The sequence below is a fragment of the Maylandia zebra genome, unplaced genomic scaffold (assembly GCF_041146795.1).
Source record: "Maylandia zebra isolate NMK-2024a unplaced genomic scaffold, Mzebra_GT3a scaffold11, whole genome shotgun sequence".
Taxonomy (NCBI): Eukaryota; Metazoa; Chordata; class Actinopteri; order Cichliformes; family Cichlidae; genus Maylandia; species Maylandia zebra.
The window spans coordinates 5,161,822-5,233,910 of NW_027490041.1; the positions used below are offsets into that span (position 1 = coordinate 5,161,822).

Below are 72,089 nucleotides of genomic sequence, written 5' to 3' on the forward strand. Positions count from 1 at the left end.
TCTATTAAAACCTCTTATTAAAACCTCTGAATCACTTCAGCAGCATCAGCCAATGTACATTTGTTGAGTCGTGGTTCTCGTCTGCTTTTGTTCTACTGCAGAATAATATTTTTAAGGTTATCTACTGTAAAAAGCTAGGCCAGGAAAATCTGCTTCATGGTTTTGTGTTTTATCCTCAGTTACTTTGTCACAAAAGCATCTGCTGTGATGCTCACACCTCTGATGAAGTTTCACAAGTGTCAGTACTGATAAATGATCAGAATTATAATGTTTCTGACTCTCTGAGTAAGAATTAAATGGAATCTAATTGGGACCTTGTGAATTGGAATTGAACAGGTTCTAGAAATCAGTGATGATACTCAGCTCCAATACCCACCTATGATATTAGGCTGACGAACGCTGACTGGGTTTCATTTACCAGCTTTTTATGTTCTTCCTGCAGTTTCCTCCCCACATCACTCATCTTAACTTTTTTCCAGTCCTCCTCAGTCTAAACAGAACACACAACAATACAAAGAAAAGCTCAGGTGATTGATCTCTAACACTAGGCATCCCCAGTCTTATTCTTAGCAGTCTAACTTCTCACCATATCTTTGAAGGCCTCTCCATTGTAGTAGCGCTTGGATGCTGGATACTCTATCGTTTTGTCACATAGTTCCAGGAAACTGGAAGCCACCAGATGCAGCTCCTCTCCGTCATAGCCGTACAGCTTTTTGTCCTCACGCGTCATCAGCACAAGCTCGTCACATGGACATGAGGTGCCCTTTACCACACCAATAACCTGCATTTTTACAATCTCGGGAAGGTAGAATTTTCCCCAGGCGTTAACTTCATCATCATCCCCGTTGTATTTGGTGTTCTCAAGCTCTTCTATCCACAGGTCAGCACCACTTGGCTTCTTCAGGTGAACGCACATGCTTTTGTTTTTGGAAACAAAATCTTTCACCCATTTCAGGTACTTTTCACCTGGAAAGAAGCAGACAAGGAAATATGGATGAATGTAGAAGTGTTGGAAAAGACAAATAGCAAGGTTATCCTACAGCAGTTTGTGAAAATGTTGTATCTTGAAATAAGCAGGCAAAATGAGGATCTCACTTATCTCATATGTTCTGACTACCGACTTTCTTCAGTTAAAGGACAAAAAAAGGGCACACTGGAGGCTGACAGAGTGTGCAATGGTGGGAATCATTTTGCAGAACTCACTAAAGTTTGTTTCTCCTGGAACAAGCTTTTTACACTTCGGCAAATGAAAATACTGTGTTAAACTAAAAAAGAGCACCAGACCAAGGTCTACAGTACTAACAGAAAAGCATGCCGTTACCTGTTGCCTGTCGACACAGCTGCTGATCTTCCTCACCAAAAAAATGAGGATCCCTGAAAGGAATAGAAAGGTTATGTTAAAATGAATGACTGTCACGGTGATCATGGGAAGCTCCAAAATATCACAATAGCTACGAAATCACAAAATGCAGTGTGATGTCTGTAAGCACCAAACATGACATCTCTGCAAATTCATCTTGAAACATGTAGGTACCTCACACGTACAGCTGCAGCCATCTCAGCCATTTATCACTGTGGCTGCCAAGTGGCTGCCACTTCACAAGCGCATGGCACAACATAGAAGAGCCACCTCCACAGGACAAGACTCAGCAGTCCATCTGCATCTTAAGGATAAAGGACACTCTTTCGAGGATGCCAATGTTCACATTTTGGACAGAGAGGACAGATGGTTTGAAAGAGGAGTGAAAGAAACATCTATGTCAACTGTGAGCGACCATCTTTGAACAGAGGCGGGGTTTACGACACCAACTCTCTGCCATCTATAATCCAGTTTTGAGATCCTTCCCAGACGCCTTAACGCCCACTCACATCCTGGGCCATCTGACCTCAGGAATTCGCATGATAAGGTGGGGCCAGGTTTCACAATGAACACACCCGAAACTCTGGCTGATTGGGACCCACACCCAGTTTCAAACCTTGGCTCAGGTGATTAGAGGATCATCAGGGGGTCCTTTTGTCCCTCTGTGGGGGGTCACTCCCACTAGGTTTATATCTGGGACTCTCCACCATTTGACCTTAGAACTGAAGAAGCTTCTCGGATGAGAGGTGAAACGTCTTCAAGCAACTTAAAGAATTCCAGACGCTTTTCTTTGCAAGCTCCTTTGACTACGATGACCTGGATGACTGAGAACCTTCACAGACATAAGGTGAATGTGACAAACAAAGCGCCTTCTTGTTCTCTGTGATAATGTAAAGTTATTAATGAAAAAACAAACGAGTAAAAAACGGACTGGAAACATGTCTTCAATCAAAACTCGACAAAAACAAAGAAACAGCCTCACTTCTCTGCGACGCTCCCTAAAAATGACGTTACGTGTTACGTACCAGAGATTTCTATACAGCCCTTTATCAAGCCGAGAGAAAGTGACGCAAAACCCTCCAACTAATAACGACTAGCAGAGAGGCTCAGCTGAGTGTAGTTACCTGGTTTGCAGACGCATACAGACGTTTCCTGTCCTCTCGGACGCAGCTGTGATAGAACATGTGGTGCATTACCGCCACCAACTGGCTTGGAGTGAGGACCGGAAATCGCTCATGCCAAATCAAAAAAAAAAAACATAAAGAAAGATTAAGTGAAGAGTTAAATGAATACATTAAATCAAGAAGAAAAAAACCCACCACCGGACCTATACATCCTCATATCCTTCTGTACAAATGAGTTTGTTTTAGAAACTGAAAAAAGCCACAAAACCTTCACATCTAGAAATCCTTTGCAGTAAAAAGTGTTTTTTGGCAGGTTCCACAGGTTTTGAATCAGTTTTATTCTTTATTCCTGATAATTTTGACAATGAAAAAGAACATGTTCTATAGGGCTTTGGAGTTGACGTCACGCCGCAATGCATTGTGGGAGCGCGACACCATTTTTGAGGTCTACGAATCAAAACAAACACACTGTGTTGGAACGACGATTACAAGATGCTTAAAAGCAGCTCAAAAGAGAACGGACTGTATAGAGACCGATTGCGTCCAGAGGCGAAGCGGCGGTACTTGCAGAAAATAGCGTGCAGTGGAAATGTGGACCCGTATGAAATACGGCCGTGGAGTAGAAACCCTGAAGACGTAGCCTGATATATTTTCGTACCTTATCTGTGGAGTCAGCGCGTACAAGTCGTCATTCAAACAAAGGTAAGTCAGCTCAAGTACTGCGTGTGAAATGCGTTTGATTTCCCTGCAAACATTCACATTAGTGCAGCATAAATTCATGCATGAGGGGAAATTACAGTGAGAACATGTGGAGGCTGTTAGAGGGAGAAGATAGTGAGTTCAGTAGACATTAAAAAGTCCACAGGAGAGATGGTAGCTGATTAAACAAGTGTCATGAGATAATAACAAAATGCAAAGATTGGTGACAGCACTTGGAACCATAAGGCAACAAAAAACTATGTATGTAAAAAAAAAAAAAAAAAAAAAAAAAAAAAAAAAATATATATATATATATATATATATATATATATATATATATATATATATATATATATATATATATATATATACACAGTGGGGCAAAAAAGTATTTAGTCAGCCACCGATTGTGCAAGTTCCCCCACTTAAAATGATGACAGAGGTCAGTAATTTGCACCAGAGGTACACTTCAACTGTGAGAGACAGAATGTGAAAAAATAATCCATGAATCCACATGGTAGGATTTGTAAAGAATTTATCCGTAAATCAGGGTGGAAAATAAGTATTTGGTCACCTCAAACATGGAAAATCTCTGGCTCTCACAGACCTGTAACGTCTTCTGTAAGAAGCTTTTCTGTCCCCCACTCGTTACCTGTATGAATGGCACCTGTTTGAACTCATCATCTGTATAAAAGACACCTGTCCACAGCCTCAAACAGTCAGACTCCAAACTCCGCCATGGCCAAGACCAAAGAGCTCTTGAAGGACACCAGGAAAAGTATTGTAGACCTGCACCAGACTGGGAAGAGTGAATCTACAATAGGCAAGCAGCTTGGTGTGAAGAAATCAACTGTGGGAGCAATCATCAGAAAATGGAAGACATACAAGACCACTGATAATCTCCCACGATCTGGGGCTCCACGCAAGATCTCATCCCGTGGGGTCAAAATGATCATGAGAACGGTGAGCAAAGATCCCAGAACCACACGGGGGGACCTGGTGAATGACCTGCAGAGAGCTGGGACCAAAGTAACAAAGGTCACCATCAGTAACACACTACAACGGCAGGGAATCAAATCCCGCAGTGCCAGACGTGTTCCGCTGCTGAAGCCAGTGCATGTCCAGGCCCGTCTGAAGTTTGCCAGAGAGCACATGGATGATACAGCAGAGGATTGGGAGAATGTCATGTGGTCAGATGAAACCAAAGTAGAACTTTTTGGTATAAACTCAACTCGTCGTGTTCGGAGGAAGAAGAATACTGAGTTGCATCCCAAGAACACCATACCTACTGTGAAGCATGGGGGTGGAAACATCATGCTATGGGGCTGTTTTTCTGCCAAGGGGACAGAACGACTGATCCGTGTTAAGGACAGAATGAATGGGGCCATGTATCGTGAGATTTTGAGCCAAAACCTCCTTCCATCAGTGAGAACTTTGAAGATGAAACGAGGCTGGGTCTTCCAACATGACAATGATCCAAAACACACCGCCCGGGCAACAAAGGAGTGGCTCCGTAAGAAGCATTTGAAAGTCCTGGAGTGGCCTAGCCAGTCTCCAGACCTCAACCCCATAGAAAATCTGTGGCGGGAGTTGAAAGTCCGTGTTGCTCGGCGACAGCCCCAAAACATCACTGCTCTTGAGAAGATCTGCATGGAGGAATGGGCCAAAATACCAGCTACTGTGTGTGCAAACCTGGTAAAGACCTATAGTAAACGTTTGACCTCTGTTATTGCCAACAAAGCTTATGTTACAAAGTATTGAGTTGTATTTTTGTTATTGACCAAATACTTATTTTCCACCCTGATTTACAAATAAATTCTTTACAAATCCTACCATGTGGATTCATGGATTTTTTTTTCACATTCTGTCTCTCACAGTTGAAGTGTACCTCTGGTGCAAATTACTGACCTCTGTCATCATTTTAAGTGGGGGAACTTGCACAATCGGTGGCTGACTAAATACTTTTTTGCCCCACTGTACATGTCGCTCTGGAGTGGATCTCATCTTAAAGGATCCAGCCATTTCAGAACTGCGAAGATCCAGACACATCCTTGATAGTCTTTTACCACCTGCAGCGGACATAATCAAGCACCTTAACCCCGACCTACCAGCAGAGACTTATATTCAACATCTTGATTCTGCTTATGGAATTGTACAGGACGGGGAAGAACTTTATGCAAAGTTCATGGACACGCTGCAGAACTCGGGTGAGAAGCCATCCGGCTACCTACAGCGACTTCAGGTGGCCCTGAGTTTAGCTGTTAAGCAGGGAGGGGTCAAGCAGGGTGAAGTGAACAGGCACCTGCTCAGCCAAATCTGTAGGGGATGTTGGGATAGTAACCTTATCTCTGAGCTCCAGCTGAAGCAGAGAAAATCCAACCCACCTTCTTTTGCAGAACTGTTACTCCTATTAAGAACTGAAGAAGACAGAGAAGCTAGCAAAACTCTGAGGATGAAGCAACATCTGGGAACACCAAGACACAGAGTTGCAGCTCAAGCTCAGTTCGCAGTAGAAGAAGAAAAGGGGGTCTGTGCTGCGTTGTCCACTCTCACCCAGCAGATGGCGGAGATACAAAAGCAACTTGCCGCCTTAACTGCCTCCCAGTCTCACCAGCTCTGTACTCCTGCTCCTAAGCAGCACCAGAAGCAAAGAACGGATACACAGGGGAATATATCACCTAACCCCAAGCCTGGTTTCTGTTTCAGGTGTGGGGAAGATGGACACATTAGACCACAGTGTGAGAACAGACCCAATCCCGCATTGGTCAATACAAAACGCAAACAGTTCAGTGAAAGGAAACCAAAATGGCAGAAGTGGAATTCATCAACTGGACATTTAAACTAGATACCGTTCCTGTAATGGGACGTACAGGAACTGTGCAGGACCCACATTGTCCCGCAAAGGAGGAAAGGAACAAGGAGGAAATTGTTCACTGTGTAGACCTACACACTTGTCTGAAGGCAACCACAATGCTACCTCATGGGTTAGTTGGGTCAAGATGCACAACAGAGGTGACCCTAGCAGGCCATCCACAGAAATGCCTGCTTGATACAGGATCACAGGTTACTACAATATCTGTATCCTTTTACAACAATCATCTTCATGAACAACAAATTCAACCACTCCGTGATCTTCTCCAGGTGGAAGGTGCTGCGGGTCAAACCATTCCATATCTTGGATACATTGAGATTTCTGTCAAGTTCCCCAGAGATTTTGTTGGTGAAGAATATGAAGTAACAACATTGGCTCTAGTTGTTCCGGACGTACACCCTGACGTCCCCGCTACTGTGCTAATTGGGATGAACACCCTGGAACCCCTGTATGAACAGCATCTTAACCAGCATCCGAGCTATCAGCCTAGCACTCATGGGTACAGAGCGGTGTTGAAAACACTACAGCTGTCACACAAGCAGAAGGAGAATGGCAGCATTGGGAATGTGAGGCTACTAAGCAAAGCTCCAGTGCGTGTTCCGGCCGGCCGCACTATTGTCATCCAGGGCTCTGCCAAAGTTTCCACCCCATTGTTTAGCCAGAGTGTTCTCCTACAGCATCCTGCTTCCACCTTACCTGGGGGTTTGTGCGTCAGCAGTTGTCTCATCAACTTCCCAGTTCTTTCTCCATACAAGGTTCCTGTGGTTATTACGAATGAGTTGGAGCAAGATACCTTCATTCCACCTCACAGTGTCATTGCGGATTTGGAAACCTACCACTGTATCTTGTCTGAACACCGCGTGACCCATCTTCCAGTCAGGAACACTATCACCAGCCTGAATTTTGATTTTGGTGATTCCCCACTGTCACCTGAATGGAGGACGCGAGTCATAGGCAAGCTGAATGACATCTCGGAGGTCTTTTCGCATCATGACTTGGATTTTGGATGTACATCAGCTGTCAAACATCATATTCCACTCCATGACAATACACCGCTCAAGCAACGTGCCCGGCCAATCCATCCACAAGATTTCGAAGCTGTCCGCCGTCACCTGCGTGAGCTTCTGGAAGCCGGCATTATAAGGGAATCATCGTCTCCTTTTGCTTCGCCTATCGTGGTGGTCAGGAAGAAGAACGGTGAGGTCCGGCTGTGCATAGACTACCGGAAACTAAACCTTCAAACTATCAAGGATGCATACCCCTTACCTAATTTGGAGGAATCCTTTTCAGCACTCACTGGTTCTAAGTGGTTTTCAGTACTCGACCTGAAGTCCGGTTGCTACCAGATCCAGATGGAGGAGGAAGACAAGGCAAAGACTGCTTTTGTGACTCCTCTTGGGTTCTGGGAGTTTAACCAAATGCCTCAAGGTGTTACCAACGCCCCAAGCACCTTTCAGCGAATGATGGAGCGATGCATGGGGGACCTTCACCTAAAGGAAGTGCTCGTTTTCCTGGATGACTTAATCATCTATTCGGACACTCTTGAGGAAGACGAACGAAGGCTGCTGAGAGTCCTGAACCGGTTGAAGGAATATGGGCTGAAACTGGCACCGGAGAAATGTCGATTCTTCCAAAAGTCTGTAAAGTACTTGGGTCATATTGTCTCTGAGGAAGGAGTTCAAACAGACCCCGAGAAGATAGAGACCATCAAGACATGGCCGGTTCCACAGACTTTGAAACAATTGAGGTCTTTTCTGGGTTTCGCTGGTTATTACCGCCGGTTTATAAAAGACTATTCCGTCATTGCCAAACCCCTCAATGACCTGACTCGTGGATATTCTCCAGTTCAAAGATCAAAGACCCTGAAAGCTCGCAAGACATCCACACACGGGCCAAATCAACCCTTCCGTGAGAGGTGGAATACCAACTGTCAAGTTGCATTTGAGACCCTGATTGAGAAGCTTACAACTGCCCCGGTCCTTGGGTTTGCAGACCCGTCTCGCCCATACATTCTGCACACCGATGCGAGTGTGACCGGACTTGGAGCTGTGTTGTATCAAGAGCAAGAGGAGAAACTCTGGGTTATAGCTTATGCTAGCCGCGGATTGTCGCAGAGTGAGAGCCGTTATGCAGCCCACAAGTTGGAATTCCTCGCCCTTAAGTGGAGTGTGACCGAGAAATTCCAAGATTACCTGTACGGGGCAGATTTTACAGTGGTGACGGACAGTAATCCACTGACCTACGTTTTGACAACAGCTAAACTGGACGCTACTGGACACCGTTGGTTGGCTGCATTGTCAACGTACTCTTTTAAACTTCTGTACAGAGCTGGCAAACAGAATTGTGACACTGATGCGCTTTCGCGGCGACCTTACTCCTGCTCCAATGATGAAGTTTCTAATGACCATGAACTCATTCGTCAGTTCATTTCTCAACACACAGCTGATTCTGATGTCCTCCCAGAAGAGACTGTGAGAGCAATCTGCCAAAGTCATTTGGTCAGAGCCACACGGCCGGGTGACTGCGGTGAGGTTGGCTTCACACTTGTCGAGTCTTTGTCAGTTCAAATGGATACCATCCCTGACAGTTACTGTTCCGAGGACTGTCATCAGCTGCCTGTCGTTTCTACTCTTAACATCAAAGAGAAACAACACTCAGATCCCTGCATTCGAGAGCTTATTCACCAGCTTGAGACGGGGGAGAGGGTTCCACCAACAGCAAGAGCTGAGCTCCCTGAACTTCCGTTCCTGCTCAGAGAATGGTCCAGGTTGGAGCTGGTGGATGGAGTCCTGTACAGGAGGAGACGGGACAATGGAGACCTTTCATACCAGCTTGTCCTTCCAGAGGAGTTGCGACCATCAGTCCTGAAAAGCCTCCATGAGGATATGGGCCATATGGGGATTGAACGTACACTTGACCTTGTCCATACGAGATTCTACTGGCCCAAAATGGCAAAGGATGTTGAGCAGAAGATTAAGACTTGTGGCCGCTGTGTGCGCCGAAAAGCCCTGCCGGAAAAAGCTGCTCCACTTGTCAGCATAAAAACATCTCGACCCCTTGAGCTTTTGTGTATGGATTTTCTTGCTCTTGAGCCTGACACTAGTGGCACTCGTGATATCTTAGTCCTGACGGACCATTTCACTAAATTCGCTGTTGCCATTCCAACACCCAATCAAAAGGCAAGAACTGTGGTGAAGTGTCTATGGGAGAATTATATCATTTATTATGGCATTCCTGAGCGAATCCATACCGACCAAGGGCAAGATTTTGAGTCAAGACTAATAAAAGAATTGTGTGAGTTTGCAGGCATTCAGAAGAGCCGTACAACCCCTTACCATCCGAGGGGAAATCCAGTGGAGCGATTCAACAGGACGTTGCTGGCAATGTTGGGGACCTTGGAGACAAAACAAAAAACAAGGTGGAAAGAGCATGTGAAACCGCTGGTTCACGCCTATAATTGTACCAGGAACGAGGTTACAGGGTTTACTCCTTACAAACTCATGTTCGGTAGAACACCTCGTCTACCTGTGGACCTGGCGTTCAATCTGCCACTGCGGGAATCCAAGCAAAAGAGTCACTCACAGTACATTAAGTCACTCAAATCGAGATTGGAGGAAAGTTTCAGTATTGCCTCCAGTAACGCTACAAAGGCTGCCGACCGAAATAAGAAACGCTTTGACAACCGTGTGATACCATCAGCATTGGAACCAGGTGATCGTGTGCTTGTGAGGAATGTCCGCCTTCGAGGGAAGCATAAACTTTCAGATAAATGGGAGGAAGAAGTTTATGTGGTTGTCCATCGGGCTGGGGACCTCCCGGTCTACAAGGTAAAACCTGAGAACAGCAATGGACCTATGCGGACCCTTCACCGCGACCTCCTCCTTCCATGCGGCTTCCTCACGGGCAGTGAGATTAACTTGGAATTACCAGAGCAATCACTTCCTCATAGACCAAGAACTCGGCAGCAGAACCCGGATTTAAATTCCCTCACAGAACCTCTGGTTGAGGATGAGGACACAGGAAGCTTGGTTTCATTGTATGTTAATCCTCCAACGTTGCACTTCACTGTGGAAAAACAGAATCAATTTCCAGATTCATCTGACGGTGGGAGCCTAGGACCACTGATTTTGGATCCTTCAGTTGAAGTGGAAGTGCAAGGAGAACCAGCCTCTGTGTCCAGTGTTCTTCCTCCAGCAGTGGAGTCTGGTGGTGAGCAATCTGACTCTGATGTGGAAGACATCCTACTTGAACTTGTTGAAAGTCACCCTAAAAACAGAAATGGCTTACCTGAAAACTTACCTGGAAATGGAGACATACTTGTCAACATTCCTGTCGTTGCTGTTGAAGATTCTCCTGAAGAGTCTAGTGTTATTGAGCAGGACACTGACATAAGTGACGGGCTAAGACGTTCACAACGACAAAGAGCACCACCTGATCGACTTCACTATTTCACTCGTGGTAATCCTCTGATTTCCGTGGTCCAAACGATGCTGCATAGTCTTTCCGATGCATTGGGCCATAATGCTAGCCGTCCTTCGTCTGTTCACGTTGTCTAGCGTTTAACATGCGACGGGACGTGCATGGTTAAGGCGGGGAGGATGTAACCCACATAAAAATAAAAAGAACTGCGTCTATAACTAAATTGGAATCTTAAATTCCAACCGGAGCGTGTCCGTGAAGGCATCGTGACGCGTCATGACCAATCCTATTCGCGAGGCACTATTATATGCTGATAGGTTTGTATTGTTGATTGTCATTTATGCTTAGAAATATTTACTCATATATGCTTAGAAGTATATAATCATTGGTGGATTGAAAGAATGTCTCATCCTAAAGAGGTCTGTATTAACTCTGTGTAGCTGTAGAAGGGAGTGCATACATTCCTCAGAGTGTCCTTGGTATAAATCACATACTCCCTAGGAGAGTTTATCCTTGATTTATGGTATAGCAAGCACATGTATATCTGTTTAAATATAAGAGCCTTTTGTTAGATGGACCTAGACGTCCTGGCACCAGCTTTGGGGAGTCTTCACAGGGTCACATCTTGACCACACACACACACACACACACACACACACACACACACACAAGCAAGGTACTCTTTGTGTGTATGTAGACGTCATATGTTAATGAACCTATGCATATTCATGTAACCTCAATAAAAGGGCAGCGGTACGGGAGAACGGACGAGAGCAACTGGGGCCAAGCGAAGGAACGGCGTTTGTCCGGTTCTCTCCCGTGCACGAGTAACATGAAGAAATTCGCCTACTTCGTGTCTTGCTTTGCGGTGTAATTATATTGTCTTCAACGTTCCAGCGAATAGGTTTATGCTACAAACCTATCATATGCCTTCGAAACGACGCGGGGGAGAGGCGTTAGCGGATGGAAGCAACAGGTACGTGGGGCGAGCGCTTTTCGCTGTTTACTATCTTGGCTTGGCTTTGAATTAATTGTGGATTGCGTTCAACAGTACTTTGATACCGCCGTGGGTAGATGTGTGGGGGGCTCGTATGTGACATCGCACGTAGTGAATGGTGAGTTGAGTCTGAATGTCTGTTTGTATTTGTAACCTGTATCAGTATGCCAGTGCTATTAGATGATGGGATAGCTAAGGCTGAGGCCTACTACATTACTACTACTCTCACTCTACGTGGCTGTAGTCTTGTTATTAGAGATTGTCATTTATTTTAATTTATTACAATGGTTGTATTTGTTGTATATTGGTATTTTCTCATGAACTTTATTGTGTACACTGGAACTAAAGCTAGCTTGGGAAATTTAGATGAATTTTGCTAATAGTGGTCCTGTGATTATAGTGCAGGCTAGTGGTGCCCTGGAGAGACCACAGCGACACCACTACTTTGGATGGCGAGCTAGGCCCAACGAGCCAGAACCCCAGCTACAACTTTCTGCGGTCTGGTAGGAGGCTGCTGCGGCCTACACTCTCCTCTCTTGGTTTTCAGTCCCCTAAATCTCACTTCCGAGATTTCCGTCTTGGAATCTTAGTGCTGATCATCATACTTCAAATTTCAACCTGTCTAGACTGTCATACGCGTTGGACTTCTATCAATCATGAAATAAACTTTATGGACATTGTTTGCCAGAGGTTGGACGAGGTTGTTGCACCGCTGTGCAGCGGATATTTTACAAGCTTGAATTGTTTTATCTTTTCCCTGTCTGCAGAATTTGTAAATATTGGTATTTGGTAATTGCACTTTATTTTCACTATAAATAATAACTGTAATCACAATATCTGTGGTTGTATGTTTATTGTACTTCACTCACCTCCTAGAGCCGAATCTGATATCTTCTGAATTAGCCCAACTACTCATAACCAACTTAAAATATTTTAGCTTATGTACTTCCTACACTTGTTTCACCCTGCTATAAATAATAAACGACTACTGCAGCTCGGTGTGAGTCCTCTCTGAGCCCTCACCCGTGCAGCACGTTAACCGTCTCCAAGTGTCTCAGTGTTGTTTATTCACCTAACTGTTTGATAACTGTAAATCTCTGACAACAGTTTATTTATACCATCTTCACGTGAACACATTCAAGAACATAACAGATGAAGAAACATTAAAAACTTCCACACTACATGAAGCAAGAAAAATAGTTTATTCCTTTATGTAGAAAAAACAGAAACATCAAACATCTCCAAGACTCTCTTTGAAAGAACTAAAAACCTTTGTTCTCATGGTCCAATCATGAGTGAACTCCCCGATGAAGCCTTGTGTGCTAAAACATGTCAGAGTTTTAAAGGTTAAACATGAGTTTCCAAAACTTTTGCTGGAGAACAATGAACTATTTGACCGAGTTTCAATCATTTACAGACGAGCAAATCCAGGACAGAGAAAAAAGGACAAAACTGACTCAGTAAAACAACAGAAAAGAAGATCCCATGTAGATCTGTATTATGTAGAAGTTCAGCCCAGCAACCAGTTCAGTTCAACACAAGTTTAAATGATTCTATCTGAACTCTGTGGAGCCTGATCTCAAGCTTTTTGAGTCTGACACAGAAACCAGAGGATCTTTCTGTGTCTTCAGATTCACTGTGATCCAGTGATGGGAGTGATTTCAGCCCTGAGTGATCGCGCTGAAGTTTGCACAGAGCAGACAATGAGGTGAATGTTTGGGCACATTGGTAACAGTGAAACAGTTTATTAGTAACGTGGGATCGTTTGTGTCCAGAGTATGAACTGAGATTCCTGAAGCTCTTGTCACACTGGTCACAGCTGTAGTTTCCTTCCATGTGTGTACGTACGTGTGTATTTTGGCTCCATCTCTGGCTGAAAGTTTTTCCACAGATGTCACAGCTGTATGGCTTAATTCCAGAGTGGGTAACTAGATGCCTCTGTAAGCTGCTACTGTGAGTAAAAGCTCTGCCACACTGATCACAGCTGTACGCTTTAACTCCACTGTGGATGAGTTGGTGTTTTTTTAGGGAATCCTTCAAGGAAAAAGACTTTCCACACAAGTCACAGCTGAACGGTCTCTCTCCAGTGTGGATGACCTGATGCTGTTTTAGTTTATCCCTCACAGTAAAACCCTTCCCACACTCGTCACAGCTGTATGGCTTAATTCCAGAGTGGGTAAGTAGATGCCTCTGTAAGCTGCTACTGCGAGTAAAAGTTCTGCCACACTGATCACAGCTGTATGGCTTAATTCCAGAGTGGGTAACTAGATGACTCTGTAAGTGGCTACTGCGAGTAAAAGCTCTGCCACACTGATCACAGCTGTACGCTTTAACTCCACTGTGGATGAGTTGGTGTTTTTTTAGGGAACCCTTCAAGGAAAAAGACTTTCCACACATGTCACAGCTGAACGGTCTCTCTCCAGTGTGGATGACCTGATGCTGTTTTAGTTTATCCCTCACAGTAAAACCCTTCCCACACTCGTCACAGCTGTATGGCTTAATTCCAGAGTGGGTAACAAGATGACTCTGTAAGTGGCTACTTTGAGTAAAAGCTCTGCCACACTGATCACAGCTGTACGCTTTAACTCCACTGTGGATGAGTTGGTGTTTTGTTAGGGAACGCATCCAGGAAAAAGACTTTCCACACTGTTCACAGCTGAACGGTCTCTCTCCAGTGTGGATGACCTGATGCTGTTTTAGTAAAGCCCTCACAGTAAAACCCTTCCCACACTCGTCACAGGTGTGTTTTTTCTCTCCCTTTCTTCTGTGAGGTTTGTCGGCCTCCTGAGAGCGCTGACTTCTGGCTCCATGTTGGTCCTGCAGTGACAGAGATACAAACAGAGGCAGTGAGTGAAATGCAGTCGTGGAACAAACTCAACCTTCAAACTCCATTAACACTAGTTTTAAACCTGAAGGTGGAGCGTGGCACCAAACACCTTAAAGGTCTCTTATCCCCACCTGCTGGTAGTTCTAACACATTACATCCAACCTGCTGTTAAAGATAATTCATGACTGTTCAAACACTAAAATCATGCCCATCCCTCCTGATTGCGCACACACACACACACACACACACACACACACACACACACACACACACACACACACACACACACACTTTTATAATTTAGATTATTTTGTTGTTTCCTATTACATATTTCTATAATTTGTATAGATTTATACAGAATTATTCAGTGATAATAAATCCTATGTTTGTTTATTCTAAAGGAACCCCGTTAGCTTCCACAACAGATGTTGCTCGTCTTCCGTCAAATACTCACATAAAATATTACACAATAAAGTGGATTCAAGATATCCACATAATTTCACTCTTACATCCACAGTGAGGTTTCACAATTGTTCAAATATAAGCAATCAATAATAATAATAATATCAATAACATTGAGGCACATTACACAAATTTCAAAAACAAATCATGTCTTACAATATTTACAACAACTAAAAGCTCTGTAAATCGGCTTTTAAGTGTTCATTGAAGTTTTGAATAATTCTCTAATTTTTTAAGGCAACTTATTCCACTTAAAAGTTGCTCTAAATGTAACAGTTTTACAAAACGTTACTTTTAACTCGAGCATTAACTAAATTGCAGCTTGTTGAAAACTGTGTAATATGATGATGTATTTCATCTGGATACTGCAGCTGAGCAGAATAAATGTGGTGTGTTTAACAGAATTGCTTTCTTTAGAACTACAAGTAAGCCATAGAATATTTTAGCCTGTACAGGAAGCCAAGAAAGGTTATTATGCATTTTATCAATATTAGTATAGTATGAACATCTTCACACATCTGGACGCCTTATTCTGGACTAACTGAAGTCTGTTAAGATCTGTCTTATTAGCTGCTGACCAAATGATTGAACAATACTCCAGATGAGACATTACTAGTGCATTAATGACATCTTTCATAATGAAGAAGTGATACACAAAGAGCATTTCATAGCCATAGCTATGCCTTGTCGGCAGAGTTATGTGACATTAGTGATGTTTGTACTTTCAGCGTTAACTTGGTTTTAAAGCCTTTAAAATATACGCCGTTCAATAGTCGACCTTCATCTGACAGAGAATGTGATGATTTTGTGGATAATTAAAGTCAGTCATATATCCACAAACACAACAAGCTGAAAGTCAGTGATGCTGCTCGGTTTGCAGTCCTGAACATCACGGCACAAGCAGGATTCACTGCACTGTTAATGTTAGCTGTGTTATATTGCTGCCTCTGTTCGGTGGTGTCGAGCCAAACGCACTTTAACGTGTGTTTGAACGAGCTGACGGTTCACTCGTTAAGCTGAAAGAAAGATGCTTTAATCACAGCAGTCACACATGTGTCCACTGCACCATCTGGAACTCTTCTTGTTTACACTCGTAATAACACAAACACTAAATCCTGCTTCTCTGGTGCTGTTGTGTAGCAGTGTGTACACCTGAGACTGTCACCTGTCATGCACACAGGTGTACACATGGGTATTCACAGACGCAGACTACAGCTTTCTTGGCTGCTGCCTCAAAGCACACTGTGCGCTGTCTATCTTGAGTGTTGCACAATATCGTTTATTATTTAGTAACTATTGATATCTATGGCTAGCTAGTTTATTGTGATGGTGCTTTTTTTTCTATTATTATGTTGCTCTTTGTTGTTTGCTGTCTCCTCTGTTTTTTTTTTTCTCCATACAGGTGACCCAGGAGTTTTTTTTTGTTTTTGGTTTTTTTTGTTTGTTTTTTTTCTCTCTTCCCCCCCTTCTCACCGTCTCTTCTCCCCTTTGGTTTTCTTTCTTTGTCTCCCCCTCTTTCTTTCATTCTTTCCCCCTGTCCTATCCCACAGTTATGTCTGTCCCGTTTGCAACTGAAAATAAAATAAATTCATAATTATAATAAAGGTCAATCAAATGGACCAATATGGCAAGGCCATGATGATCCACTTGGTAAAATAAATCCGCTTGGCATCTTTCTTGGCCTCAAGACAACAATTCTGATGGCTATAGATCCAAACGGGACACAAAAAAAAAAAAAAAAAAAAAAAAAAAAGAGACTGTCACCTGTCTGTCTGTCCTGCACTCTCTCTCTGTTTCTTTCTCTCTGATTGTGGAATAAAAGTATGAACGTGTGTTTATAAGTTACACTTGTGTTTGAATCCTGCAGCTTATCACACATTTGATTTCCATGTGTGACGACTGCAAGTGTCCAGAGTGAGGACAGACTGAGGGAGCCACTGCTGCACATCATCTGTGAGGCTTTGCAGCCCTGATGATCCACCAGGACAAACTCAGCAGTGTGTGAGGAAGAGGAGGAGGAAGAGCCAGCAGCAGCTGACAGATGGAGAGAATAGACAGACTGTTCCCTGTTTGTGAAGGACTGCTAGGAAAGTTTAACATAACTGTCTGTGCTGAATCAGTCTTATTAGGTAATGTTCAAATAATGTGATCATCCCAGTGTTTCCAGTGTGGGAGAAAGTACTCAGGGCCTTCAAGTTACACACTATGAAAGGCAGCAACAAGTTTAATGTTCAGAAACCTAAAGTCTGTATCAGCAGCAGAATGGAGCTAAAAATAAATGTTGGTTTCAGTTCTATGAAGCTTTGAGTATTTTGGATCAGTAGCTGCTGTGTTTGTTGCATCATATTGCTGTAACTGTTTATATGCTTTATATATTCTGAGCTAAGTTGATCTATAGTGTTACATCATATTCTATAAGGATGTTATGTGTTTGTAGACTTTCTGCCCAGTTTGACCCATTTAGCAGAAGTCAGCCTGTTTAAGGCTCTGATATCTATTCTGTGTGACTTACAGCAGTTATGACATGGTCTGATTTTCTCACCCATCCATCCATCCATCCATCCATCCATCCATCCATCCATCCATCTTCATCCACTTTATCCGGGGCCGGGTCGCGGGGGCAGCAGCCTAAGCAAAGAGGCCCAGACCTCCCTCTCCCCAGCCACCTCCTCCAGCTTGTCCGGGGGAATACCAAGGCGTTCCCAGGCCAGCCGAGAGATATAATCTCTCCAGCGTGTCCTGGGTCTGCCCCGGGGCCTCCTCCCGGTGGGACATGCCTGGAACACCTCGCCCAGGAGGCGCCCAGGGGGCATCCTTATCAGATGCCCGAACCACCTCAGCTGGCTCCTTTCGATGTGGAGCAGCAGCTGCTCTACTCTGAGCCCCTCCCGGATGGCCGAACTTCTCACCCTATCTCTAAGGGAGAGGCCAGCCACCCTTCGGAGGAAGCTCATTTCCGCCGCTTGTATCCGCGATCTCGTTCTTTCGGTCACTACCCACAGCTCGTGGCCATAGGTGAGGGTAGGGACGTAGATCGACCGGTAAATTGAGAGCTTCGCTTTTACACTCAGCTCCCTCTTCACCAAGACTGACCGGTGCAGTGTCCGCATTGCTGCAGCTGCAGCCCCAATCCGTCTGTCGATCTCCGGCTCCCTTCTCCCATCACTCGCGAACAAGACCCCGAGATACTTGAACTCCTCCACTTGGGGCAGGAACTCATCCCCGACCCGGAGTGGGCACTCCACCCTTTTCCGGCTGAGAACCATGGCCTCAGATTTGGAGGTGCTGATCCTCATTCCCGCTGCTTCACACTCGGCTGCGAACCGTTCCAGTGCGAGCTGGAGGCCCTCACCCGATGAAGCCAACAGAACCACATCATCTGCAAAATTTTTTCTCACCCAATAAAGGAATATTTCATATATCAGTCTACTCTTCATTCTATCAGACACAGTTATCACAGCTCCTACATTTGCTTTTTACACATATATGTAAGCACTGAGCCACATTTAGTACCAACATATTAAACGAACAATATTTGTCTCTTATATATGATACATCTGTATATACACTGTCACAGATACTTGTCTGTGAGTGAAGTGATTAATATAATAACTATAATATTGGCCATATTATATTTACATTACCACAGTGTGATGACTTTAGTCTCATGAACAACATCAGCTAATTGTTATTTACAGCTAATCTTAAACGACTGTTCAGCACAGAAATGAAGCCCAACAATCATGTTTCACAGTCCTGTGGTCTCAGCCTCAGATACTCATCAAATCACACAGAGCTCATGTAGAAACAAATGAACTAAATATGTTCTCCTTCATTTCTGTCAAACAAAGCTGTATGAAACGTTTCCAGCTGTTAGTATCATGGTTGCTAGGCAACCTGGGCAGCGCGACGGAGGATAGACGTCCCATTTCACGAGCCTACGAGCCTCGCACTTCGGCCTTAGCGGTCTTTGAGTACGCGGCCCTTGAGGACTTTAAAGCTGCAGAACCTGAATCGGGATACAGCCATGATGATCTCCAGCCTCGTGCTCGCCAAGATTCTCACCTGAGTTAAGAAGACGATCACTGAAATGGTCTCAGCAGGTCCTTTGATGACAGCAATGAAATGCAGTGGTAAGGCTTTTTGGGGATTAAGTTCGTTTTCATGGCAAAGAAGGACGATGCAGTTCATCTGATCACTCCTCATAACATTCTGGAGTGCAGGCAAAATGCTATTATAAAAACTTAAGCAGCAACTTCTCCAGGTTCCAATATTTATGCAATTCTCAAACCTTTTGGCCACGACTGTATAACCTCTTCTGAAGTTTAGTGGATATTATACATGGTTATGCTCAGGATGTGTCGGCCAGTTTCCACTGGAAACGCCTTTTGGTTAAACTGTCAGCGAGGAATTTGCATTTGCACTGTTACATTTTTATATAACTTTAATGCACATAAACAACAGCTGCTTGTTTCAGTGAAAATACATTGATGGGTTTTTAAAAAGTTGTGCAGCTGTAAAGTATTTTGTCTGGTGTCAATTCTATCGTCAGCTACATTGTTATGGCAAATGTTCAAATGTATATGGTGATAAATATCTTTGGTCATATGGTCCTGCTCTGTCTGTCACCTTCTGTGTTGAGCTCATTGTTTCCTCTGTAGTGGCTGAGCTGAGTCCAAGTAGCTGAAAATGTTCCTCTGCTGCTCCGTCAGACTCTCCTCCTCCTGCTGATCAGCTGGGACACAAAACAGATCTTTGTTAGGCTCCGCACTGCACTGAAGAGTCAAAGTGTCTCATATGTTCATCTGACAAGTAAAAGAACACATTTTTGTTTCCCGAGGTGGGCAACTTGTTGGAAACAAACACAAAAGGTTTGAGCACTGATACCTGCCATTGCTGCCATTGAAAGATGCAACGCCAGCAATGTGGATTGTCAAGACTCAAACCAATCATCAAGCAAAGACAACAGGGATCAAATGTACCGCATTTTGATCCGGGACGTACTCTGCATGAAAACAAGCGCTCACTCTTCCTGCTCAACAAATGACAAGGGCGGAGCCTTATACCACGTGATACAGAAGCTGTGCCGTGTGTAGGGCTGAACGATTATGGAAAATAATCTAATTGCGATTTTTTCCCCCAATATTGCGATTGCGATGCGATATGCGATTATTTTTTAAGGTCTTTGTCTTCTGTATTATTAAACAAAGACAAGCAATACATCATATAGTATGGCCAATACTATATTACATTAATTTTAAACTGTTCTTTCCTGGAAGACAGACCTCTGTTATGATGACATGAGGTGATGCATGAATTGATGACTGACATTTTTATTTAACTTCTTCAATCACAACAGTATATTTGAACATACACAATAGTTTATTTTTAGCTTACAAACATCTGAGCATAAAGTGCTGACAAGGAACCCTGGTGTAAACATTAAAATGAAAGTCAGTACAATGTGCAGATTGCAGAAATATACATAAAAAAAAATCAGTGGCTTTACCACACTCAGTTTTTCGACATCTGTGAACTACTAGACAGTCATTAAATTAAAAAATAATATTAAATAAATAAAACTAATAAATAAAAAATACACACATCTTACTGATCTCTGCAGTCAGTAACATTACACATAAAGTGCAAACATAATAGCAATTGTATAAACACACACACAAACACGCCTTTAAAGTTTAAAGGCGTGAAATTGGACGGTCTAGCCTTCTGAATCAGAAGGCTAGTTCTGATTAGCGTCACCGCTGTCTCGGTGGAGTTTAATAAACTCGGCCGTCTGCTTCTTGCTATCTAAAATATAACCAGACACTGGTGTAAATTCTCGACTGTCTCATACTTCTGTTTAATAAGTCTTCTGTTTGACGTTTAGTCAGCTGTGTGAAAACCAAGGAGGAACCCACCCGGGGGATTAATAAAGTTTTATTTGATCTAATCTAATAACTTTAATCTCAGCCAAACCGATTTACTCACGAACAAACAAAACACTGAAAAAAGCCCAACAATAACATTTTTAGGTTGTCTAAGTGACTTATATATTACGTTTAACCCGAGCAGCGAAACTCCGCGGTGATCTGAAAATGATGTGCCGGGAGTTGTGCCGTTCTCGGCCGCATCAGTAACCCTCGAGCTCCCGGCTAGCTGTCGAGCTGGTGGGTAGCAGACGCCTCTGAAAACGTCGAAGCACTTTTGCAAATATGGGATATCTTGATAAACCGAGCAGATATTTGATGTTTACACAACTACTTTCTCGCCTGAAAATATGTTAAAAGTTTATTTTGTGACCCAGAAAGATTAGTATGAGTAATTTTAAAACTCAGTAGCGGCCGCCATTGCTGGAAACTGGAGTTTGGCTGGGCCGCGCTATGAATTCTGGGATATGGTAGTAATTTGGACAGCCTTCGGCGCGTCGCTGTGACGTAATCGGTCTACAAATGCGGCCTCAGGAGGATGCAGCCCATGAATTTGGACATGTCCAGAGTATAATCGCAGCCTTTGCGGTTAGAAAATTGCACTTGATCATGTCGCGATATTATCGCAAATGCGATATATCGTTCAGCCCTAGCCGTGTGATGCTAAAATTAGCAGGGAAAAAACAACGGAGAGCACGTCAGGGATGACGAGAAAGTGACAGGAGAAAATCCGTCCCGGTCAACCACCCAAACATCAATAACGGGAACCTTATACAGCGCTTCCCTATACACGTCGAACTCCCGCAGGCACAAAGACATTACGGAGGCTATCACTTATCACCTGACCAAAGATATGGCTCCATCAACACTGTGCAAAACGAGGGATTTAGGAAAACGATCAACACCCTAGACAAACGCTACACAGTGCCGTCCCGCAACTATTTTTCTATTGTTGCACTACCTGCTCTGTACACGCAGCGTCGAGCAACGGTGGAGACGGAATTTCAAGCAGGACAACATTTTGCTGCAACAACAAAACGTGAGACATTTGTTGTTTTATGTTTATTTATTGTTATGAGAGAATCATGATCTCAATTCTAAGCCAAAAAATCGTGATTCTCATTTTATGCAAAATCGTGCAGCCCTAACATTAACACAAAACTATTGTTTCACCAGAGAAACAAACATGAAGAGTGTTAGATTATTCTGTTATTATATGTTACCTTATATATGTAATCAAAGTAGTTGAATTAGAATACTGCTGTAGATCATATTATACCCTTTAATATAGAGTGTGTGAGCTGTATGTAGTTTAGTTCTCATTATACTTTTGAGTTAACAGAACATATTCACATATTAGTTCATTAGATAAATGTGCATCACTCTGTATCCTTGATCTGCTGGGAATGTGTTACACTGTTTTCTTGACATGCTTAATTGTTGAATCATGAAGAGAAGGTTGTAAGCAGGAGACTCTGTGTCTAAAGACAGGGAAGATAGATAGACCACATTCCACACCCCCACCTTACAGAAAGCAGAGAAACAACTGCCGAGGTCATAACTTAGGCGCTGTAACAGAGAAAGAATGTGATGTTTTGGCTTTTACGACTAGCTGGGGGCCACTAGAGACTATAAAAAGCTGAGCAACCCGTCACCATTTTGAGACATGTGCCTGACCCTCTGGTAGCATCTCTCCCGTCCGGACGTTGTAATGCTCTGACTGTTGAATTGTATGGAAATAAATGATTGTTGATTGAGCATTGATACACCGAGTATTGTCCCTCCTTCAGCCCAAAGATTCAAAGAATTGGGAGATTTCAACAACTTGGTGCCGTGTGACCCGGATCTTTGGTGTGCTGAGGAGGTGTAGATTTGGCCTTTGGTGAGATCGTGGGGCAAAGTGAACAGAAGGCCGGCCTAAAACAGAAAGGTAAGCACAGCCTGTTGTATTATACCAAATGTGCATATTGGGCTTTCCAAATTAATCTGTTCGCTGAGTCACATGTATTTTCACAGTAAATTTGTCGGTGTCTGGTTTTTGGCGCAAGATACTAACAACATAAGTTGAGGCTGAATTCCAGTGTGTTAAATAAACTGCTTCTACCGAGAAACTAATAAGACACTACGTTGAGCTAGTTGCAGCCACTTTACCTTCCACATTTAATTTTGTCTAATACTGGCTTCTGTAGCAATAATACATTAGAATTTCTTCTGAAGACGCGGCCATTAGTTCAGTACATTGAAGTCGAGGTTTTGAAGTTGTTTATGGTGTCGGTAAAGTCCTGGCTCTTGCCGGCTATGAAATAGAAGTTGATTTAAGGAAAAGCAGATGCTGGCTCACGGTGCAGTTGAACGCTGGCAACGCGGAAGCGAAACACGTCCGTAGGTTTGGTTTATGATACGGCCGTGTTCCGGTGGTACGGCCGTGGAGTGTAGTAGTGGTTGGTGCTAGTTTTAGTACATTGGATAGAGGTTTGACGGTGGTTTGTGGCGTCAGTCGAGTCTCAAGGGCTGCGGTCATAAAACAAAGTAAAATTTTACTTGCCAAGAAGTACATAGAGCAAAACCTGGTTTATGATGTCAGGTATAACTTCGGGGATGCAAGCATCACTTTTATGATGCGACTTTGCCCCGTTGTGGCGGTCATAAGCGCAGAGAAAGGGGTATTTTGGTCTATGGTGCAGTGTGCTTTAAGAAGACCTAATAGTTGAGCTCAGAGGTTTCTGTGCAAATTTCTGCTGATGAGAGGCGCTCTCTGTGTGTCACACTGATGGTGTAACGCGCTGTGTGTGTAAGGCGCGCTCTGGCCGTGGGTGAGGCGCGCGCTGAGTGTGTTTCTGTGTGTGAAGTCTGAACACAGTGACAGTGACGGTTGATGTGTTTGATTAGGAGGACGCTAGAGCAAAGACACATTTTAGGATCAAAGGTTGATGCCTAGTGTACCTGTGGAAATAATTTTGTTCATGGTTTGGCAACCCCCCTGTCTGTAGACGTGCAGGCAGGTTAAGTGCCGAGGTGGCGACTTGGGAACTGAGGACTCCCGCATAGCTACGGAATAACACTGGGACCGCAGCGTAATCGCGGGTTCACATTTATTCCGGACTAGAACAAGACACATTTTGCGAACAAAGGTTGAGTCTAGATTAGTAAAGAAATATAAAAAGGTTGAATTCCTCGTTTCAGTGGTTGAAATTGTTGTGTGCCTGTCCCCTGACGAGTGTGAAATTAAAATAAAGAGGGAATTTGGAGCCACATAGAGATAGACGGGCATAATTGGGTGTATTACTCTGTGGTGTAATAAAAATAAAAAGGAGAGATAGTAAGAGGTGTGTAGTGGAGAATTATGGAGGAGTACAGAGAGGAATGTGTTGGGAGACTGGCGTACAGTTTACGCTGTCAAGGTAGGCGTGTTGCCTGCTTATCTGTTTAACATGTGATGAAAATGAAATTAAATAAATCTCTTAGTGTGTTAATACAGGAAGCTGCGGACCTGGACCAACTGCCCCCACAAGCACAGCGGCCGAAGCAAAATTATAGGTAATGGGAACCACACCCAGCACGAATCAGCAGCTGTGAAACAGACAGCAGCAAGGAGAGAATTAGAGGAGGAATTAAGAGAAGTTTTAACACATAAAATTGGGGCCAACGGACTTGTGGAGGTTGGGAAGGCGTCCGGAGCATCACAACAAAAAGGTGAAACAAAAACACGCACAAGCAGAGAAATCTGAGAGAAAGGCTCCTTTTAAGGTAACGCCTAGTTTGAGAAAAGATAAAATTAACCTGCCTGCCTACAAATGCACATACACGCAATGAAGAAACAGCTTACACTCATGAACACGTGAAGATTTTCCAGCAAGGCTAAAGCAGCGAAACTTAACATACATCTGTTGTTAAAGGATAAATACATTACTGACAAATAAACTCTCTGGGTTGCAGGACAACAATTTAACTTCAAAGAAAAAGACACTGGTCTGACCAACCAGTGAAGACACGACAAATTTAGTGGTAAAAGATTCAGATTGTGACATGTTTTCTGCTGATTGATTGATACAAGTGATTACTGAATGAAAGAAAATTTCCTTTTGGGCTTTTAAACATGATCTTAAGAATTTTAACAGGTGCATGTTGTCCTGTCAACTTGGTGGGTTAGGAGTTGATTATATCGGGAGAGAAAAAACAAAAAAAGGGGGAGAGAAGGCTGACACAGGGCCTGGCCCCGTTGTCTCCCCTCTGAATAACACAGCCAACACAACATCATTTTCCTGTTCGTTTGTTTTTGTTTTTCGTTTGTTTTTGTTTTGTTTTGTTTTTGTTTTTTCTATACATATTTAATTACAGGCTGCTTTGCCGGCCCTGAAAGCCGAGGCTGACTGGACTCCTGCTCTCCCCCATACGTGACACTGACCAAATGCTGCAACAGCTGGACCCACAACAACGACCTGAGAATGTCAACAGACCTGCAGGAATGTGATCTCATGCAGCCGAGACGGAGAGCACTAAACCTAAGGCCCGTTTCACTACACGGGGGAAAATTCCCAGACTGCGTCAGCTGACAGAGCTCAGCTGTGACGAGACGCCCGCCAAGCCCGAATGAAAAGTAAGGCCGAGCGAAAGAATGCTGACCTTGATAACTTTGCATTCACACTGTGCAGGACAGTGATGGACCAACACGGATGATCGGGCGGCAAAAAGGGCGTGACCGAGACAGGAGGAGTAACTGAGGTCAGAAGGCACCTCAGAATGGACAAAAAACACAGAAGAAGATGCAGGTTTCACCTGTGGTGAACATCGACACTGGAGAAAGGACTGCCCCAATTGGGGTCAGAACCAGGACGGACAGAACTTTGGGCAGCAGCAGCAGCAATGGTCGCAAACAAACTGAAAAGGAGGGGGGCAGGACCCCAGGGCATGCTTCAGGCCGTGGTTTACCCAGAACACCAGAACAGGAAAGTGATGAACACACACACACACACACACACACACACACGTCTCCAAACACACAGATTCAGAATGAAGTGAAATACACACATGAACACGTGCACTCGTTGAGTGAGAAATGACACACACACACACACATATACACACACACACATACACACACATTGGAATGCTGATTCACTGAGAAGTGATGCACACATACACATGCACACGCTTGTGCAATGAAGAGTGATCCACACACACACATGCTCATGCAATGAAGAATGCTTTGCTTATGCTGATATGCAAAATGCTGCACACAAACATCCCAATGCATAATTTTTATGAGGAGCCATTGATTACCATTAAATACTTAGAATGTGTTATATGTCACCCAGAGGGCATTTATGTAGATTTTAGGAATAAGGTCTAAAACGGTTTGGTTATGAAAACAATGTCTGTGCGTGATGTCTGTTTATGGCTCAAGGCCTTGACTGAATTCTTTGCTGTGCTTCACACAGCCCTGATGAGGAACAGTGGCACAGAGTGAAAATGATGAATTAATTGTCACGGCTGCCGAGGCGAGCCGTGTGGAATAAATGAGGATCCAAGCGCAGGCAGTCGTAGAGGAGTGAAGGTGATTTATTGAACACAAAAGAATGTGGACAAACAGCAAACGGGGCTCGAACTAAACTAAACTGGGAAACAACTAAACTACAGAGCACAAACCTGAATGAAAACGAGCAGAGGAGGATGACGATGAACAGCAGGGAGAAGACACGGTGGAAACACAGACTGACACAGAGTAACACAGACTGACACGGAGGAACACAGACTGACACGGAGGAACACAGACTGACACGGAGGAACACAGACTGACACGGAGGAACACAGACGAACCGGCAACAGGCAGGAGAACACACAGGGCTTAAATACACACACCAGTAATTAGGGGATGAGAGACAGGAGGGCAACACAGCTGGGAGGAATCTGGGCTGATGGGACAGGGGAAACGTAAACTGATCACTCACATACGACGCGGACCTTCACAATAAAACAGGAAACTCAGATACATGGAACCAGACAAGACATTGAACTAAACAGACAGATTCACAAACAGATGGGGAGACACCATAGACAGACAGGTACAGACGCAGACTCAGAGGCAGATCGAAAATAACACAGAACTTAAACAATCATCATCTAGAAAATGATAACAAACCAAAAGCGCTGGGTCACCGACCCAGGACCATGACATTAATAGTGTAAGTTTAGGTTGGAGTACGGCATTTTCTGTGATTGAGTTTTAATTCAAGGAGGAACAAAAGGTGTTACGGCACCTGAGCTTCTCATTCCCACACAATATTGTCCCGGCAGGAAGCAAAACGTTCCTGTGAATTTCTGGTTGATTGTTTGGTTTTGCTTAGCGCTAGCTTGATGTTATCAGTGAGCTTTGGCTTGTGTTCTTTCTCGTAAGCGAGAGAGGGATAGTTTTATGCTTGGACATGTCTGCAACGGGCCCTAGTTTGTGTTATTTTAGTAGTATTTTGTTGGTTATGTCTGTTTTCGTTTTTGTTACAGTGCACTGAGGAAAAACAAATGAGAGGTGTGATCCACCGGTGGTGATATGTTTATATTTTGTGAGTTCATGATTTAACAATCAGCTCTTTAAACCAGGCCTGAAAGATTGAGATTTAAAGCGCTATGAAATATTCTTACAAAAACAGTTGCAAAGTGTGTTTCTCCATGATTGTAATTGGCTTGGGAGAAATTCACCTATAGGGAACACTGATCTAAAAGGATTGCACCGAGTCAATCCGGTCCAAAAAACAACAAGGAATTGTTTTCCTTTTAAAATGATGACGTCATCTTGCTGGTGATGGATGCTCGAATAGGTTGCGCGTGAGACTCCATTATCAGCAACTTCTGGTATGAATGTGTATGGATGTATGCATGTGACTGGACTGTGATGGACGGACTGGAAGCTTTGACTGACTTGATACTGAGACAATGACTGCACCAACTTTAGGATTAGTAAATGCCAATAAACAATTCACCCAGCCGACAAGAGAAGGGTGGATGCTTCGCTTTGTTTTGTTTTTTCAGGAGCAGGAGGATAAGAGAGACTGGAGGAGGAGACTGTAGCTTCACATAAGTATGAACTGCAGACTTAACACTGTGGTTGCTGATTTTGAGTTACTGATGTTTGCATTAAGAAAACTGTGCTATATTAGCTGTGTTTTGATTAAGGTATCATGTTATATTATTGGGAATGCCAAATGCTACAGTGGAGAAGACTTTTGATACCACTCATGACTGGAATATGTTACTATTAACCACAGCAGGCCACTGTAAAAAGTCAATTAAATTTTATAGAGGAAAATCGCCAAAACCTTAACAATACCTATGAATGGCTTGCCACATTCAGAATAGAGATATGCCATAACAAACATTGGTCCACGTGATTTAGGTTCTCATTTGAAATAGTAAGTTATTAGATGTAGAATATAATTGACAGTGACATTTGATAGGATGTGGTACTGCAAAAGAACAAGAGCAAAGTAAAGAAAGAAAACCTATTGTGTTTAGTTTGGATAAATTCAGATTAAAATGTACCATTATGCTCAGAGGATCAATACGAAATAAAACATATGCAAAATTTGTATGAAGTACATGACTGATAACTGTTCTGTCCTGAGCTTTTGTTTCTATAGCACCCACTTGACCACACCAACAGTTTCTCGCCACCAACAGGGGGTATTTGCAAAGAATAGGGAGGAATATCATCAAAACTGGGAAAGGTAAGCCCCGAAGGGGGTGATGACACCATAACTTTCACTTATGGTCAAATTCTTAAAATTTGACCCCAAACTTGAAAATTCTTCAAACATTTAGAGACGGAGTGGATAAACCTAATGTCACAAACCACATAAGGATGGAGCATTTGAATCAATAAGATGGTGAAATAACACGCAGTAAAATGTGGATCATGTTGATTATGTTTATTCCAGTGTGCAGAGGAGTCAATTCCCTTCACAAAGTTTGTAAATTCACTTGAACCAAACTTAGGAGCACCCGGTGCTGCAAGAGTTAATAGTCACAATACCCAAGAATAAGCACAAGAGCATGACTGATATGATGGGACTGGGATTTTGCTACACTTAATTATTGCAGACACAACTAAAACTATAACTGAAACTAATCAAAACTAAACTAAACTAGCAAACAATTGGTAAAAACTGATTTATACTGATATAAAATTGAAAATCTGAAGTCGAAGCTAAATAAAAATAAAAACTAATGAAAATTGCAAAACTATTACAACCCTGGTCCAGACTAAGATGGCGTTGGACATCTCCAGGGCAGAAAAGGCTTGGTGTGACCAAGGTGTGGTTTGGCTTGTTGTATGTACATTTCAAAATGTTACAGCTCTGGATGGACCAGTTACCAGGGCATGGAAGGATGACAGACTTTATTACATGAGGAGAAGGGAAATTTCCGGGATTGAGGATCCTCTGGGATGACAAGGCTGGAGCAACGGTACTCGAGAGAAGAATTTCTGATACTTTCTGAGATATGATGTCACTAACCTTCTCTTTTAATTGTCTAGCTCCAATGAATTGACACATGGGAGTGTGTCAAAAAGGGGGAGTTGAGTCCGAACATCAAACAATGGTTTTATGAACATCTTATGACGTTATTTCTGTGTTTAATAATTTAGCTATGGTAAAACTTAAGCTTATAATGTGTTAGACTTAGAAAGGGTTCACTAATTTTTGATTTCTTTTACATACACATAGATTATGATTAGAATAAGTCCCTGGGTCAGAGAGTCCTGAACATAATATTTTAAACCAAATTTGAATCATTAGAAGAACAATGGATAACAATATTAGATTATTAAGCCTAGGGAGAGAGGTGTTTTGGTTTTCTGTCTCTTGCAGAGAAAGGAACAGACACCAGATGGGGACACGGAGATGTGAGGACCCTTCACAGCAGAGACAGATGTAGGGACTGCCGAGACAGCAACTGGGGTCAAGTGTCATAACGTTTGGGCTCCTGGAGAAGATGGATCCCACAAACACAGCAATAACCATGAAGGGGTTGGCGAAAACCAGGAACACCAGACCAACGAGGTTCAAGAGGCTCTTGGAAAAAAGGGGGACACGGAGGTGACCCCAAAACACACAGATCTTTGTTTGAAATCGGGGCAGAATAATCCCCAGAACTGTGCAATGACTAAAGGGTGGTCTAACCCCGGAGGTCGAAGAAAGAAGCTGAGAATCACCCAACTGGAAGACACTGGTAGCTGCAGCAATAAAAATGAAGGTTAAAAGCTCCTTAGACAGAGGTTCTAGTCTAAGTACATTTGAAAGGTATAAGGGGGCATTAAAATGGGAGTGGAAAACTGGAGCACCAAAATAAAGCTGTGGGAAAATTGGGAATGATGGGAGTGTCATCTGTAACTGCTGTTATGGTTGTAAATCTAACTTTGCTTGCATCTGAACTGCGTGAACACAGAGGTCATCCCACAGATGGTCAACCCGTTAAAGGGGACAGAGGGCCTCAGGATCAAGAAGACCTGGACCTTGCAAATGCTGGAGTGCATGTTGTAAGTGATCTCTTTCAGAGATCAAAAGGGGGAATTGTTAGATTATTCTGTTATTATATGTTACCTTATATATGTAATCAAAGTAGTTGAATTAGAATACTGCTGTAGATCATATTATACCCTTTAATATAGAGTGTGTGAGCTGTATGTAGTTTAGTTCTCATTATACTTTTGAGTTAACAGAACATATTCACATATTAGTTCATTAGATAAATGTGCATCACTCTGTATCCTTGATCTGCTGGGAATGTGTTACACTGTTTTCTTGACATGCTTAATTGTTGAATCATGAAGAGAAGGTTGTAAGCAGGAGACTCTGTGTCTAAAGACAGGGGAGATAGATAGACCACATTCCACACCCCCACCTTACAGAAAGCAGAGAAACAACTGCCGAGGTCATAACTTAGGCGCTGTAACAGAGAAAGAATGTGATGTTTTGGCTTTTACGACTAGCTGGGGGCCACTAGAGACTATAAAAAGCTGAGCAACCCGTCACCATTTTGAGACATGTGCCTGACCCTCTGGTAGCATCTCTCCCGTCCGGACGTTGTAATGCTCTGACTGTTGAATTGTATGGAAATAAATGATTGTTGATTGAGCATTGATACACCGAGTATTGTCCCTCCTTCAGCCCAAAGATTCAAAGAATTGGGAGATTTCAACAAGAGAGAGAGAGAGACAATAACAGCTACCAAACAGTCGTCATAATTCGTCACACAATGAGAAAAGGACAAATCAACAAGTAACAATATTAAAATCTGTAACATAATGTATTGTTTGGAGTTTAGTCTGACTGGTTCAGGATGACCTGCCATTATCCAATCACACGTCTGCTTACCTGCATCTTTTCTCTTTTTTCTAACCTGAGCACCTGATGGCTTTGAACTTTTGTTGTCCATCTTCCATTGGTTTGAATTTTGCGCTCCAGTACAAACACAAATCCCCCAACCCGAGGATCAGCACAATTAACCTAACAGACCTACACCTTAGTTCACAGATTCACTTTGTCTAAGGTTGATTTCTGGGATTTCACACAACCCAGGATTCAGATCGTGAATCCATGATGGGCTTGGATTTACATCATTATAAATGAAATGCGCTCTACTTGGAAGCAGCCGGCCCCGCCCCTTTTGATGGGTTGTGTGAGACTTTAAATCATCAAACTGTAAATTATAAATTTAAATTGTTATTGATCCTTTACCCCGAGTCCTAAAGTGTAGATTTATTTTCTTACTCTTCTTATATTTATTGTTTGTTTACTTGCACCGCTGTAACTGCAGCCTCGTCGTCTCGTCTCTCTATATGCTGGACTGTCTGTAGCGGAGATGACAATAAAGTTTACTTTGACTTCAGCAGCGCGCAGGCGCACCGAGGGCTCTCGCGCTCACTTTATAGAATTTAGAAAAAACATCGGTGCAGATTATAAGTCTGTATCATAATATCTGTTTGTTGTGTTGTTTTTATTTTGTTTTGCGAGTTGGTTATTAGATGCCGCTCCAGCCAGCCAGACTCCCCGCCCTCTCCTCCCTGTGCCGCCAGCAGCAGGCGCACCTCGCAAACGGAGGGCGCCCTTACTCCCAGCAAATGGCTGATAGAAAACCGATCGGTGCCTATGAATTTCCCAATATGCGCTGGCTCTGGAGAGCCCCGCCTTTAACGCTCTTCTCTCACAGAGAGCAACAGAAAACTTGGAAAAACTCCAGATTGACTGAACTCAGTTCAAAGTTACCTTGACACCTTTAGATGTGAGACGTAGTGATGGTCCGCTTGAAGCTGACGCTCCGGTGTGTGTGTCAGAAAGATCAACGCGCTGCTTCAGAAGCACCGTGTCGAGGCTTGATTCGTTTGGCCAGAGTCACGTGATCAGTGACGTCTGAAGCTTCGTTTAGAACGTACCTTTTTTTAAATCGAACTTTATTGAAACACAATGAGTATACAACATACAAACAGATGAAGTTTACAAAAGAACAGAACATGAACATACAGAACCAGGAGTAAAAAAATTATGATATGAGTAGGCGAAAAAAATCAACATATTGTAACGTGCAGTGGAGATGAAGCCAGCCGCGGAGGTGTGCAGGTGGATAGCGAATGAGCAACAGCTTCTGACTTTCCAAAAAGTACTCATTTATTTACAATATCAAAAATAAAAGTGCTACCTCTACCACACATTACTAAAGAGCACACTAGTCCGCGTACACACGGGAGCATCCATTACAGGAGGAGTGCGAAGAAGAACAAAAAGGGGGTGACACCAGTCGTGAGACAGGAGGCGCCGCCATGTGGTGATACACTGCATTACAATAGCAACTGTTACATAGTCCCCCCCTGGTGAGAAAAAGGCTGTCCTCAGCCGTACACAGCTGAAAAAGCACACACCACACCTAACAGTACCCTATACATAGAGGTTACAGCTAAGATTGGTGCACACACACAGGGCAAAAGACCATTTAAAAATGAAATTGGTGAAAATAAGACGAATATGTACAGTGGAAAATCAGTTTTCTTAGTTTTTTTCACTTTTTTCTTTTGTTCTTTTTTTTTTTTCCTAAGTAAATGCCAAGAATGAACCTTAACGCACAAAAGAGCCATAAAACTGGATTAAGTAGAGCAAACAAAAACATCTACATATCATGACTCAAAGTAGCAATGCAACAAGACAGCATCAAACAGGTTTAACCAAAACATTTCACTTCAGATCAAGCCTGGTTGTGTGAAAATCATTAGTCCATCTTTTGTTGCTCCAGCCAGACGTAACTCTGGGGCAACGTCTGGGCCTGAGATTGTAATGTCCACCAGCAGCTGGGTGCTGGACAGATCTGGGTGAAACACTCTCTGGAACAGCGCCCACACCAGAAGAAGAGTCAATGTCCGGTAAATCAAAGGGGAATGGCTCAGAGTCAATGTCAGTGTCTGCAGGGGGGCCAGGGTGGGCCTGAGAGTCAGAGTTCAGACCCTCTGCGGTCTCTCTCTCAGCAGGCAATGAAACAGAATGTTCTTTGGAAGTGAGAGAGTCCCAGGTATGGAACGGTTGCATGTTCACAACATGATAAACACCTGCATCCACACCGGAGTCCACCCAAGTGAGCCTGTAATTAACATCACTGAGTCTCTGAGATACACACAATGGTCCCTGAAACAGTGGTGCAAGTTTAGCAGTAAAGTTAGACTGAGCGTCTGACCTGGGGTGCGTCTTAACTCTCACAAGGTCACCAACACGAAACGTGGCATGTCGATGTCTGAAGTCTAGGGATGGGTATTGATAAGATTTTAACGATTCCGATTCCATTTTCGATTCTGTTTAACGATTCGATTCTTTATCGATTCTTTTTTTATTTTTTAAAAAGGAGAACACTAAGGTCGATTAGCTTAGAACTTTGTTTTATATCTTCTCTTTGAACAAGATAGAAATTTAGGAGTGACATGGCCTTACAAACCCAACAGTGAGATCTTAAGAGATCCAGCCTACGGCTCTTCAATGGGGTGTCACAGGGTCCCCAGGAAAAAAAATTGTAAATGTAAAATAATAAAATAAATATTCTTCTGTAGCAATAACAAAGTATAACATAAATTGTTCTGTGGCAATTACACAAGAATATCCAGTAATGTCCCTGCCTACAATTAAACACATTCACTTACCAAAAATCGGGGGCATCTGCTGTGGCAAATGGGTTCAAGCCTTTGACCACAAACTTAGACACTGCTCGGTGACATTCGTCTATCCTGGCCTGAAAGGAGACGCTACCGGTAGACTGCAGCGAGAACTGCCAGCGAGCGCTAGCCAGACTCTGTCTGTCTCTCTCATCATGGTCACCTACATGTACAGTAATGGCAGGTCTTGTAATAAGGCAGATCGCGCTAACATAATATGCACTGTTAGTTGATTATTTACCTGCCGCATTAACGGGAGAGGACGTGCAAACGTTACCGCTGCTGCTGGGTTGAGAGTCACGAGTCCGGAGCGGAATTAAAAACACGTGTCATCGCGTGTTTTGTGAGCAAATGCTTTTGCATATTCGTAGTGTTTCCTCCCTTAAATGCAATATCTACTTTGCAAGTTGCCCTGTTGTCATCGGTTCTCATAAAGTATAATCAAACTTTTGAGCGTTTGAGCCGCTTAGGCGCCGTGTTTCCTGCCAGGTAAATGACACTCCGCAACGTGGTGACGTCATTCGGGGCGACTGGAATCGATAAGGGAATCGTTTGCAAAAATGGCAAACAATTCCAAGGAACTGAAACAGTGGGAACCGGTTCTCAACAAGAACCGGTTTTCGATACCCATCCCTACTCAAGTCATAGTAATGTTTTTGTCTGTCATGGCTATAGTCCAAAGCTGCTTTGGCGTGGTCGTGAGCTTCCTGCAGGGAGGCTCTCAGAGTCTCAGGGTAAGGCACACCCGGTTCATCAACACCTGCTGTAGAAGGCTGATTGAAATGGGTTGCTGGGCAGGAACGGATTGGTACTGTTGGTGGGTTCAGTTTTGTCCATCACATGAACATGAGGTGTCGATGTGGCCATTGGGAAAACAGGAGACTGTGGGACTGCAGGAGGGGGAGAGTTCCCCGTTGTGAGTTGGTCCCACTGCCTTAGTAAACTCTGCTGTATGTTCAGTGAGTCACGTAAACAATCACTAAGCTTATTCACCTCCGTTCTTAACTCCACCACTTGTTGGCTAAGGCTAGGAGTCACATTTTCAACTATCTGGCACATAGGTAACGAGGTAAGTTCCATGTCTGAGTCAGAGTCGTCTGGGCAGTGTGCCATTGCGATTTCAAAAAAATTAAGCCGCTCCAGGGCACAGCGCAGTTATTGATATAGCAGTAAAAGAGTCACTTAGGTCAGACTAGAAAGACAAAACAGCAATAATGTGTTCAAGATTACATTTAGAAAAACCACATATAAAATTTCGCCCAACAACTGAAATTAGACTGGAGTGATCAGAACCATGTTATTACAATAGCATGTCTGCAACACTAGAGCTCAATGCAAGATTAGTTTTAAGTTGTTTCGTTATACTGAGCCGAAGACCAGCACCAACGGTTGTAGTCGGCCAAGCTATCACTTACATGTGCTACAGTCAGTCTCAGCAGAGGGAAAGGGGAATGAAAAGCCAGCAGAAATGTTCATGTCCAGGCTCTCCACAGAAGAATTAATCCTTAGAAGACGAAACCAACAACAAATAACAAATCCACGGAGTCCATTCGCGTCGCGGAGTCAGCTTCTCTCTTTTTCTTTCTCCCAAGCGGAGCAGCGGCACATCACGGTATCCAGAAATTAGTCGGGTCCAACCTGAGCTGAGGCTGCGGCCATGGCTGGAGAAAACGTCCGAGCGTCCGCAAAACTGGGGGGATTTCCGAGACAGTTCACGTGCTAGAAGAGAAGAATCCTCGGCGGGATGCAAAAATCGTCTGAAGTCCAAGGGGAAAAAGTTCGGGCGCCAGTTGTAACGTGCAGTGGAGATGAAGCCAGCTGCAGTGTGCAGGTGGATAGCGAATGAGCAACAGCTTCTGACTTTCCAAAAAGTACTCATTTATTTACAATATCAAAAATAAAAGTGCTACCTCTACCACACATTACTAAAGAGCACACTAGTCCGCGTACACACGGGAGCATCCATTACAGGAGGAGTGCGAAGAAGAACAAAAAGGGGGTGACACCAGTCATGAGACAGGAGGCGCCGCCATGTGGTGATACACTGCATTACAATAGCAACTGTTACAATATAAATATTGTTCTGAGAGGCTTTTTGTTGGTTGAGTCTGAAATTGATTGTATGTACAATTCATATCCTTATAAAAAGGCAGAAATATGGTGTTTTATTAATAAACTTACATTTATGGATATAAAATAGCTAAAAGTATTAACAAATATTTTATAAAAAAAAACATTTATCATTCTTCCTGGGGAACTTAAAGAAAAAGAATAAAACATTTTCCCATCGTAAAGAAAACTCCCTTAAAATATGGACAATAACAAAACTGCTAAATTCTTCCAGAATCTCTGTGTAGAGGAACCAAAAGAGATGTGCCACAGTTTCTGGATGATCCCCACAGAAAGTTCAATTAGTATTTATGTCTCTTTTAAATGTTACCATATAGTGACTGGCTGGGTCACATTTATGAAGAATTTTATATGAGATTTCCTTCACCTTGTTCACAATTAGATATTTATGGGATCATCCAGACTGTCTTCCAGGTGATATCTGGAACATGTCGGTTCCAGTAAGATATTCTATATATGGGAGAGACATGATATCTTCTTGGAATAAACTACGTATTCTCTTATTGCTGTTACCAAGTTCCTGTGAAAAGCAGATTTTTCCCACTGCTGACTCAGCTGGATCAGGGAGAGTGACTGAGGCAGATATTGAGCTGTCAGTGTTTTTATATAACATTAAAGTCCCTGAGGGTATGGCACCAAGCACCATTGAGAATTCCCCAACACTGTTTGACAAGTTTGACGAGCATCTTGACTTTTGGTCTTTGGATATTAACAGTCCTGGATATGTGACTTCTTGTTTAACAGAAATGTTACAGAGAGCATTTGCAGTGCAGCCTTTAATTGCTAGTAATTCACATTTTTTTAGATTTCGACATAAAGCAGATGCCTCAGAGAAATCACTAATAACACTAAGGGCTGGACGGATTTGATTTGCATTCTTCAAGAAGAGTGTGGTGTCATCAGCTAGCTGGCTGATGATGAGCTCCTTATCAGCTGTGCTGATTCCTTGTATAACAGGTCAAATCTCGGGGTGGAGTCTTAATCATTTTAATTGAGCTATTGCCATTCGTGTACAAGGTTTTGATAGCTTTACAGAAAAATGCCAAATTTTTCCAAAGAGTGGAAAATAAATTGATGTTCAATTGTATCAAAAGCCTTTTAAAAATCCAGGAAGAGAATGAAGCTATAGTCAGATACCAAATCAGAGTAATCAAGTAGATCTAAAACCAGTCTCATGTTCTTAGAAAGGTGTCTGTTTCTCATAAAGCCTGATTGTGTCTCATCGATAATTGTGTCCAAGAACTCTTTCATTCTGTTAGCAAGTACTAAAGCCATAATCTCATAGTCATCATTGAGCAGACAGATGGGTCTCCAATTATCAATAAGAAGTAAGTCTTTGTTTGGCTTTGGAATAAGTGTTATGAGACCCTGAGTAAGAGTAGGAGGGAGGATGTTATTCTCTACACTTCCTATGAAAAGCTGCAGTAAGAACGGAGCCAGGAGATTAGAAAATGATTCATAAAACTCTGCAGTTAAACCATCTGTGCCGGGAGATTTGTTGGCCTTAAGTGCAGAAATAGGATTACAAACGTCCTCCACAGTCAGAGGGCTGTCACAGTGACTTCTATCTTCCACAACAATAGTTTTTAGGTTTTTAATATTATTGAGAAACAGCGTTGAGACATATATATATATATTCTACTTTTCTAAATGATTGACTATTTCAATGGAGAACCTAAATGACACGGACCCGTGTTTGTTATTACATATCTCTATTTTGAATGTGACAAGTCTATCATTGCCTGTTATTCATAGGTATTAACAGAGTTTTTGGCCTTTTTTTCCTCTATAACAGTTAATTGACTCTTTACAGTGGCCTGCTATGGTTAATAATGACATGTTCAGTCATGAGTGAAATCAAAGCTTTTCTTCACTTTAGCATTTAACATTCCCAACAATATAATGTGATACCTTAATTAAAACACAGCTAATAAAACACAATTTTCTTAATGCAAACATCAGTGACTCAACATTAGCAACCAAAGGGTTCAGTCTGCAGCTCACACTCATGTGAAGCTACAGCCTCCCCCTTTAGTCTCTGTCATCCTTCTGCTCCTGCACAAACAAAGCAAGACAAAACCTCCACCCTTCTTCTACAGGCTGGGTGAATTGTTGTGGACATTCACTAATCCTAAAGTCGGCACCATTTTTGTCTCAGTATCAAGTCAGTTAAACTTTTAGTCGTCAGTCCATCACAGTCCAGTCACATGCATACATCCACACACATTCATACCAGATATTGCTGATAATGGAGTCTCACGCGCAGCCTATTCGAGCCTCCATCACCAGCAGGATGACGTCATCATTTTAAAGGAAAACAGCTCCTTGTTTTTGGACTGGATTGACTCGCTGCAATCCTTTTAGGCTCAGGATTTCTCATGTGATCAATGTCACATATAAGTGAATTTCTCCCAAGCCCATTATAATCATGGAGAAAAACACTTTGCCACTGTTTCCAGTAAGAATATTTTATAGCGCTATAAAGTTCAACCTCTCAGGTCTGGATTAAAGAGCTGATTTGTTAAATCGGGAACTCACAAAATACCAAAATATCACCACCGGTGGATCATCCATCTTTCTCTCTCTTAGAGAAAGAAAACAATCCAAACCTCACTGATAAAATCAACCTACTGTCAAGCAAAACCCAAAAATCAACCAAAACTTCACCAGAAAGTTTTCCTCCCTCCCGGGACAATATTGTGCAGGAATACAGGCACTGTAACTCCTTTTGCACTGACAAAAACATGTTGGATTTACTTGATTCAATAGTGGACACTGGTTGCACACAAAGGTTTTGCTTTGGCAGAAACTTAAACAACTGAGTTAAATCAACACAACCTTTTCATATTCAGTAAACCTGCATGTTGTGTTCATAAAACACGATTGAAACATGTTCAGATGGAGTAAGTTGAGCTCCTGGAACATTTTAATCCTTCAATTGAAATTGAATGGGTCTACAACAACTACCATCCTCCTATCTCTATCCTGGTTGCAGCAGGGCTGGGAAATAACCCTGAAGTGATAGGTTACCAGGCAGGGTACACCCTGGACAGCTCACCAGTCTATCAGATAGAAACACACAGCCGTTTACATTCATGGATAATTTAGCCCAGGACCTTCTTACTGTGGAGCAACAGCACTAACCAGCATGCCAACAATGGAGGAAATACAGGAAAGCTATGATTTCCTGTATTTGAGGCAGAATTATTTTGTTCTTGCCCTTGACAGGTTAATCCACAATAAATAGCAACAGCATGCATGTGGTGTGTGTGTGGTTGTCTGCCTCTTATAACTCCAGTGATTTTCCTGTAGTTTGAAATCTTATGCGGTGTTGACACAATAATTTGTTGTAAACCAGGAAATTCCCAACTGTGGTAGAAAGCACAGCTTAGCCTTAGCAAATGTTCAAAGAAAAGTCGTCACTTCCTGATTTCTGCTTCACTGATAAATATTGTCACACTGGGGTTTTTGCAAATGATATCAGTGAGCACTGTGTGGCAGCTGGAGTCAGACAACTGAAGCTCCCACAATCAAGACCACAAACAGCTTTCAAAGGAGATTTGAAGCTTTTCTGGCAGCAAGCTTCATGATTTATGGGACTGGAACTGGAACAGAAACTACCTGATCACCAATGGTGAGCTGGCATGGAATTATTTTTATGACATTTTATCAAAGTTATAAATAAGCATGCCCATTAACACATAGTGAGTGAGCATGTTGTCTTCCCACGCAGTGAACAGCGGATGCTAATGTTTTTGTCACTTTTTACAGAGTCAAACTCAAAGTAAGGTCAGTGCTTCCACGCTTTAAACGCTGCACGCTCACACTCTCTCCACACTCGATAGATTATCCATTGTTCATCTGCACACAGCTGCGGTTTTAGTAACGCAGTAACGCAGCGTGCTTACGGGAAAGTAACAGTAATCTAATTACCTTTTTTGCAATAGTAATCCCTCACTTTACTCGTTTCTTGAAAAAAGTAATCGGATTACTGCCCATCTCTGGTCGGAGCTGTGCACTTGTGGGTTCCACCTTGTGTACACGTTTATCTTTGCTGTGTGTACTTGTACCTCTGAGTGGAAGCTGAACTCTTGAGTTCGACTATCGAAGCATCAGCTGTGACGTTAAAGTCCAAACAGCTCGTTCATTTGACGTGCAAATGAACGAAGGTAACGCCGTTTTCATGTGGATGTGTCACTGAGACACTTTCCACATCCACAGCTCACAAAATGGGAAAACTATAGAAGTATAACAATGAAGAAGTTACTATGTTACGGGTCCCAAGGATGAAGACCTCGATGACAAATATGTTACCTGTAAAAGCAGGTGAAGAGCAGAGTAAGGAAGACACGATGCGTCTCTGCTTTCCTCCAGAACGTGTCTGAGTCTGATTTATTTCACACAAATAAATGCTATAAAACACTAAACATGAGCTTTCAATATACTGTTCAGCTGGTTCCTCATTCACATCAATGACATTTACTTATTTCACAACATCAGTGAAATATACTCTTTTTAACTGGTTCAGTTTCTCAAGTTCACACTTCTTTCCATAACAGCTACATCCTTTTATCATATCAATAAACACATCACATTGTCTTCTGCAGTGTCTTACTGGCTAAACAGTTCTATTCAATAACAGCATTGGTAAATACATTACATTTGTTCCCTCCAGTAATTTACTGGCAAAATCACTATTTAGTGCATCATGAAACACAGCTTGTTGAATCAACCCATGAATGCCTCTGTTAGCTACACAGAGTTGCTCAGAGTGCTTGTGTTACACTAGCTAATCTACTCAGTCACTTTAACAGAACTATTAACATTCACATCTCACAGAACTGATTTGATTGGAGCATTACAACACGTTTGCACAGAGCATAGGAGCGCACTGACTCTGCTTCACGAGCGCTCCACCTAACGAGCGGGCTCGCGGTGCGGTCGCGCGGGACACTCCTCTGGTTTTCTCCCGTGTTTACATATAAATAACTTTGGCGGACCGCCTTAACTCTCCCATTCACATTAACGTGGGTAACCATGGTGACAATAAACAACATTTTCGGTGCGAGCACCGTGTACCGACCTGTAAAAGCAGGTGAAGAGCAGAGTAAGGAAGACACGATGCGTCTCTGCTTTCCTCCAGAACGTGTCTGAGGAAGCAGCGGAAGGTGGGCTCCACTTACTGCTCCCCGAAACCCCGGAGCAAGCACCAAAGTTCCGCCCTCACTGCTTTCTAACATAAAATGAATCCCTGTTACATGGATTTTCTATCCTCTTAAAGAAACTGAAAATAAATACATATAGCAATGAAAAATGTCCCGTTACATGAGTGTTTTACACAAAATAATATTCATGTGGTCATTCCCTCACAGGGGTGCCACAACTACACTGCTGTTTTGACAGAGACACAGTGTGTTTATCTAACTTGGCTGAAGCCAAAGTTCTCCAGACAAATTCAGTCTGTTTCTGCCAAGTGTGAACTCACTGGATGAGCGCCAGATACACAGAATCAAAAAGCGATAAATTACTTTTCTTATGTCATGTTCCCGTCACAAACTGGCTCAAGGAGAGGGGAAGCAGGAGTCCACAGATGAAATGTTCCTATAAATAAAGTGGAATTTATTCAAACTTTACCAAAACTTCAACACATCAAATACAAGCAGTTCAGCAGGGAGTGGATGTGTGTTGCATGTGCCAGGTGGATGCAGAGAGAGGCCAGGGCCACGTTCAAACCTGAACACGCTGCACAGTGTTTTCTTCCATTTGTTAGGGATGAATGAAATGCTTCCTTGAAAGGATGTGTGCAGTCACCAGTGGGCGTGGAAGCATGTGCGCCCTCATTTGGTGGGTGTGCAAGAAAAGTCATCCTGTCACACAGCAATGCCTACATAAATCACACCACTCTGCTTAAAATAATAATGTTTAGTGAAGCAGGTGAAGCAAAGGGCTGCTTTTAATAGGCTGGGAGACCCAGGTGTGCTGCTTTAGCTGCTGAGCCTCTTATGACAGAACAGCGGAGAGTGGTAAGAAGGGAGGAGGGGGTCTGGCTGTGTTTGTGAACGATAGATGGTGTAACTCTGGGCATTTCTCTATCAAAGAGACGCTATGCTGTAAGGACATTGAGCTGCTAGCGGTTAGCATGAGACCGTACTATCTACCACGAGAGTTTACACACGTGATTATGATAGCTGTGTATGTCCCGCCCTCTGCTAACGCTGCAGCAGCCTGTGAGGTCCTGCACACTGTAACCAGCAGACTCCAAACACAGCACCCTCAGGCCCTTTTCCTGATCTCTGGGGACTTTAAAGATGATGTAACCATTTAATTATGGTTACATAATTAATTATGTAATTAATTATGCAAAATGCAAAACGCTCAGCTGTGTCACCTTTACATGGAATATAAAGGGAAAAGAAGAAACACAGTGCTGTGTCAGCGTTAGACATATAGATATATCCTTGCTTTTAATACATTTGAAGGTGGGTGGGAGAGGTGCTTCTCCGCGTAGTCTACGGTCTCTTTGGGATCGGTAAAGCTTTTCCTCACATCACCATGGGTCACTAACAGCTTTGCAGGGTATAGCAGTCTGTACCTGACGCCGGTCATCCCACGTAGTCTTCCTCTCATATTTGCAAATGCGGCTCTGCGTTTCCAACAGAGGGAGGGAAATCTGGGAGGATGTTTATTTTAAAAACCCTTATACATCAGGTTCTTGTTCTCTGCAGCTTTCAGCAGAATTTCCTCACCAATGTGGTAGTAGTGCAATCTCAAGATGATGGGCCGAGGAAGATGACTTTGTTTGGGACGCTGGCGATTCACTCTATGTGCTCGATCGATGAGTGGCTTCTCCTCGAGAGATAGCGCCTCCGCCAACAGGTGTGAACCAACTCAGTCATCTTGGGTCCCTCTGTGCCTTCTGGTATTCCTGCAGTTCTTAAATTATTCCTCCTGGAGTGCCTCAAGAGCTCCACATCTCTCATCTAACTTCTTTACCTCCGCAGACAAACGCTCCACAGTGGCCTGGAGAGTGGCGATGGTGTCAGAGTGGTTCGAGGCACAGTCCTGCAGTTCAGTCAAAGTGTTATCATGCCTGGCCACGTCGCTTTTTATGTCCGAAATTGAGGGCTGGATGCTCTGGTTCAAGGATGATATCTCGCCTCCTATGGTGGTAGAAATCTCTAATATGCAAGTGTCCAGTGCTAGTTAGTTAGTTAGTTCTAGTGGTTAGTGGGGCTTTATTTGATGATTCTAGTGTGTGTTACATTGTTGTCATATTGTTGAGTCGCAGAGCTGTACAGTGTTACAGTTTCTGTAGAGTCTGGTATAAGGAACTCAGATCCCTCTGTGAATAATGTTCACTGAAACTGATCTGTAGTTAATGAACTAGTCAGGATTTACACTAGAGAATGTTTCTGCCATTACATGGCCTGTATTTGTAGAGCGCTTTACTCGTCCCTAAGGACCCCAAAGTGCTTTACACATCCAGTCATCCACCCATTCACACACTGGTGATGGCAAGCTTGTAGCCACAGCCACCCTGGGGCGCACCGACAGAGGCGAGGCTGCCGGACACTGGCGCCACCGGGCCCTCTGACCACCACCAGTAGGCAACGGGTGAAGTGTCTCGCCCAAGGACACAACAACCGAGACGGTCCGAGCCGGGGCTCGAACCGGCAACCTTCCGATTACAAGACGAGCTGCCAACTCTTGAGCCACGATCGGCCCACATATTGTTGTCTTTTGTTGCAGACACCAAGTGTTGAGATCCTGTCTCAACCTCCTACATTCTTCCAGCAGGTTACACATTATTTTTTGTATTTGGAATCAAATATATGTGTCAGTTGGGCCTAGTGCAGGGGTCAGCAACCTTTAACACCCAAAGAGCCTTTTGGACCCGGTTTCCACGCAAAGGGTCAGGGTTCAGGAAAACACTGGGAGCCGCAAATACTTTGTGACATCTAAAATGAAGATAACACTGTGTATATTGTTTTTACCTTTATGCTTTGTGTGAACAACTACAGTGTGTTGCTTATGAAATCCATGAAGTGCTACAGAGAAAATTACATTTGATTTATGTAATGAACACATTTTGAACTCTCAAAGAAATATAACAAAGGAAAGCTGAACTACAATGATCCATGTAGCAAACACAAACTGTTATATCGCCTTTGGGCTTTTGGAGCCTTGACCTGACTTTTAAAAAAAGCGCGTTCATGCAAACATCGTCGGGTCTGCCGTGATATGTTTACAACGGGACTTCTGCTCCTGAACCTCTGCGCACAGCGTCTGCAGGTAAGGTAACTTTATTTATACCCAAAGGCAAGGTAAATTTGCTTTACAGACAAATGGCAGCATTTGACATCCCTTTAAAAACACACATACCTAGTAAATATATAAAGCTCACTGTGACACATACTTTAATATTTCGAATCAAAAACAGTTCTTATTTAATTCAGTGACAGCAACGGGGACAAAGCTATTTTTATAACGCTTTGTCCTGCATCTCGGAAATAGAAACCTCCGTCCTGAGGGAAGAAGCTGAAATTCACCCCTTAGAGGATGGGAACCATTTTTAAGGATTGATAAAGCCATCCTCTGTACCTGCTCAGAGTACAGGGAGGCTAAACAAGACTGTGGCTCACCTATCAGACGACTGGACCATCTCACTATCTGATTCAGAGAGTTTTTCTCTGTGACAGAGGTCTGACCGAACCATGCCACCAAACAAAAGGATAAAACAGACTCAATAAAAGAACGAGAAAACAAAGTTAACATTTTTTGGTCAATGTGGAAATGAACAAGTTTCCTAAGGCAATAAAGGTGCTGGTGACCCTTTTTACAAACTGATTTGCAATTTTGATCAAAGTTCAGTTTTTCATTTATTATGGTCCCAAGATATTTATATGATTGTACTTGCTCTATTTTCTGACCTTTAATTAAAGTGACTGCGTGCCCATTTTGTTGTTTCCTAAAATCAACAACCATGTCTTTTGTTTTAGATATGTTCAGCTGGAGATAAGACTCCTCCCACCACTGAACAAAGTCATCAATGACTGGGCCGTGGTTAGTTTCACCCTCTTTCAGTAAGCTGACAATAACAGAGTCATCTGCATATTTAATAATGACCCTGTTTTCATGTCTGCCCTGACACATGTTTGTATAGAGAGTGAATAATAAGGGCGATAGGACGCAGCCTTGAGGAGAACCTGTGGAGGAGAACACTGGGTCAGACAGAACCCCATTTATTCTCACTCTGTGTGACCTGTCAGTTAGAAAATCTAAAATCCAGCCCAGCAGGTTTTTCCTGATTTCAAACTGTCCTAAAAGTCTCTTAATTAAAATATGGGGCTGTGTTGTATTAAAAGCCGAAGAAAAATCAATGAAAAGAAGTCTTGCAAAAGTCCCTTTACTCTCTACATGTTTAAGAATCAGATTTAGTAAAGTCAAACGTGCGTCCTCCACTCCTCTGTTGGGCCTGTATGCAAACTGCATTGGATCCAGCTGACCTTCAGTCTCTTCATAATCACATTTCTGAGGATTTTTTCAAAGACTTTCATGACAACTGAAGTGAGGCAACAGGCCTGAAGTCGTTTAGATTTAGGGACAGGAACCACGACTGCTTCTTTGCAAAGAGAGGGCACATGTTGTGTTTGCAAGGATTTGTTAAAAATAACCTGAAATATAGGCCTGAGTTCATCAGCACAAGATTTAATTAGGCGGCCACTAATATTATCAGGACCTGGCTCTTGTTCACATTGACTGTATGAAAGGCCTTTTTAACATCGCTGAGTTCAATGATAAAGTGCTGAGTATCTCTCAGTTTCTGTTTCAGTTCCCAAATATCCTCGCTGAAATCAGAAGAACTAAAACGAGCATAAAACATGTTTAAAGCATTTGAAAATCTCTGTCTGAATTAAAACATCTAAAATGACCTGACTGCTGCTCTGGGGATTTTGAAACCCTGCTATGGTTTTCATACAAGTCCAGGCAGACCCAAAAGTTTTTGCAGCAAATTTGCTTTCAAGAAGGTTTTTGTCTGTTTTGCTTTCAAGATCTCGATTTTCATTTCCTTGGTAGCTGTCTGAAAATCGGTAACAGCCCCTCTTTAAAGGCCTGTCTCTTTTTCCTTAAACAGGATTTGACACTTTTAGTGACCCATGGCTTATTGTTAGCGTAAATTTTAACGCGCTTACGGGGTGTAATCATGTCTTTACAAAATACTGCACAGGAGCTAGTAACATCCACCAAAGCGTCGAGATCATCTCCACAAGACTGAAGACGGGGCTGTACGAGTCACTTTATCTCTACAGGACTGTAAGCTGTCGTCTGTGAGGCGTGAGCGTGTTTGTTTGAACACAGTTCACGGTGGAGAACAGCTGCTGACATAATGTGGATCCAAGATCCATAACTGGCCTACCTGGGGCTGAAAGTCTCCATAAATGCAGGCGTTTCGGCGGCTACACCGGCTTCCACGAGTGTGACGCTTATTTTGAGAAAATAATAGAATATAAATGTATTTTTCTATTTCAATATCACAATAATCTTCCAATGTAGAACTACAAGTTAAAAAAGAAGTAACATAAATCAAATCCACTTCAGCTAAATACTTCTCATTTATTTCCATCTTACATGCTGTGACTGCAGCCATTCCCACATCTCTGTGAATGGGACTCATGGACATGGATCAGTGGTTGTTGATCAATGGTCCTGAGAATCTGCATAATTAAGATGAAGGAACGGAGCTCCCAGCCCATCGTTCCTGCAGCTGCTTTCAGTCTTTATGCAAATGTCCTGTTTGTAAGACTGAAACCTGCAGCTGAGACTGAAGACGTCACCTGATGATGACGACACGTTTCTCCCACAAAACGCTGCGTCCAGATGAACAGAAGCAACAGACTCACTTTCCTGGATGATTGAGATGCATCAAGACTTCATTGTGTGTTACTTCTCATTCAGCACAGACACATTATTCCTGTTAGGTCATGTCAGCTGTCACTCAGTACAAGCACAACTGTGAACAACACAAACTTCTCTTCAATGTGTCACAGAAACACTAAGTGTGAGAGCCTGTATGACACACAGGACAGACTGTAAGCTCTGCTGGCTGCACAGCACTTTGTAGCAGTTTTCCAACATGTCCTCCACCCGTGATGTCAGTGGTGGGACCCCAGTCACAGCACTCAGCACCACCTCCTTTAAATGGATTTTATAGCAGTTCCTCCCGTTACTCGGTGCAACGCTTCTTAAATGTGTTTTTGCAGGATAAAACACAGCAGGTGGTGTAGAGAGGACGTCAGCTGACGGAGCAGAGGGAGGCAGACTGTGGATAAATGACAGAGTGAGAGGAGAGCAACCATGACAGAAGCACAGGTGTGGCAGATAGAAGTGGCTTTATAGACACTTATTGTCAGTCCTCGTGCATGCTGTGGAAATAAGTGTCTGTGTCATGAGGTGACATGTGAGCTTATCTTTGGTCAATAAAGCTGAACGACCAGTTTTCACTTTGCTTGTTACGCTTGTTTAGTGACGTCTGGGTTTCTGTGGAGCCCGAATTTTGATGAGTTCTGGTGAAATCATCTGAGATCATCTGAGCATCGGTGAAGAGTCAGCAGAGAAAGTGTGGGACAGAAGTTTGCTTTGGACACATGGACTGAAATCAAAAAGTAACAAACAGGATTTCCAATGGACAGTATGGAGAAGTGAAAGTACACAAAGGCTGTGCTGGAACACGTGTGTTACACTTTTTGACAGCTGAGAACAAAACACAATATTTTGCATCATCTCTGCAGTGTCTCTTCTTTCCTCTGCTGTTGTGCTTTTAGCTCCAAACTGTTTCAAATGGTTTGTCAGCAAGCTGACCTCTGACCTCTGCAGTACTAACTCCTGACCCGTACAAAGAGCGGGCGTTTCTGACCTTTGACCTGCAGCTGTATGTCTCTCAGTCTCAGTTCTTCTCTCCGTCACTGATGGAGCAGGTGTAGTTGCTGCTGACAGTCAGTCGTTTGTTTTCTCAGAGTGAGGCTGAAGTCTGAACTGTTCAGAGCATCAGGTCTCATCAACGTGCGCTGCTGTAACGCCGCTTTGTCCTCTGAGATCACCAGGTATGAAACCTGAGTGCTGACAGAGCAGCATGTTCCCCCTCATTCACCTCCACCACCACAGCCAAGGCATGCTGGGAAACTGAGGACACACAGACGGAGAACTGAAGTGTCTGCTGTGTGTTCATCTCAGAGTCCTCACAGGTGACACATTAGCTCCAGAACACCAAGCCAGGTGTTTGAAGCCTGACAGGGATTCTTCCCATCCAGAGGGAGGATTTAGCTGCACAACAATGAACATTAGTGTGTAGTTTAGAAACACAGACTGTGCCTGCACTGCATCTAGTGAAGAAAAGTGTTACTGCCAGAGAACCAGGCTCCTTTAAAGCAGCTGATATTAAGGTTGAAAAATCAACAATAAGCTGATGTAATCAACGTTTCACAAAATGGTCAGCAGCTAAAATCTGGAGCCGTTCTTTGGTGGTAATTAACAGTTTGTTCTTGTTAGCTAATTATGTCATTAAAGGTAGCAGCAGAAGCCTTGTGTTGAAAGCCCATTCACTCACACATTCACACAGTATGTGTGTGTCTGTGTTACACTGTGGACATCCCTTCTGTTGGAGCGCCATCTTGTGGCAGGTTTAAGAAATGTTCTTCTTGTAAATCCAAACTGATGCACCTCCATAGCAGACTGTGGAGGCTTTCAGTGACATGAAGACTTGATTTATACTGTCATATTCTCCTGTTACACAAAGCACAGCACGCTGAACATGGATGAACTGAAACTCCCAGCATCTGACTGAGGAAAAGCACAAATCATTCTCACACTGACTCCTGCTTGATTTTAGATTTGCTTTCAAATCCTCACACTTTCATATGAAGCACTAAATGGGCTCCAGACTGTTTATCTCAGCTTCCTGTCAAACACACTGCTGCTCACACCGAGGCTCAGTTTACTCCTCCAGCCTGGCTTAACCTGCTGTCTGTTAAAAACAGTCCCACACTCCTCTGTTTAATCCTTCTGATCAGACTCTTTGATTTTGTATTGTTTTTACCTGAAGTTGTGTTTTTGACATGGTTCTGTCTGTGAAATAAAGCTCACACACACACACTGCTACAGTCCTTCATACACTTAGAAACGAAGCTGCTCCTTTCCTCAGTGCTGACACATAAAGAAGAGTTGGTTTTATATCCAACACGTCTCTGTTCCAGAAAACAGCTTCAGCAGCCTCTGAGTCTGAACTTGGAGTTGGTTATAAGCCACAGGCCTGTGTGCACAGCAATGAGGAAATATAATGCAGTAAGTGAAACATGGATGTGTGGAACAGATTATCCCAAAGGTTGATTCTGTTCATCTGGACGTTCTCAGTGAAACATTTGGTCTCTCGGTCAGGTGACTCCTTTAGTCTCAGCTGACTGCAGGTTTCCAAACCTTTGTCACTGGATCACTCACTTCATCTCCAACGTGTCCCTGACACAGACAGCTGGAGCCGTTACAGCAAAATCATTGATCATCGTTTTTAGAACATTAGCTGGTGTTGGTGGGCAGGCTAGCAGTGCTAATTGTTAGCACTAGTTCTGCTGCTCTCCCTTTGTCTCTGTTATTGTTGGTCTTTAGTGAACAATAGAAAGTGTCTTCATGAGACTGTTGCCTAATGTTCAAATGTAGATAACACCACCTGCACCAACCTGTTACACAGCACAACCCTCTGGTGTAGCTTTGGCTGGAGCACATATTGGCAGCTCCAGTGACATCACCACTCCATGGTGACATCATCTCTACAGACTGTGGCTGTTACATATCCTCACCTGGTAATAATAAGACTGTCCTCAGCTGCACACAGCTCCAAGATGAACAAACTGAAGTAAATACAAATTAGAGTTACGATAGATTGAAATCTTGTAATCAGAGCTAATTCTTAGTGAAACTCTCACAACATCATATCATGATCCTGGGTTAGTGTCTCGGTCTCAGATCACAACATCAGCACAGGCTTGGCTTGGGTGAGGTATTGAGTGGTTCTTGTCCATGACAGCTGCAGGTACAGTGCCATCAGCCATGCTGCACCACATGTCTGCCCAGGAACATTAGTGTGGCTGAGTCTCATGTAAACATTGTGCTAAAGTGGTGGGAAAGTGGCTGCAAGCTGGCTGCACTGTGTCCAATACTCTCAGTATGATATCCACAAACCTCTGAGTGTCACAGAGTGGGCCTGTGCTCAGCTCACTGTGCCCCATTCAATTCTACTTGCATAGTTTTACAAGTAAAATTAAATATACAAGTTGCTCAATGATAAGTTATTGTAGTAACAACTAAGTCCATGGTCATTATTTGTTAATAGTAGCTTAAAGCTTCTGCACCAATCATGGAGCAGCAGGTTTAGAGCATGTGGATCTACAAAAGTAAGTCCCAGTAAGATGGGCTGAGCCTTACATACTAGAAGAAACATGTCATTCCCAGCAGATGAAGCGCCCTTTAAAGCTCAGCTCAAAAAACATAAAAACAAAAGTAGATTTAGAAGCTGAACAGAACTGAAAACATTTAAAGTGACAGTCAGCACAAATCCAGCTGACATCTCCATCCAACCCAAGTCTTCATTTAAAGTCATTATAACTGTGACACACGTTTGTTACAGTATTAATCCTGCCTGATGCTGCAGGGCCAACATCATGAAACAGGCTCAGCATTTATTTCCATTATGAAACTTTATCATTAAAAACAAACCATTGTTCTGCAGTCGTCCCAGGACTGTCGGTCAAACGTTCTCTCCACGTTTAAGGCTGAGCTCACTTTATCGTCTGCCTGAAGGAGGAAAGCAGATGTTACTAAACATCACAATAAAACATATGAAATGTGTGCACATGAGGAACGTCTGCACTGTTAAAGCCATGCAAACATCTTCACACATGAAGCAGCAACACCTCTCAGTTTAGCAGCAGCTGGTAAAAGCCACAGTGATCCTGGAGCCTCCCTGAAGGACTCGTTCATCAGTAACTGTCAGGAGGACGATTAAACCTGCTGCACACGTCCTGTAGTTACACACTCGGGAGGAAAGACGACGTCCTCGCTCTGCAACATGATCTGTGTTTCATCCAGGACGCTCAAACACAGACTGGTTTCCAAATATTAGACGCACTGGTTCTTCATGCGTTTCTACCTGAGCACTCAGAGTCATTTCTACAACAGGCCTCCTTCACCTGCTGGTGCCTCTGTTTCTGTGTTTGGCTGTTTCCATCAGTGCCTGATGTTTGTGATCTTTGATCTGTTCTGAAGTCTCTCTTTGTAACACAAATGTTGTTTGGCTTCTTTTGCAAACAAGGCAAAAGAACTTTAATGGATTCATTTGCTGATCTTACTGTTCTGATGCAAAGCCGTCCTTTCAACGCTTTAGAAAGAAAACCAAACAATGTTTTTAAAACTTTCCCAAAATGTAAAAGCTATTAAAACCATAAACTTCTGCTCCTTGATCATGTGATTCTTCTTCTAGACTGTCTGTAATTGTTATTGCTGATTGTCAATAAAGTTGTTTTTTATAAGTTATGTTGTAAAGGAAGCTTGTGGCGAGGGAGGAGGGGCGACTAAAAGCAGGTTCATATAGTGGGAAAGTCCTCAGGTCATGTGAGGATATTTACTGATGCGTCAACACTGTCAGATAAAAGAACGGCTGCTGCATTTGTTCTCCCACAAATAAGTTTGGTGATGAGTAAAAGAATTACAGATGATGTGGCAGTTTATACTGGGAGCTGGTAGTGATGTTACTGGCTTGAACTGGGTGGAGGACGCACTAATATGGAGGTATGTGGTTTGCTGGGACTCTAGCAGCGTGCTAGTGAGCACAGGTGATATGTCTTCAGACTCTAGGCAACATATTGTTTTTGATATACTTCATTTACTGTATAGAATCAAACACAGAGGGATAGAAGTGGATTTCTTATGGCTCCCTGTGAATATCGGTGTTGATGCAATGAACAGGACGATGAGTTTAAAAAGGTGCAGCAAGAAGAAGTCGTGCAGGTTTGACTATAAAATACAGTGAAAGTGAGGTGAAGAGTATAATGAAGGTAAAGATGAAGGACGAGTGGCAGGCACACTGGGACAGAGACGGGAAAGGCAGATATTATTATACAGAAAACAGTCGTGTAGAAGAAGCTGCAGCAGAGACCAGGATGGAATCTGGAGAGTCAGAGTTGGTCACACAGGCTTGAATAGCACACTTAAAAAGGTAAACATGACACAGGAAGTGTGACTTCTGTGGACCAGAGGAGACGTTTGACGGGTTGTTAGCGTAGTCAGGATGCTGGATGGAAACGCTGTGCCTGATAGGATGATTACAGGCTGGACTTTGTCTTCCTGTTACAGATGGATCCAGGCCCTGGATGACTGCTGGACACACATGACCCACACTAGGCTGCCTTCATCCATCCTTTCCTCCTTCACTGAGACTCAGAGTCAGCATGTATGTATTTATCAGGGATTTGAATCCTTTCATTACAGAGTGAAGTTAAAGTAGACGTGTGAACACACTAATAAACACAAAGGGACACGACTACTACTGCATGATGGAAAGCTGAAGTATTACACAGCTTTATGAACCTCCTGTTATCCTGGTAGACGAGTACAGCAATAAATCTTTTACTTGAACATCTTCTGGCTCCAATAAGCTTTGAAATGTGACCATGAAGTTAGAGACACACTGACTGAAACCCACAGCTGTGACTGTGGATCACATCCACACACAGTGTAGCTGCTGTCTCTGTGTGAGCCTTTGCACTGCTGCTCGCAGCACCGTTATATCACTCAGCGCTCGCTGCTGTTATTGAATCCACTTTTTACTGTCCGTGCAATCAAGCTCCTCTGCAGAGCTAGAAAATATCTTCGAACCAGTTTATGTGTTAGGGGATCCTTTGCAGTTGTGACTGTTGCCTCTGTTTTTGTCCTTTGGTTCCTGGGAGCCTTTTACATTTCCATCAGCAACAAATATCTGAACAGGCTTTATTGTAGGAAATACAGGAGTAAATAGTTGTCATTATTTATTAGATGTTGTTAAAGATGATCAGATGCTTGTTTAGTTTAATGCTGTGGCTTCAGTCAGCATCACTGTGCTGTATAGTTTTATTTTTCTGATCCTTCTGTTAAAGTTGCTGAATAAAAGCTGGTTGGTCTGCACCTCACCTCTGCCTCGAGCCTCCTTCTTTAAAGCAGCAGAGGCTCTTCATTCAGGTATCACAGCTCGAGTTGTTCTGCAGGAGACCCAGAGTACTGTCCTTGGTCCATAATGACATTAATCCTCAAAAATAGTTCTGGCATAATAATTGTGCACACAGTGTAAAACTGAAGAAGCTTCTCAGATGAAATGTCTTCAAGAAACTTAAAAAAGTCCAGACACTTTTGTTTCTGAGCTTCTTAATTCAATTCAATTTTATTTATATAAATCACAACAGCAGTCGCCTCAAGGCGCTTTATATTGTACAGTAGATCTCACAATTATAGATACAGAGAAAAACCCAACAATCATATGACCCCCTATGAGCAGCACTTTGGCGACAGTGGGAAGGAAAAACTCCCTTTTAAAAGGAAGAAACCTCCGGCAGAGCCAGGCTCAGGGAGGGGCGGGGCCATCTGCTGTGATTGGTTTGGGTGAGAGAAGGAAGACAGGATAAAGACATGCTGTGGAAGAGAGACAGATGAACCGCTGAGTGTTGTCCCGTCGAGGTGGCTCTTCTATGTTGTGCATTTATGGCACCAAACCACAAATGCAAAGGAAGAAAGGGTCGAGGCTGATTGGTGTATGTGCCCATGAGTGTACACGGGTGTTTCTCTGTGTTAGTGACAGTCTGACAGAAGGCTGCATCCCTCAGCCTCATGTGGGCTGTGTAGCCCCTTTACCACTCAGTGAGAGCTCAGACCTGTTTCTGGTGGGTGGTGGACTCCTCCAGGGCTTCCCCTGATTCCCCTTCTGCCACAGAAGACTGTGGCCTCAGAAACTCATATCTGCTTTTTGCAAATGAAGCGAACCTGTTGGCTTCATCAGCAGGGGCGGATCTAGAAGGGTGGCATGGGGTGGCAAGTGCCACCCTAAAATGATCCCTTGCCACCCCAAGTGCCACCCCAGTTTTGCATATGACAGTGTTGTTTATTAAAATAAGTTTAACAGTTTGAGCGTAGTTACAGTCAGCAGTGAATATAAATGCTAGAACTGGATATATTCCATAGTGTCCCCCCCTCCACATTAACAAATGGTTCAGCCCATAGCAGGACCGGCTTTCTTCTTGTTTTCAGTAGCAAGCGATGCTTATGATTGTGCCAGAGCACATTTTGAACAACACCATGGGAATTTCTGATTTTACACAGGTGGGTGGATGTTACACTGTGGAAATGAAGGAAGGTGAGTGCTATTTTAAATGGTTGTAGAAAATGAAAAAACAGCAGGTGTATTGGCTGCATTTTTAGATAAATAGTTGTATCTGTTTACAAAATGTACAATTTATATTTGCATTTCAAGTTATAAACATTTACCCAACACGTCTGTGGTTTTTTTACAGTAAAAAATACTGCTAGGATTTTAGGTTCTTTGTGTGATTTCAGATCAGTAATAGTTCTATTAATAGTAATAGTAATACTAATGCAGTATGTCAGTGAAAAAACAACTAAATTCAGTTGAGCTGAAAAGATACCAAACAAAGCAAGAGGAGGAAAAAATAAAATGAAACAATCTGAGGGTGAAATACAAACGTAAACTCAAAGGAGTCACAAATGTCCGGTTGTGTTTCAGACCTCAGAGGGTGAATCCAACAAATCATGAAAAATGAGGTTTACATGTTTGTTCATGACAGTGCAGATTTCTGACATTTTGTGTCATTTAAGCTGCAACAATGTGACTGTTTTCTAACAAAAACAGTGAAACTTAAGTTAGACTTGTGTTTGTAAATGAAGCGCCCCATGTTGTGTAGCTTTCTGGAGTTTATACTTATTGGGCTACATATGTATTTAATATACAGGCTGTACAGTACATAACATCAAAACTCACATGTTTCATGTAACTAAAGTGTGTAATCATGTGGGTACAGACAATAATTAAGTTATAGACTATATTTATATGAAAAACGTGCATACTTACTGCATTTGAATCATTTTAACCACATGTAACCACCTGCATATGTGTTTGGGGGAAAAAGGCTTTGATTTTGCCACCCTAAGAAAATTTCTCTAGAGCCGCCCCTGACCATTTCACAGGATTTGCATTTAAAGATGCAACAAGACTAAAATGGTTAGGGTCAGGAGGTCAAAGGTCAGAGCTCCTGTGGGTCTGAGGGCGGCCTCATGCTGGAGAAGGATGAAGGAGTCTGACCTGAGCCAGTGTTTGACATGAACACATCAGCACTGCTGTCAGTGAGCCTAACGACAGCCGTTAGCATCATTTCAGTGTTTCAGTCATAAAAACACTTCCTGTCTCTGTGGTGGTTACAGTGACATCATGCAGTTTGTGCTTTGACCTCCAGAGGGCGACAAATCAGCACAGACAGAGAGCTCCATTCAAACTTTGCTGCCATCAGGAATAATTCTTCAAATATAATCATCAGTGTTTGAGCAGTTATGATATCAGGGACAATCTAGACATGTGTGACAATACTGAACATGTCACATGACACACCTCAAACATCATGTGATCCACTCTCAGTCTGCACTTTCATTCATGACTTCAACAGGTTGAAATGAGCTTTGAAGAAACATTCAGTGAAATAAATCTTTCATGGATTCATGTGAGCAGCAGATGAACTTTGTACCAACAACATCTTCAATAACAGAGTCTGAATGAAGCTCAGGTGTTGATGCTGCTCACTGATTGGACGCTTGCTTTCAGCTCTGCTCTCAGTCTTTACTGCACACGTGAAGGTAGAAAGTGTGACTGGATCTATAGACTGGAAACAGAGAAACATGCTGAACATTTGAAGCTTTGCAGCAGAAATGTTCATGTTACAAATACAGCAGAGCTGATCTGGGATCAGTGTGTTCACACCTGCAGCTACAACAAGGTTTCATGTCTCCACACGTCAGCATGTGAACTTTACTCTGACTCAGTCTGAGCAGTCAGACGGCATATTTTTAAAGTTAACACATCAGCACACACAGAGCTGAGCCCCTCCCACCTGTGCTGAGTTTCAGGTGGAGCCCCGCCTCCTTCCAGGAAGCAGCTCACCTGTGTGTCCGTGTTTAGTGTCCAGGTGTGGAGTGGAGCTTGTTGTTGGTGTGTGAAGAAACTGTAAGTTTGCTTTGTTTCCTCCTTTAACAGTTTGTCTTTAGGAACTTTACTGTTTGTTCAGCTCGTGTTTGATTTCTTCACACAACAAACTGTGTGTGTTTGTATTTCCGGTCTCTCCATTAAAGTCAGTGTGTAATGTTTCCTGGTAGGGTTGCCAACCGTCCCTTAAAAAACGGAATCGTCCCGTATTTAGAAACAAAAGTACACGTCCCGTATTGAGCTAATAAGGGACGCACTTTGTCCCGTAATCCAGTGAGAATCAAAAGTAGTCTATAACTTTTAATGGAATTAACGCTTTGTTTGAAAACACAATTCCCAGCCCCTCTCCTGCTTTGTGACCAATGAGCTGACAGCACACTTATGACAATTCGAGTATGACAATTCAGATTACCGCTCATCTCATTGGTCGAGGAAAGGTCGCTTACGGAGAAAATACCGGAAGACAACAGATGACCACAACAAGAAGCATGGCCAACAGGGAAACAAACGCCGACACTGCGGTGCAAGTCTCGGACGACAGTACACATAAAGCTGGGCAGACACTGTGCAATTTTTTCAGTCACGTTATTCAGCTCCTGCTCAAACTGCACGATTGACTCGCAGGGGTTAGAAGTTGGTAGGTCACGATGCAGGGTCTCACAGTATACCGCCTGATGCTCTGATGCGACCTGAGTGCTCACACTGTGCCTCCATAACATGAAGGTTATAACAGAAAATCTGTCGCTCGCTCTCTCTGTCTTTCACTCACACAGACACACCACCACCATCAACTTTGCTAAATTGCTAATGAAAAACATTGATCAGGCAGCTGTGATTAAGCAGCGATGTAGATCCAACTATTTTCACGGTTGTTGTGGTCGTGATCATTTTGTGAGGCCACATCGAAAAGGCTCGGATGAGCTTTCCAAAGTTCTACAAGTTGTGCCTCCATCGCTTGTGTCCAGATCACACGCCGCACAGCTGTGCTGCTCCATCTTTTTCACCGACGTTTACCTGTTTGCGCGTGAGCAGTGTGAGCGGCTCACGAGCGATTGATGATCGGGAGCTGCTCGAGGTGTTAATCGCTTCTCGTTACCCCACGTATACTACACGATGCACGATGAAGGCCAAAATCGGGCCGATCACCAAATCGGTCGCACGACTCATAAATCGTCTCAAAATGGGCCAAAAATCGCACAGTGTAAGCCCAGCATTAGAGCAGCAATGTTTGTTCGCCCAGAGAAAGAAAAAAAGGCTGCGAAAGATAAGATAAGATAACCTTTATTAGTCCCACACGTGGGAAATTTGTTTTGTCACAGCAGGAAGTGGACAGTGCAAAAGTTATGACGCAAAAATTAGAATACAATAAGAATAAATACAGGGAGGAATGGGAAAAGGAAACCACTGGGCTGGGAACATGCACGATAACACCTATAAAGCGCACTGCACTGTGTGCCGGCGCACTTTTTCCATAGGCATGCTTCTAGTGGTGGGCACATGAAGAACATGAGGGGCGTGAAAGCTCGGGGAACCCTTAACCATTTTTTTGTCCACCAGGCCACGGCAGAAGCAGATATGGTATGTAAACACTGGTTTATTTTTTAAACCCTCTGGTTAAGGTTAATATGGGCATGTGCAGTGAATATCAGCGCTATGTGGCCAGAAGTGTGATAATATAATTTATTTTGTGTAATAAACAACTGCAAGGATAGATGATTACAACAAATAGATGACTAATACATAAAAGTAATACATAGATGAATAATGATGATGAGTTAAGATGCGTAATCATGGGAACAAGCGGGTTTACAAACAGGAGCAGCTGATTAGCATTAGAAAAGCTGAAATAATACCTCAACTGAAGCCAATTGTACTAAATGCACTATATGTGCACTGTTAGAAGAATATTTTTGTTGTATTGCTTTCTATTAATTTATATAATTTTAAGTTAAGCAGGACAGAGTTCTTTTAAAGAAAGATTTACTTATATTCTCAAAAGTTAAGCATGACAGGCTTCTGTTTAAGAAAGAGACCTGTTTTACTGTGTTAATGTTGTCATTTTGAGCTAAAAATAAATGGCTAAATGATCATTTGTTTCCCATGTGTTCATATCACAAAGAATATCCATCTGCTTAAATCAAATTCAAGTCAAATGGTTAAAAAAATAATTTCACGCACAAAAAAAAGAGCTACCACACTGGGAAGGGTGAAGACAACTGGGTTGCCCGGCCCTGGCCACGAGGTGTCCCTTATTTATTTTTCAGGGAGTTGGCAACCCTATTTCCTGGCTAACATCAGCTGTGTGCAGCTTAGTTCAGCACAAATCTGCCGCTCCATAGTTCACGGTAACGGACTCACAGCTGGACCAACGAGGCCGAGTGTGTCCGCCACTCTGAGCTACGTTCGTGTTTGTGTACTTGTAGTTTGTACTTTGAGTTCAGTCAGAGCCCACAGAGGACGCAGCGTACGTGATGACGTCACAGCCCTTTACCTCCTTTACTGTCACTGTGATTAATATTTACACACGAGACACCTGCAGAGCTCTGACGCTAAGCTAGCACACAGCATGCTAACACTAAGCTAACGCTAAGCTAGCCAAGAACCCAGAGTGAGTTAAAGCTGAGTAAACACTGACCCCAGACCAGCACCGTGATAAAGTGAGCTGCTGCTGCTGAACTTGAACAGGTAACAAAGTGATGAGCAGTCAGGCTGCAGGTTTCTACCTGTTCATGTTTCTACAGTAGAATCACTTTGAAGTGTCTTTGTGCTGTTTCATCTTTGATTTGTGTTCATAAACACTCAGAGAAACATCACGTGACCTCATCAGGATCTGTGTTGGTGTGTGGGGCTGTACCTCAGCTTTATGTTGTTACATGCTCATTTGTTCATTTCACACAGTAACATCAAAGTAATGTTATGAGGAGTAATGAAGTAACGTACTCCATTACTTTTAATTAAAGTGTTCTGTGTAATAATGACTGTTTTGAGTAATGACCAACACTGATCACAACAAAGAGGAAATGCCTCCAACATGCACAAACATTTGAGCCACAACATGCAGTTAATGTGCACAAATGTCTTTGATATGCTGCTCAGTGATGGTGGTGACTGTCAGAGCAGAGCTACTGAGAATCAATAAGTGATATCAATGATGGGATCAGAATCACTAAATTCTTCTCATCCCTGTCAGTATCATACATGTGCTGTATAATGTGATAAATGTAGAGGTGCTGGCTGTTCTCTCACTCTGCTGTTTAGCTGTAAAGGACGCCTCCCTGCCTTTGTCTCATTCATGACCTTTAATAGTCTCTTCTAACATGCAGAGATCTGTATGATCTGTTTCATAGAGTCTAACCAGCCTGTACAGGTAACAACAACAGTCACTGCATCACTGACACACAAACGTCATCTCTGTCAATAACAACATTCATACATGGAATAAAAACACATCAGTGGATCATTGCTGGAGCTGATGTTTGTGCTCCTGGTGCAAAGGCTCTCAGTTTCCTCCTTGAAATAACATCAGTGGTGGGTCAGCGACATGCTTTCTTTCCCTCTCAGGTTTAAATATCTGGGACTCTCCACCGTTTGGTTTTAGAGCTGAAGAAGCTTCTCTGATGAAACGTCTTCCAGAAACTTAAAGACGTCTCTTTTCTCTCCAAGCTCCTTAGATCACATGACCTGGATGACTGAACCTACAGACATATTGACCTGGTTTCATGGTCACATGACAGGTCAGAGGTCAGCGACTGTAACTCAGTTCCTCCTGTTAATGTGAACTCACTGAGTGTTTGTGGTTTACCTCTCAGACTGACTGAAGATGATGATGGAGGAAGAGGAGGACAGAGCAGAGTCTGCAGGGTCCAGCTGTCCGTCTGTGAGGAGTGACTGGTCCAAAGGTGACCCTCCAGACTTCAGTGGTGAACCTGGAGCAACGAGGTCAGAGAGCTGTGATGACTCCTTTACATGTTTGTGTTTCCTGGATAAATATGACCTGAAACATCCTCAGATTGTTACAAAGATTCATTAAAAAGAAAAGAATGAAAGAGAAAAGATCCAAATGTTCGACTTGGTCATTTGCTGTTTGAGGACAGTGATGCTCATATCTGTGGGGAAAGTGTGACCTGAGTGGGTTCATGTTTGTCTTTAAAGAACAGAGCTGCTCTGATTCTCTTTGTGTCTGATCTGTTAAACAGTCTGAGAGGTCACACAGAGACCCAGCAGCTAAAGCCTGGATCATACTGGCTGCTGTTACTCCATCAGGACAACACTGAACCACAGTGGTGTGGATGTAGTGGATAAATCCCACCATACTGATGCTCAGAGTTAACCACAGGGAACAAAACCAGATGTTACCTTCAGATTGTGACCTTTGGAGTGGACGATGCAGATTTCAATAGAGAATAAATGTTGTTGTTTTTCAGCTGTGAAGAAAGAATCTAATTTTCTGAACTTAAGAATTTATGATGCTGGAAACAACATGGAGACTATAACACAACATTTCCACTGTGTTCATAGAATGAATGTAAAACTGTCAGACATTCATTAAATATGCAAAATGTCTACAGAAGCATCAGAGGGTCAGACGTGAAGCACTCAGTGATTTTGATCAAATGACTCATCAGTTATTGATCTGTACTACACTGATCTACCACGTTAGTAAAGCTGGTGTTCTGGTGGTGGAGGGAGACTCGGATCATGTTCTGGTTTTGGAGCAGTGATCTCCTGATGGTTCAGTTTGATGAGCTTCTTCAAAATCATCCCTGACATCACCACTGAAAGGACGTCCATGAAAACAGACTGAAAATTACTGATATGTTCACAATCTGAGAGTTTAAAACTTGACAGACTTGATTCAGATGAAGTTATTTGAGCAGAAACTCCTGGATCTTTATCCTGTGTTGATCTAATCCTTCATGGTTCCTCCACAGAGTGGAGCAGCAGAGCTCAGAGGTTCCCAGTGGTCAGTCTGCCCAGCAGCATCAAACACAGCTGGACTCCATATTTATGGTCTGTACATGTACAACAACTACTGTTACATCTGTTCTGTTCACAGTCATCTCCATGCTGCTCTTTGTAGACCAGTGGATCGTCAGTGTGTCCAACATGGATCTGATGTTTGGCTCCATGATTTCAGTCTGATTGGCTCATTCATAAATATTCTGTTCCAGCTGCTGGAGGACAACATCATCACTTTTGTGAAGAACGAGCTGAAGGAGATCCAGAAGGTTCTGAGTCCAGATTACCCAGAATGCTTAGAGAGTCAGAGGAGCAGCAGCAGAGAGGCGTTTGTGAAGATCACAGTGGACTTCCTGAGGAGAATGAAGCAGGAGGAGCTGGCTGACCGTCTGCAGAGCAGTAAGAGGATTTATCTAAAGATTTAAGCTGCTGGATAAATGAACATTTTCCAGAGATGGAAGATGGAGCAACATGTTTTAAAGATTAGTTCTTTTTGGAATTGAGTGTTTATTTTTCTTCTCATTCAGAACTTCAAGCTGCAGTTTGTCATCGTAACCTTAAATCCACCCTGAAGAAGAAGTTCCAGTGTGTGTTTGAGGGCATCGCTAAAGCAGGAAACCCAACCCTCCTGAATCAGATCTACACAGAGCTCTACATCACAGAGGGAGGGACTGCAGAGGTCAATGATGAACATGAGGTCAGACAGATTGAAACAGCATCCAGGAAACCAGACAGACCAGAAACAACCATCAGACAAGAAGACATCTTTAAAGCCTCACCTGGAAGAGATGAACCAATCAGAACAGTGCTGACAAAGGGAGTGGCTGGCATTGGGAAAACAGTCTTAACACAGAAATACAGCCTGGACTGGGCTGAAGACAAAGCCAACCAGGACATCCAGTTCATATTTCCATTCACTTTCAGAGAGCTGAATGTGCTGAAAGAGGAAAAGTTCAGCTTGGTGGGACTTGTTCATCACTTCTTTACTGAAACCAAAGAAGCAGGAATCTGCAGCTTTGAAGACTTCCAGGTTGTGTTCATCTTTGATGGTCTGGATGAGTGTCGACTTCCTCTGGACTTCCACAAAACTACAATCCTAACTGACCCTAGAAAGTCCACCTCAGTGGATGTGCTGCTGATAAACCTCATCAGGGGGAAACTGCTTCCCTCTGCTCGCCTCTGGATAACCACACGACCTGCCGCAGCCAATCAGATCCCTCCTGACTGTGTTGGCATGGTGACAGAGGTCAGAGGGTTCACTGACCCACAGAAGGAGGAGTACTTCAGGAAGAGATTCAGAGATGAGGAGCAGGCCAGCAGGATCATCTCCCACATCAAGACATCACGAAGCCTCCACATCATGTGTCACATCCCAGTCTTCTGCTGGATCACTGCTACAGTTCTGGAGGATGTGCTGGAAACCAGAGAGGGAGGACAGCTGCCCAAGACCCTGACTGAGATGTACATCCACTTCCTGGTGGTTCAGGCCAAAGTGAAGAAGGTCAAGTATGATGGAGGAGCTGAGACAGATCCACACTGGAGTCCAGAGAGCAGGAAGATGATGGAGTCTCTGGGAAAACTGGCTTTTGATCAGCTGCAGAAAGGAAACCTGATCTTCTATGAATCAGACCTGACAGAGTGTGGCATCGATATCAGAGCAGCCTCAGTGTACTCAGGAGTGTTCACACAGATCTTTAAAGAGGAGAGAGGACTGTACCAGGACAAGGTGTTCTGCTTCATCCATCTGAGTGTTCAGGAGTTTCTGGCTGCTCTTCATGTCCATCTGACCTTCATCAACTCTGGACTCAATCTGCTGGAACAACAACAAACAACCTCTACATGGTCTAAACTATTTAACAAACTAAAACTTCAATCTCTCCACCAGAGTGCTGTGAACAAGGCCTTACAGAGTCCAAATGGACACCTGGACTTGTTCCTCCGCTTCCTCCTGGGTCTTTCACTGCAGACCAATCAGACTCTCCTACGAGGTCTGCTGACACAGACAGGAAGTAGCTCACAGACCAATCAGGAAACAGTCCAGTACATCAAGGAGAAGCTCAGTGAGAATCTGTCTGCAGAGAAAAGCATCAATCTGATCCACTGTCTGAATGAACTGAATGATCGTTCTCTAGTGGAGGAGATCCAACAGTCCCTGAGATCAGGACGTCTCTCCACAGATAAACTGTCTCCTGCTCAGTGGTCAGCTCTGGTCTTCATCTTACTGTCATCAGAAGAAGATCTGGATGTGTTTGACCTGAAGAAATACTCTGCTTCAGAGGAGGCTCTTCTGAGGCTGCTGCCAGTGGTCAAAGCCTCCAACAAAGCTCTGTGAGTAAATCTGTGATCATGTTTATTTTTAAAATGTTGATTAAAAGTGGTCATAGATTTCTTCCATGACAGATCCATGTCCTAAAACCATGAGACAGCGTAGTTGTATAGTATAAAAGAAAAAAGGAGAACTTTTGACCACAATATTGTAACTTGAATGAACTTTTGATACAGCCTTTAAACATAAAATTTATGAACAGAATCGGTGACAAAGGGCAGCCCTGGTGGAGCCCATCACCCACCGGACTTATTACTATCCAACGTATTGCCGGCTATGCCAACCAAGCTCTTGCAATGGTTGTAAAAGGATCGAATGGCCATAAAATGTTTCTCAGTTTTATTATTTTCAGTCACATCTGTTTTTGATTATTAACTGAATATTTTAAAATTCTGGCTTTTTATGTTATACAAAACATCATATTTTCTTATGATGTCTTGTATTGATTCTGAAGGAATAGTTTTCATCAGTATCGCAGATACCAGCCTGAATTTTACTTTGTATTGGATCAGAAAGGAAATCAGTGGCATCACACATCACTTACAGCAACTTCAGTACACTCCATTTTAATAAACTGGGGGAGGTGCACCAAGATTCAGTATGAGATAAAGAATTATTTTTAACTGTAAGGTTGGAGAAATCTGTTGTTGGAAATTGGAAGAACAGGTCATCTTAAAAATCACTGCATTGTAGTTTTATTCAGGCCCCTTCAATCTGTGATCGCTGTTGCTTTGCATTGTAAATGCTATTATTACAAAAGTCACAAATATTAGTGTATGTGTGTGTTGTTGGGTAATAAACCAAAAGAACAGAATCTACCAGCACCTCACTGATTTCTGCTTAAAAACAATAAAAAAGCAATAAAGCTCTGATTTGTTTGGTTGATCTTGTCTCCCTTCCCGCTTGATTTCAGACTGAGTGGCTGTAACCTGTCAGACAGAAGCTGTGAAGCTCTGTCCTCAGTCCTGAGCTCCCAGTCCTCCCGTCTGACAGAGCTGGACCTGGGTAACAACAACCTGCAGGATTCAGGAGTGAAGCTTCTGTCTGCTGGGATGAAGAGTCAATACTGCAAACTGGAAACGCTGAGGTCAGATCAAGCAATATCGATTTCTTTTTTCATCAATTAACATCATTTAATCAATTTCATTTGGAAAAAATTAACAGTGTTTATGTTTTGTTTTTTTAATGAATCCATCCAAATCACACTAAACTGCCACATTTGTCTTTTGTAACATGAGGCAATAAGGATTCCAGCATGTCCTGAAACAGTGTTGAAATATTGTAAATGTAGTAGCTCCTCATGGCACCATGAATATACTTTAACACAAGTGTTTCATGTCTTCTTGTCATCCTTTCTTCAGACTGAGTGGCTGTAACCTGTCAGACAGAAGCTGTGAAGCTCTGTCCTCAGTCCTGAGCTCCCAGTCCTCCCGTCTGACAGAGCTGGATCTGGGTAACAACAACCTGCAGGATTCAGGACTGAAGCTTCTATTTTCTGCAGTGGAGAGTCCAAAGTGTACAATTCTCAGGTCAGGATTCAGTCTTTTCTGATGATGATTTAAAACCTGAGTCAGGTCGATAAATGGCTTACTCATTTACAACAGACATGATTTGTCAAATCACCTTATATGTAACCCAAAGGTCCTGTGTTTTACTACTTTGATTTTTTAGTAAAACACAGGACCTCTTAATATTTATCTAAGAGACCATATATAATTTTTTTCCCTGGATCATGTGTGTACCCTCCTGGTTGGAGCTCCAGCAGCCTGTATCAGTGAATGGGACTTTAAATGAAATTGCTGCCCCTGTCAGGAAGAGGTCTGAGTGACACACAAAACAGAAAATATGAGCACTGCATGTGTCTGAGGCTACATACAGACCTGAATGAGACACTAACTTTGTCTCTGAGAGATAACTTTTATTATTAAATACACTTCATTTCTCATCTGTGTAGAGAATGTAGAGTTTGACATGCTAATATTACAAAATGAAAAATCACACTGAGTCACAAAGAAATTGTTTTCGAGTATTTATGGTTCAGCTGATGAAATTGTTCAAACAAACCAGTAATTTACACCGAAACAGCACAAGTGAAACTTTTTCGAGGGACTTACACTAAGCTTGTCCTGGTACACCTGTAGAGCCCAGCTTCTATGGACCATGAGCTTAAGTTCTGTGCTGCTCTGATTTATTGCCTGTGCTGTCTTTCAGTTCAGCTTTGTCGAGTCTCTGGTAGGATTTCTTTTACATGACCTGTGTAAAAACAAAACAGGAAACACATTAAGCTGAAGTAAGATGCACAATTTGAAAAATGGGGCACAAAAAATGTTGCTGCTTTCTGGAAAGTGCGTCTAAGAAGACCCAATGGAGAAAGTGAAGAGAAAAATCAAAGATTAAGAAGAAGAAAATGGCAGAGGCAGTTTCTCTTGGACTGCCTGCAGATGGGGTGAGACTCTAGAAACAGGGATGATTGGAGAAAATGCAAAGAGGCCATAGGATAAACCAGGAGATGAATACTCTGGTGTTCTGGGGATAGTGGGAGTGAGAGGGAGAGATGCCAGTAAATGATTTCAAGGATAAATTTGAGAGAATCAGAGCTAAGAAACCAAAGCAAGTGGGGAACTACAAACATATGGACAGACTCATAATTAGGCCAAAGACACATTAAAGCAATTATTACAGGTTTAGAAACAGGGATGGATATGAAGGAGCTTAGCATGAATTTGCATTGAGGAAAGAATAGCAACGAGCATCAGAGGAAACAGTTAGGAAAACTAAAAGGATGTACTGGCAGGAATACTGCAGTACTTTAGGAAGAACTACCGTATTTCCCGGACTACAGAGCGCACCTGAATATTAGCCGCACAAGCTAAAATCAGGGGAAAATCCTGTTTTGTACATACATTAGCCGCACCTGACTAAAAGCCGCAGGTGTTTCAATGTTGACTTATCATATGTAAGAGAATATGCACAAAGCGAATTGTCAGGAAAGAGATGGCTGTTTGGAGACACACCCCTTTTATTAATATTTTGAAAAACAAGTTATGGGTACATATTTGCATAACTTTTTAGGTATTGTTGAAATCTCCCAATTCTTTGAATCTTTGGGCTGAAGGAGGGACAATACTCGGTGTATCAATGCTCAATCAACAATCATTTATTTCCATACAATTCAACAGTCAGAGCATTACAACGTCCGGACGGGAGAGATGCTACCAGAGGGTCAGGCACATGTCTCAAAATGGTGACGGGTTGCTCAGCTTTTTATAGTCTCTAGTGGCCCCCAGCTAGTCGTAAAAGCCAAAACATCACATTTTTTCTCTGTTACAGCGCCTAAGTTATGACCTCGGCAGTTGTTTCTCTGCTTTCTGTAAGGTGGGGGTGTGGAATGTGGTCTATCTATCTCCCCTGTCTTTAGACACAGAGTCTCCTGCTTACAACCTTCTCTTCATGATTCAACAATTAAGCATGTCAAGAAAACAGTGTAACACATTCCCAGCAGATCAAGGATACAGAGTGATGCACATTTATCTAATGAACTAATATGTGAATATGTTCTGTTAACTCAAAAGTATAATGAGAACTAAACTACATACAGCTCACACACTCTATATTAAAGGGTATAATATGATCTACAGCAGTATTCTAATTCAACTACTTTGATTACATATATAAGGTAACATATAATAACAGAATAATCTAATAATTCCCCCTTTTGATCTCTGAAAGAGATCACTTACAACATGCACTCCAGGGTCGCAAGGTCCAAGTTTTCTTGATCCTGAGGCCCTCTGTCCCCCTTTAACGGGTGGACCATATGTGGGATGACCTCTGTGTTCACGCAGTTCAGATGCAAGCAAAGTTAGATTTACAACCATAACAGCAGTTACAGATGACACTCCCATCACTCCCCATTTTCCCACAGCTTTATTTTGGTGCTCCAGTTTTCCACTCCCATTTTAATGCCCCCTTATACCTTTCAAAGGTACTTAGACTAGAACCTCTGTCTAAGGAGCTTTTAACCTTTATTTTTATTGCTGCAGCTACCAGTGTCTTCCAGTTGGGTGATTCTCAGCTTCTTTCTTCGACCTCCGGGGTTAGACCACCCTTTAGTCATTGCACAGTTCTGGGGATTATTCTGCCCCGATTTCAAACAAGGATCTGTGTGTTTTGGGGTCACCGGCGTGTCCCCCTTTTTGCCAAGAGCCTCTTGAACCTCGTTGGTCTGGTGTTCCTGGTTTTCGCCAACCCCTTCATGGTTATTGCTGTGTTTGTGGGATCCATCTTCTCCAGGAGCCCAAACGTCATGACACTTGACCCCAGTTGCTGTCTCGGCAGTCCCTACATCTGTCCCTGCTGTGAAGGGTCCTCACATCTCCGGGTCCCCGTCTGGTGTCTCTTCCTTTCTCTGCAAGAGACAGAAAACCAAAACACCTCTCTCCCTAGCCTTGATAATCTAATATTGTTATCCATTGTTCTTCTAATGATTCAAATTTGGTTTAAAATATTGTGTTCAGGACTTATTCTAATCATAATCTATGTGTGTGTAAAAGAAATCAAAAATTAGTGAACCCTTTCTAAGTCTAACACATTATAAGCTTAAGTTTTACCATAGCTAATTTATTAAACACAAAAATAAACTCATAGAAATTTTCATATCACCATTGTTTGATGTTCAAACTCAACTTCCACTTCCCCTTTTTTGACACACTCCCATGTGTCAATTCACCGGAGCTAGACACTTAAAAGAGAAGGTTGGTGACATCATATCTCAGAAAGTATCAGAAATTCTTCTCTCGAGTACCGTTGCTCCAGCCTTGTTATCCCAGAGGATCCTCAATCCCGGAAATTTCCCTTCTCCTCATGTAATGAAGTCTGTCATCCTTCCATGCCCTGGTAACTGGTCCATCCAGAGCTGTAACATTTTGAAATGTACATACAACAAGCCAAACCACACCTTGGTCACACCAACCCTTTTCTGCCCTGGAGATGTCCAACGCCATCTTAGTCTGGACCAGGGTTGTAATAGTTTTGCAATTTTCATCAGTTTTTATTTTTATTTAGCTTCGACTTCAGATTTTCAATTTTATATCAGTTGTAATTAGTTTTTACCAATTCTTTGCTAGTTTAGTGTAGTTTTTATTTTCTGAAAATCCTTAGTTTCAATTTAGTTTTATTTGTGTTTTGCAAAAATTAAGTGTAACAAAATCCCAGTTCCATCATATCAGTCATGCTCTTCTGGTTATCCTTGGGTGTTGAGACTAATAACTATTAACTCTTGCCGCACCGTGTGGTCCTAATTTTGGTTCAAGTGAATTGATAACCTTTTGAAGGCGATTGTTTCACACCTTTATTTAGATGTCCCAGTCCTGTTGTCTCGGGATCCATCACGCTGCCTTATCTGGGGTTAGCTGTTTTCTGGGGATGCGGGTTGAGTGGGTGAGCTCTTCAAGGAGGGGGAGTGTGCTCCCCCTGATGAGGTCTTCTAGGTAAGCTAGGTTAGCCTTCTTGTGTGGGCTTTTCAAGTGCACTTTAAGGTTAGTGGGACTTTTAGTTTTATAAATGTCCCTCATGACCCCCTGATGACCCAGTATTTCATTTTTGCACACTGTAGTACACATTTTAGTTTTTGCTTGTAGCTCGCATACTCTACTTGCCACTCCTCTAATTCCTGATGTTTCTTAGAGAGGACAACAGTACCTTTAAAATTATATCACATGTGTGGGGGTGTGGCCTTGCCAATTGTTTTGCCCACCTTTTCAAAATGGCTGGCGTGCCCACAAGCACATTTCATGGAAAAAGAAAGGTAAGCTTGATATTTACATTTAAAATGTTTTGTTAAACTCAGATTTTTATTTTATTCTTTTTGCAAGTACCCCTCCTCGGTGGCGAGAAACTGTTGGTGTGGTCAAGTGGGTGCTCTAGAAACAAATGCTCAGGACAGAACAGTTATCAGTCATGTACTTCCTACAAATTTTGCATATGTTTTATTTCATATTGATCCTCTGAGTGTAATGGTACATTTTAATTTGAATTTATCCAAACTAAACACAATATTTTCTTTATTTACTTTGCTCTTGTTCTTTTACAGTACCACATCCTATCAAATGTCCCTGTCGATTATATTCTACATTTAATAACTTACTATTTCAAGTGAGAACCTAAATCACGTGGACCAATGTTTATTATTGCATATCTCTATTCTGAATGTGGCCAGTCATTCATAGGTATTGTTCAATTTTGGCGATTTTCCTCTATAAAATTTAATTGACTTTTTTACAGTGGCCTGCTGTGGTTAATAGTAACATATTCCAGTCATGAGTGATATCAATAGTTATCTCCACTGTAGCATTTGGCATTCCCAATAATATAACATGATACCTTAATCAAAACACAGCTAATATAGCACAGTTTTCTTAATGCAAACATCAGTAACTCAAAATCAGCAACCACAGTGTTAAGTCTGCAGTTCATACTTATGTGAAGCTAGAGTCTCCTCCTCCAGTCTCTCTTATCCTCCTGCTCCTGAAAAAACAAAACAAAGCGAAGCATCCACCCTTCTCTTGTCGGCTGGGTGAATTGTTTATGAATTGTTTATTGGCATTTACTAATCCTAAAGTGGGTGCAGTCATTGTCTCAGTATCAAGTCAGTCAAAACTTTTAGTCGTCAGTCCATCACAGTCCATTCACATGCATACCTCCATACACATTCATACCAGATGTTGCTGATAATGGAGTCTCCCGCGCAACCTATTCGAGCATCCATCACCAGCAAGATGACGTCATCATTTTAAAGGAAAACAATTCCTTGTTGTTTTTTGGGCCGGATTGACTCGGTGCAATCCTTTTAGATCAGTGTTCCCTATAAGTGAATTTCTCCCAAGCCAATTACAATCATGGAGAAGCACACTTTGCAACTGTTTACAGTAATAATATTTTATAGCGCTTTAAATTTCAATCTTTCAGGCCTTGTTTAAAGAGCTGATTGTTAAATCATGAACTCACAAAATATCAACATATCACCACCGGTGGATCACACCTCTCAGATGTTTTTTCTCCAGTGCACTGTAACAAAAACGAAAACAGACATAACCAACAAAATACTACTAAAATAACACAAACTAGGGCCCGTTGCAGACATGTCCAAGCATAAAACTATCCCTCTCTCGCTTACGAGAAAGAACACAAGCCAAAGCTCACTGATAACATCAAGCTAGCGCTAAACAAAACCAAACAATCAACCAGAAATTCACAGGAACATTTTGCTTCCTGCCGGGACAATATTGTGTGGGAATGAGAACCTCAGGTGCCGTAACACCTTTTGTTCCTCCTTGAATTAAAACTCAATCACAGAAAATGCCGTACTCCAACCTAAACTTACACTATTAATTCATCATTTTCACTCTGTGCCACTGTTCCTCATCAGGGCTGTGTGAAGCACAGCAAAGAATTCAGTCAAGGCCTTGAGCCATAAACAGACATCACGCACAGACATTGTTTTCATAACCAAACTTTTTTAGACCTTATTCCTAAAATCTACATAAATGCCCTCTGGGTGACATATAACACATTCTAAGTATTTAATGGTAATCAATGGCTCCTCATAAAAATTATGCATTGGGATGTTTGTGTGCAGCATTTTGTATATCAGCATAAGCAAAGCATTCTTCATTGCATCAGCGTGTATGTGTGTGTGCGTGTGGATCACTCTTCATTGCACAAGCGTGTGCATGTGTATGTGTGTGCATCACTTCTCAGTGAATCAGCATTCCCGTGTGTGTGTGTGTGTATGTGTGTGTGTATATGTGTGTGTGTGTCATTTCTCACTCACTCAACGAGTGCACGTGTTCATGTGTGTATTTCACTTCATTCTGAATCTGTGTGTTTGGAGACGTGTGTGTGTGTGTGTGTGTGTGTGTGTGTGTGTGTGTGTGTGTGTGTGTGTGTGTGTGTGTGTGTGTGTGTGTTTGTTTCTCTTCATTCTGAGTCAGTGCATGTAGATGTGTGTGTTTGTGTGGGTGTTTGTGTTCATCACTTTCCTGTTCTGGTGTTCTGGGTAAACCACGGCCTGAAGCATGCCCTGGGGTCCTGCCCCCCTCCTTTTCAGTTTGTTTGCGACCATTGCTGCTGCTGCTGCTCAAAATTCAGTCCGTCCTGGTTCTGACCCCAATTGGGGCAGTCCTTTCTCCAGTGTCGATGTTCACCGCAGGTGAAACCTACATCTTCTTCTGTGTTTTTTGTCCATTCTGAGGTGCCTTCTGTCCTCAGTTACTCCTCTTGTCTCGGTCACGCCCTTTTTCACCACCCGATCATCCGTGTTGGTCCATCACTGTCCTGCACAGTGTGAATGCAAAGTTATCAAGGTCAGCATTCTTTCGCTCAGCCTTACTTTTCATTCGGGCTTGGCGGGCGTCTCGTCACAGCTCTGTCAGCTGACGCAGTCTGGGAATTTTCCCCCGTGTAGTGAAACGGGCCTTAGGTTTAGTGCTCTCCGTCTCGGCTGCATGAGATCATATTCCTGCAGGTCTG

At 42.8% G+C, this 72,089-nt stretch overlaps 1 protein-coding gene and 1 long non-coding RNA gene across 2 annotated transcripts; one reads left to right on the top strand and one right to left on the bottom strand.

Moving 5' to 3' along the window:
* Positions 1–14,094: 14,094 nt before the first annotated feature.
* LOC143416025 (uncharacterized) lies at positions 14,095–40,991 on the bottom strand. Its single transcript, XR_013096452.1, has 3 exons — positions 40,312–40,991; positions 19,390–19,495; positions 14,095–14,288 (listed from the first exon to the last, which is right to left on the bottom strand). It is a non-coding gene; the product is annotated as an uncharacterized LOC143416025 (long non-coding RNA).
* A 20,390-nt stretch (positions 40,992–61,381) lies between these two features.
* Positions 61,382–65,179, top strand: LOC143416058 (protein NLRC3-like). Its single transcript, XM_076881427.1, has 5 exons — positions 61,382–61,411; positions 61,447–61,633; positions 61,762–63,562; positions 64,474–64,647; positions 64,922–65,179. Exons 1-5 carry the CDS (start codon positions 61,382–61,384, stop codon positions 65,109–65,111), a joined length of 2,382 nt encoding a protein of 793 aa, XP_076737542.1. The 3' UTR covers positions 65,112–65,179.
* Positions 65,180–72,089: the final 6,910 nt, after the last annotated feature.

What these genes read in the sequence shown, in the direction of transcription:
- LOC143416058 (XM_076881427.1), top strand. Translation starts at nt 61,382, where the DNA reads ATGGATCTGATGTTTGGCTCCATGATTTCA. An exon ending in TGTTTGGCTCCATGATTTCA is followed by an intron (nt 61,412 to 61,446) that starts GTCTGATTGGCT and finishes ATTCTGTTCCAG; the next exon opens with CTGCTGGAGGACAACATCAT. An exon ending in GGCTGACCGTCTGCAGAGCA is followed by an intron (nt 61,634 to 61,761) that starts GTAAGAGGATTT and finishes CTTCTCATTCAG; the next exon opens with AACTTCAAGCTGCAGTTTGT.